Source organism: Balaenoptera borealis (assembly GCF_965194805.1).
Source record: "Balaenoptera borealis genome assembly, chromosome: 1".
Classification (NCBI taxonomy): domain Eukaryota; kingdom Metazoa; phylum Chordata; class Mammalia; order Artiodactyla; family Balaenopteridae; genus Balaenoptera; species Balaenoptera borealis.
In genome coordinates this window covers 176,721,039-176,773,541 of record NC_138860.1, presented here as the reverse complement: position 1 = coordinate 176,773,541, position 52,503 = coordinate 176,721,039, and the positions used below count along the sequence as shown (strand labels likewise).

The 52,503-nt window shown below is 55.2% G+C and overlaps 1 protein-coding gene across 2 annotated transcripts; it reads left to right on the top strand.

The window, feature by feature from the left end:
• Nucleotides 1–2,468: 2,468 nt before the first annotated feature.
• Nucleotides 2,469–47,794, top strand: EPHA8 (EPH receptor A8). 2 transcript variants are annotated; one of them, XM_082372639.1, is made up of 17 exons: nt 2,469–2,564; nt 7,879–7,943; nt 13,837–14,500; nt 21,785–21,940; nt 24,156–24,491; nt 28,686–28,810; nt 28,886–29,048; nt 30,325–30,418; nt 31,420–31,487; nt 32,203–32,367; nt 32,566–32,751; nt 33,035–33,096; nt 33,668–33,877; nt 34,644–34,793; nt 34,880–35,070; nt 35,348–35,521; nt 35,667–47,794. In XM_082372639.1, the coding sequence occupies exons 1-17, from the start codon at nt 2,471–2,473 to the stop codon at nt 35,779–35,781; spliced, it is 3,018 nt and encodes a 1,005-aa protein (XP_082228765.1). In that variant the 5' UTR covers nt 2,469–2,470; the 3' UTR covers nt 35,782–47,794. The 2 variants fall into 2 exon arrangements, with proteins under 2 accessions (XP_082228765.1, XP_082228764.1); XM_082372638.1 differs by having other exon boundaries at nt 28,686–29,048.
• Nucleotides 47,795–52,503: the final 4,709 nt, after the last annotated feature.

Below are 52,503 nucleotides of genomic sequence, written 5' to 3'. Positions count from 1 at the left end.
GTGAAGCTGGCGGGGTGGGGGGGGCGCTAATGGCTTCTTCCTTCCCGTTGGCAGGCTGGCAACTTGCTACTTGGAAACCCGGGACAGGCAGAGGGGAAGGTGTGGGAGGAGAGACCCCAGGAGAGGGTGCACCTGGGCTGGGGTGTCCTGGGAGTATCAGAGGTGCAGAGAGACAACTGAAAGCAAACCGCTCTTGGCCCGCAGAACGTTTGGTGAAATGAATTTCTTATTTTGTCAAAGAGGATTCAGAATATGGAGCAGGCCCCTGACAGAGAGCCACCCCTCACGCTCACCAAGTCCTTCAAGGATTCCCCAGCTTCCTCACCTGCAAAATGGACAAAACCCAGGTTTGGCTGGCTCCACCTCAACCTGGGGATGCAGAACCCCAGCCCCCAACAAAGCTTCCTCCACCAGCAAATATTTCTGGGAGCCCTGGCCGGGGTGTGGGATGCCCATGAGTGCCGTGACTGCATCCTGCACGGTCTGCATCTTTCTGCCCTACCTTGCCCACTGCCCCAGTGGCCCAGGAGTGAGGTGCCAGCCAGGGACTCTTCTGTCTAAAAGAAGCCAAGAAGGAAGGTCTAGAGTCCTGCGGGCTGTGGCCACCTCTCCACAGGTTTGCACACACTTGTTATTAAAATGTTTCCATTAGCTGCCAACTTTAAATATTAGGAGACACCGCATAAAAATTCCAGATATACAGCTTCTCTTGAAAACGCAGAAAATTGGGCTCATACCCCCAGGGCAACGTTGACTGGAGCTGGGAACACTTCCCTTGGCAGGTTTCATTAGCCTGCCTGCCTGTCTCACATGGGCATTTGAGTTTGCCTCTCCGGGTCTAATCCAATCTGCTCCCCTGAACCCCAGCCCCCTTCACAGCATCCCTGAACAGTCTCTAGCTAGTGTCGCTTTGAACGCTTCAGCTAACAGGGGGCTTACTACATCTTTGAGGCAGTTGGTCTGAGCTGTTAGAAAAGGGCTCCTAATACGAGCCATCTTCCCCTTTCTGTAACAAAGAAAGACGCACAGGAAATAAGTGGGTTTTGGAGTCCAGCGGATCTGGATCTGAGCACCTCTCTAGCATTTAACCAGCTGTGTGATCTAAGGCAAATGATGGCCGTTCTGCACTTCAGTTTCCTTAGCTGCACCTCCCCTGCGGGGCTGTGTGAGGCTTAAAGTAGCGCAAGTTTATAAAGCGCCTAAAACAGGGTCTGTTTTACAGCACACACTCCCCAAATGGCCTTTATCATCCCATGTAACCTCCAGCCGTTGGTCCAACTCTTCCCCAGTGAGCACAGGAGTGGAAGTGTATTCAGAGGGGGCTGAGCAGTGGTGTGCACCAGCTGGAAGGCAGAGCAGAGGTGAGACTTGCCCCAGTGGGCACACACTTGCCAGCGAGTCCCCAGGAGCTGCAGATCTCTTATCTGCTTCCTGGACAGCTTGGCCCACCAGGTGCTCACCGGGCTGGAGGCTGGTAGGTCAGGCTTCAGGAGGGAGCCCCACGACACCGTCCTCCGCCTACAGCCTGCAGCCTTCCCAGGATGAGATCTCTAATCCTGGGAACAGAATTGGAGTGAATGAAGTCAGGGGAGGGGAAAGCAAGGAATAGTAACCACCATCATCCAAGCTGGCCACCTGGCTGTGTGCCTGGCAGTATGCCGGGCTCTTTACCTGGGTCCTTGAAAATAGTTCCCAAAACCCCCCTAGGACATAGACACTCTTGTCCCTGTTTTACAGACATGGAAGTTGAGACTCAGGGAGGTTAAGAAACTTGCCCAAGGCCAGCATTGAAACGTCTGCCTGGTCCCTGAGCCTGAGCTCATGATCACTGCACTCTAAGGCCTCCCGAGACTCGAGACTCGGGGTGCCCAGTCATTGGGATGGGGGAGGGGAGAGAATGTTTGACTAGAAGTGCTTCTGAGTTTGCCTCTGAGCCTCTGTCCGTGAACTAGTGTGTGTGCATCACCCCACGAGGCACTTTGAGGGGGCGCGTGTGCCTGAGGGTCACGTGTGTAAGAAAGAGTGTGCCCGCGTGTCCACGCGGGGCCTCCCCGGGTGGGTCCGTGGGTCCCGGTGTCGCGTGGCGTCCGAACCGTGGCTGGGTGCGCGGCGGCTGAGTCCACGTGCAGACGTGAGGCGGGCGAGGGCGAGCGTGCGCACGGGCGGCGGGCGGCGGTGTCCGCGGGTCGGTGTCCGCAGGTCAGTGTCCGCGGTGCGGGCTCCGTGTTCCCCCCACCCCCGCCTCGGTGCTGATTGGCTCGGCGCCGTGACGGGCCGGCCCCCGCCCGGGGCGGCGGCGGCGGCGGGCGCGGGTGCCCGCGTGTGCGCTGCGAGTCGGCTTGTGCGCCGGTGTGTGCGCCCGTGTGTGCGCCCGGCAGCCGGGTGTGCGGGTGAGCAGGGAGCGCGCCGACGCGCGGGCCGCCGCGGCCGAGCCCAGGGTGCGCGGCGTCCCCGCCAGCCCGGCCCGGCCATGGCCCCCGCTCGGGGCCGCCTGCCCCCGGCGCTCTGGGTCTTCACGGCCGCGGCGGCGGCAGCCACCTGCGTGTCCGCGGCGCGCGGCGAAGGTGAGCAGCCGCGGCGGCGGCGGCGGGGCGGGGCGGGGCGGGGGCGAGGGGCCTGGGGGCGCGGCGCGCGCAGCCAGAGCGAGGCTCAACTTCCTTTCCCTCGACCCCGAATGCCAAAGGAGCTGGGATCCCTGTGTCTGGGGGGCCAGGCGTGGCACCGCGGGAGAGACCTGGGGTCAGGGGATAGAGCGATGGCGATGGGGACAGGACTGAGGGAGAGGGACCAGAGGGCTTGAGGATGAGGGACAGAGACACGGGGTCAGGGACAGGAGGACAGGACTGAGGGATTCGGAGCCGGGGACAGGGAACTGAGGCTCGGACACTGGGGATGAGGAGACAGGGTGGGGGGACGGAAGACAGGAGAAGAGGTACAGGGCAGAGAGGAGACAGGGCAGAGGACAGGGGTGGGGACAGAGGACAGAGAGCAGAGTGACAGAGGGACACAAGGATGCAGGGTGAGGTTCAGAGAGCTGAAGGAAAAGGGGCTGCGGACGGCGTGGAGAGATGGGGACCAGGAACTGGGAAACGAGGACCAGAGAACAGGACTGGGTTTGGGGGAAGATGGGAATGAGGGGCAGCGAATGAGGGTCTTGGAAGTGGGCCGGGCTGGAGGGTTGAGGACTGGGGGAGAAGAAGGGACAGCAGCCAGGGAGTGACAGCCGGAGGGGAGGCAGCTTTGGTGGGCACTGGGGAGAAGGAGCCAGTGAGGGCTGCAGACGGACTGAGGCAGGAAAGGCCCTGGAGAGCTGGGTCTTGTCCGGAGTCAAGGCTGGGGCAGTCCGGTCACTCAGGGGACACAGGGTGGGGGTGAGGGCTGAGCAGTCGGAACCAAAAGGGTCTGGGTGTCCACACACCTACGTGCGAGCGTGCATGCGTGTGCATACACACACATACATCTTAGCCCCACTGGTCCCTCCAGGTCCAGCTCAGGATGCCACCCTGGGTTCTGCTCCTCACCCCAGCCCCTGCCCTGGACCTCCTCTGCTTTTGCAGCTCTGCCAGGAGAAGGCTAGACCTGGTGCTCTGTGCAGGATCCTGGGACTGACATCCTGGGTCCAGGGCTGAGTTCTCACCCTGGCATGATGAACTTCCAGGTTCCAGGAAGCTCCAGAGCCAGTGTTCCTCATCCACGCTCAGATATACCACAGATCCACCCCTCACACACGAACGGCTCACAGAGATGCAGTCGTACCCACAACCAAACATGCACAAACAAACACGTTAGGATTCACACACATAGACCCAGGCCTGTAGAGACTCATGTGCATGGACAGCCCCCTCCCCACGCCATAGTCAGATGCACGGAAATGCGACCAGTACACGTGTGCACACATATACATGTAAAGATTCATGCACATGAAAATATGCACATCCGTGGGCAGACACCACACATATAAAAAGACCCTCAAACTTGCATTCATGTCCACAGAAATGCATGTGCACAGAATAAACGCACACAGACATAGATAAACTCATAATCTCCAATGAAACGGGGGCCACACAGGGCGCAGGGACCCTAGCAAGGGAGCTGAGGGGAAGAGTGCACAAGGGGCCTGGGAGCTCTTGGAGCTGTGGCCTGAGGACACAGTTTTCCCAGGGCTGGGTGGGGAGAAGGGGACAGTTTCTTCACCCAGCAGGATTCTGAAGGGCCCACATCAAGGCTCTGGGCATTGGGTGGTGCATCCCCAGCTCCTTGCTTCAACTCTCTTCTCCGGCGAGGAGCCAGCACCCTCCAGAATCCCAGGCTGGCAAACCCCAGAGCCCCTGGGGAGGGGACTTTGACCAGGCTCCCAAGCAGAGGAGAGACCATTAGCCTGGGAGAGAGGATGTGTCCAGGGAGGGGCGACAGTTGGGGAAGAGGCAAGGTCTCAAAGAGAGGAAGGGGGGACATCTGTCAAGGGTGAGAAGGAGGGAGACATTGTCCAAGGGCCAGCCCATACCTATCTGATCAACACAGCAGGGTACCCATGGCTGGACATGGGTTACCCACGCAGGTCTGACAGTCCTGGTTGGAGACCTGGGGCATGGGTTCCACGTAGAACAGCCAGGAGTCGCTGGGCTGGTGCAGAGCCAGGATCGGCCAGGGAGACTGTTGGAACTCAGGGAGGGGGCTCTTTTCCCAGCTGGGGTCCTGCAAAGGTGACAGTGCCCCAGGCTGCCCAAGTGCCCATATGCCAGGTTCCTCACAGTGCTGGGGACGGTCCTACACCTGCAGAGATGCCCCTGGGCCCCACCAGGCTCGAAGCCTTATCACTCTGTGGTGTGGATTATCCACCACTTAGGGGGTGATCTCCGAGGCATTCACATCTTGGCTGACATCCCCTGGCCACCCCGAACTCTCCAGCCTCACCATCATGCGCTGCGTCCTCAGGGAATGTAAATCAATTTAGGTATTAGTCTCAGCGAAATGGAATGGGGGAAGGTGACAGTGCTGGAGGAAAAAAAGAAATCGCATAATGCCTTCCACAGTCGAACAGGAGAGGCTTAGGAATTATCTGTGCTTCTCAGAGCAGGAGAGGGACCCGTTTGATCCCCCAGAACAGCCTGGCAAGTAGGCCCAGGAAGGATGCCTACAGACATCTTGCTGATGAGGAAACCGAGGCACAGCGGGGTTAAGTGGTTGCTTCACTGAAGGCCCTAAGAGACCATGGGTCCAATCCTCCCACTTACAAGTGGGGAGACAGGCCCAGAGAGGGTCATTGACTTCACAGATGTCACACAGACCTGCAGTCCAGCCGTGCAAGAGGCAGGAGAGAGCCCAGCCCAGGTGAGCAGAGGGTTGGCATCTCCAAGGGGATTCAGGCCCAAGCTGGATGGGCTTAACGCTGGGATTCTATCCAGCCCTGCTGAGCCCTCCTGTGGGCCTGGAGCTTCCCATGAGAGACACTCTGTGTTCCCCCCACAGAAGGGGACATGAGGTAGGGAAGAAGGGGACAGAGGGGGAGGAGGGGAGGGGATAGACGGAGAAGGGTCTGGAGGGAATTGGAGCAAGCTGCCCTGGAATCCTATAACTCTTCCTGAATCCAATAGAATCGACTTTTGACTTATTTTTGGATTATCTGAGCCCCCTGGCTGACTGATCAAGAAGCAGCTGCAGGTGTGGTTGGGGATTTCCAGAGGGGAGGGAAGGGTCTAGAAAGTGGGGTCTGCAGGCAGTTGCCTCTAGAGTCAGGGTGTTAAGGGGGAGAAGTCCCAGCGAGGGACATTCATTGCCCCTGGGTAGGGGCAGGTCTGAGCTGTATCCGGGTGATGCTGGCGAAGGGCTGAGACCCCATCTGGGATGTGGGTTGGGGTGGGGGAACCCACACATCCCCTTTCCCCACCCTCTCCCCAAACTGGGCCCTGCTGGTCTGGGGGAAACTGCAGTGCGGCCCCCTCCCCCTCCCCCCAGCCAGCAGGAGGAGAGAGCTCGCCTGACCCAGTTTTCTCTCCATTGCCTGAGAGGGAGGGAGGGAGGGAGGGAGGCGGGAAGGCTTCTCTGCCTGTGCCCCTGGCATGGGGCCGGCTGGGCTCGGGGAAGGGAGATCCCTCTGCGGACATTCGCTCCATCCCCTGATCCCACCTGGCCCCTGGGGACCCCGGGGAGGACCTCAGAGGCCCCTTCCTGGTTCGGCAAGTCCTCTCTCCAGCCAGCCTCTGGGGCCCCTGACAATGGGTGGGGAGGGTGAGAGGAGGAAGAGGAAGAAAATCAGCGAATAAGAGCATCTTCACTCCAACATTTCCTGAGGACACTTGTCTCCATCTTTGAGGGGCGGGCGCAGAGCTATGCAAATCTCAGGCAGAAGGACACCCAGCTTCTCTTCGGGAAAGTTCCAGGAGGGCCCCGTTTGAACCCTCTGTGACCTGCCGGAGTCCGCAGATTGGGTTGTTTGGAAGCCCCTGGTTGCTGGCTGGGAGAGGGGGTACATAGAAGAGAAAGTGAAATGAAAGCTGTGAGCCTTGGAGCCCAAAGCCCTTTCATCGGCTAGATCAAAGGAAGCAGGGGCCCAGAGAGGTGAAGGGACTTACCCAAGGACACACAGCAGTTAGAGACAGTGCTGAGATTCAAGCCCTGCTCTTCACAGTTTAGTGCGTCTTTATCACCTTAAAGTGAGTGGGTGGCTCCTAGGTCCCAAGAGAGAGGCAGGAGGGCCAGGACTTAGGGAATAGGAACCAGCTTTAGTAAGGCATTGACTCCAGACTTTACAGTTTACCCTCGCCCACCCTTACATATTATTATCCCCATTTTACAGATGAGGAAATTGAGGTTCGGTTAAGTGCAGGTCACCTGCTACCAAGTAGCTGTATTGAGATATGAGCCGAGTGATGTCTGATTCCGAAGGCAGGCTCTTTTCTCCACCCTGTTGTTGGTACTTTGCAGGGTCCCCTTTGAGGATCTGGCTTAGAGTAAACTTGGCTTTCAGGCCAGCGCTCCTTCCCACCACAGTGACAGCCCAGAGGTTCTGCTCCTTGGGCTCAAGCTACCAGGGCTGGTGGCCTTGTCTGTCGTGCTCTGGATGCCAGCCCTGCAGCGACACCTGTGGGGCTCCAGGCACGTTCCTGATCTTCACTGAGGCTCAGTGTTTTCATCTGGAAAATGGAGATAAGAATGAACACCTTTCAGCCTTGTTGTGCGGGCCACAGATGAGGCATCTCAAGCTCCCCTAGCAGAGCCCAGCACATAGCAGGTGCTCCCTACGAGGCAGCTCTTCCTCCTCCAAAACCCTCCACGTCCCATGTGCACAGAGGACCTGTTGGTGCGAGGCACCCACTGGGAGACACTGGTGATGGGAAAGCTGGGGCCAGTCCTCTGGGGGGAGGTTTGACCTCACAGCACGAACGTCGGTGGGTGCTTTTGAATGCCATCATGTCCCATGAGTGGCCCAGGTCATCTTCACAAGCCCCTGTAAGGCAGGCATCACTGTCACCCCATCTTAGGGGAGGAAACGGGGGCTCGGGGAAGGGAGGAACCTTGCTCAGGGACACACAGCTTCTGACTGACAGAGCTGGGATTCTGACCCAGGACTCCCGGACTGCTGGGCCCAGCTCTCAGCCGCCCCACTGCACCACCAACCAGGGTAGCCTGGCACTCGGGGCAGCTTGTATTCTGGGAGGTGAGAAGGTTATGTTTTGGCTGTGATGGTGGAAGAAGGCTTCAAGGAAGAGAAAGAACTTGAACTGAGCCTTGAAGGATGGGGAAGTGAGAAAGGACCCAGAGACTGGAGCTGGCGTGTTTGGGCTGAGAGCAGACCAGTGTGGCCAGGCTGGGCTGGTCCTATGGGACTGGGGAAGGGGGGCCCAGGGGTCTGATGTGCTCTTGTTTCCTGTTCTGCAGTGAATTTGCTGGACACGTCGACCATCCATGGGGACTGGGGCTGGCTCACGTATCCCGCTCATGGGGTAAGTGATGGGCAGTGGGGCCAGTGTTGTCCCTCTGTGAGCAGGGAGAGGCTGTGACTTACAGTCTTATCATCAGACAGGTCAAAAGGAAGCAGAGGCCCAGCGAGGTGAAGGGACTTACCCAAGGACACACAGCAGTCAGAGACAGAGCTGCTGATTTCTTAAATTTAGTGCATGCAGACCTTTGGGATTCCAGAACCAACCCTAGTGCTGCCTCCCAATTCTCCAAGTCTGAGGCTTGGATGTGGGATGCTTATGTCCGTGTCCCAGGCCCATCTGGCCTCCATGGTCTTGGCACTGTGCCTGGCACACGGTGCGCCCTCATTAAACGTATTATCATTATCATTGTTATTAGTGTGTAGTATGGTTACATCTCAATAAATTTCCTCCTGCAAACGTGCTCAGAAACGCACACACACAAGCACGCACATCCCCACCATAGACACAAACGCATCATACACCCAAGACTTCTTTCATGTACACTTTGGCAGCCCCCATGCCTCTGGAGACAGAGGGATAATAATATATTGATGATGATGATGATGATGATGATGATGATGATGATGATGATGATGATGATGATGATGATGATGATGATGATGATACTGAGCTGGTATTTGAATATTTCTTTACTTTGGGGTAAGATTGTCCTCTGGGCTCTCTGTGGCTTGTGACTGGGGTCAGGACGAGCCCAACCCCTCTCTCTCTGGGGGTCTCGTCCCCAGGTATCAGTAAGCTGAGTCTGCTGTCATCAGCCCCGGTGCACCAGGCTTCAGGGAGCTGGAGGGGCAGGCCAGGGGCCCCGAGAGCCCGGAGGACCCCCTTCTCTGCCTGAGAAGGTCAGCCCTGCCTGAGGACAAAGGCTGGGTCCTGGGATGTCCCTTTACCCCCCAGGGCCTCAGTCTCTCCCTGTGAAGCACTCTTTTGTGTGTCCCACGTGGCTGTCTCCCGGGGTGAGCGTGGGTGTGAAAGGGCTTTGGCACGGTGAACCGGCTCTGCCAGTGGCAGGGGCTGACCCGTGAGCAGGTGGGCTGGGTCAGCATCTCCCCTGAGACCCAGCAGCTAGGAAGGAATGGGCCTGGCTCCCCGGGTTGGCTCTGGGTGTCTCTGTCCCTCTGTCCCCCTCAGAGCTTAGGACTTGTTTTTTAGGGTAACAAGAAGTTGGAAGGGTTTTAAGCGGGGGGTGAGGAATATGGCCAGACTTGGGCTTTGATCGATCACATTGGTGATCTAAGGTTCTTTTGTTTGCTGGGTGCTGTAAAGAGTGGCTCAGGGAATTCCCTGGCGGTCCAGTGGTTAGGACTCCGCACTTTCACTGCTGAGGGCACAGGTTCAGTACCTGGTCGGGGAACTAAGATCCCGCAAGCTGTGTGGCACAGCCAAAAAAAAAAAAGAGTGGCTCAGAGTTACCTCATTTCGTTTAGGAGTTAGAACAAATAACTTATCTTCACATAGCTCTTCACAGTTCATGGACATTATCTCATTTCATCCCCACTACCAATCCTGCAAGTGGGTGCAGCCACCCCATTTCACAGATGAGGAAGCTGAGGCTCAGAGCAATGAGAAAATACTTGCCACCGTCAGACAGGTTCCAAGTGATGGATGCAAACTCAGATCTCTCTGGGCCTGGAGCCCGTGTTGAGTCCCTTGTGCCGCCTTGTGAAGGGGTGGGAACCAATGCTGCATTATCTCCTGAGCCAGGGACCACCTCCCATCATTATGGGGCCTGGAGATTGGGCTTGCCCAGAGAGGAAAGAAGGTTTCCAAACTCTAGATCTTGAACCTGTGCCAGGCTGGCGGGTGAAACACACAGATGCCCACATCCAGTGGGTCTGGGGAGGGGCCTGGGAATCCTTTGTTTAATAAGTGTCAGCTGGGTGGAGAGAGATGGTCCTTGAGGTTCCATCCACCCTTCTGATTCTGGAGTCTGTTAAGCACCCTGGGTACCAGGGTCATCCAGGGCTGTCTCCAGCATCACAAAGTTATCAGATTGTCCGGCATGCCACAAGGCCTAAAGCCAGCGGTGCTGGGTCTGAACGAGCTGGTGCTCTGCCACCTCTAATCAGTGTGACTCAGGCCAGTCGCTTTACCTCGCCTCCACCTCCTCGTTTATGACACAGGGATGATCACAGAATCTGCTCCAAGCAGTTTTCATCCGTGAGATGATGCAGGAAATGGACAATCGTACTGGAGAGAAACCAGACGCCCTGAGAGCTTAAGCATCTCTGCTAAGGTCAGGGGAGTCTGGCCCCAGAACTCATGCTTTTTACCCGGCTGCGCCCCTCTCTTTGGACCCCTCCTTCCACATACTGGGTACTGCTCCACCTTACCTGGTGAATTAACAGCCATTCGTGAACTTTCCTCTTTATTGTCTCGCTTGATGAAGTAGATGAAAGGGGCAGGCATTAGCTACCCGCTTTGACCTATGAGAAGCCCAAAGCTCAGAGAGGGAATGTGATATACCCAGGGATGCACAGCTGGTTTGCTGCATTCTGTTCCGGGAAGGGGACAGAGTTCCAGAGCGGTGGCGGGGATTGGGGGAGGAGTGTGCCAGTGGGTAGAGAGGTGGCTGGGGTGGGAGTGCCCCAGGTGGAGAACAGGGCTGATTCCGCCCTTTCCCACCCTCCAGGAACTTATGCCCCTCTGGGTGTCTGCAGCAGCCCCTGGGCTAAGCCAGGCCATTGGCACTGGTAGAGCGGCTGGAGCAGACTCAGATTGAGCTGATTAATTTATCCGGGTCCCTGGCAGGAAACAGACAGCGAGCAGCTGGCTGGCTCTTGGGTGCTCCATTAATTGTGACAATGACTTTAACCCCAGATGTGACTCAGTGCTGCCCAGAGCCCCGGCTGCAGAGTGGGGTGCAGCGTGGGGGTCCTTCTTGGGGTGGGGGGTGCAGGAGGCACGCAGGCTTTCAGGTGAGGCTGGCACGCCCTGGACTGCTTCCCCAGGGGTCCCTAGAGGCAGGCACGGGTGGGCTGGGAAGAGGCTGCCAGTTCAGCATCATAGCAGTCCTATTCCTCGGGTGCCTTCTGTGCCAGGCCCAAGCTAAGCACTTTGTAGGCATCTCCTTTCATCCTCTCAAACCTCACTGAAGTGGGGCCTTTCTGAGCCCCTCTTACAGATAAGGGCACTGAGGACTGGCACATATAACTGGCCAAGACGAAGTCAGACCGAGGGGCTTTCGTCAGGCAGGAAAGACTTGAGATGCCCACAGTCCCGACTTTTGCGCTTGTGGGACAGCTCAGAACCGCACAGTTTCTCAGAGCCCCGTGAGGCATGGTCTTTACCTCCTTCCTCCCCTCCCCCACCCCCTGCTTAAGCAGTAGCATCTCTAGTTCAAGGACAATACGCATAGAGGCCCAAGAGAGAAGATCAAGGCACTACATCTCTGGTGGAGCCAGGACAGGGACCCAGAGCCTGTCGCCCACCTCTGCCCTTGGCCACCAGCCCCTCCTCAGAACCCTCCAGAGTCCACTGAACTCAGCCCAACAGTGACTGCTCCTGGCTGATCAGCATTCTGCAGCTGAGGAAGCTGGGGCCCAGAGAGGAGCAGCAATTTGCCCAAGGTCACACAGCCATTTAGAGACTGACCCAGGCCCAGAACCCAGGCCTCTCGACTTTCGGATCATTTCACAACACTGTGTCTTCAGTATGACTCTTCTGTGTCCAAACTGGGCTTGCTGAACATTGCTTACACTTCCCAGCTTCTGCTGGGGCTCGTCCCTCCCATCCCTGAAAGAGGGTCCTGCTTCAGCCTACAGGAAGTTTCGCCATACCCTACATGCCCACTCCCTTTGGTGTGTCACCCTCCACACCTTGTCTGTGAGGATGTGAGGTGCTTGGGGGCAGGGAGTATTTCTGGTGTATTTCTTTCTTTTTTAAAAAAAAAAAAAATTGTGATAAAATACGCTTAACATAAAATTTACCATCTTAACCATTTTTAAGCCTACAGTTCAGTGGCATTAAGTACATTCACGTTGTTATATGACCATCACCACCATCCATCTCTAGAACTCTTTCATCTTCCCAGACTGAAACTCTGTATCCATTAAACTGTAACTCCCATGCCCCCCTTCCCCTGGCCCCTGGCAAGTACCACTCTACTTTCTGTCTCTAGGAATCTGACTTAAGTACCTCAAATAAGTGAAAGCATACAGGATTTGTCCTTTTGTGTCTGGTTTATTTCACTTTGCATAACGTCCTCAGCGTTCCTCCACATTGTTGCAAGTGTCAGAATTTCATTCATTTTTAAGACTGAGTAATATCCCATTGTATAGATATACACATTTTGTTTATCAGTTCATCCACTGATGGACATTCGTGTTTCCACCTTTGGGCTGCTATGAACGTGGGTGTGCAAATCTCTGTGTCCCTATAAATAAATAAATATTTATTTATTTATTTTTATTTTTATTTATGTATTTTTTGGATCTTAGTTGCGGCACGAGGGCTCTTCGTTGCAGCGCGCAGGCTTCTCTCTAGTTGTGGCATGCAGGTTTTCTCTCTCTAGTTGTGGCACATGGGTTCCAGAGCACGTGGGCTCTGTAGTTGCTGTGTGCAGGCTCTCATTGAGGCACGCGAGCTCAGTAGTTGTGGCGCACGGGCTTAGTTGCCCCGCGGCATGTGAGATCTTAGTTCCCTGACCAGGGATTGAACCCACGTCCACTGCATTGGAAGGTGGATTCTTTTACCACTGGACCACCAAGGAAGTCCCCCCTGCTTTTGTTTCTTTTGGGAGTACACCCAGAAGACGAATTTATGGTAATTCTATGTTTAATTTTTTGAGGAACTGCCATAGTGTTTTCCACAGTGACTGCACCAGTTTACATTCCCACCAGCAATGCACAGCGTTCCTCACCAACACTTGTTATTTTCTGTTGTTTTGATAATAGCTAATGGGTGTGAAGTGGTATCTCATCGTGGTTTTGATTTGAATTTCCCTAACGCTTAGTGATGTCGAGCATCTTTCCATGTGCTATTTAGCCATCTGTGTATCTTCTTTAGATAAATGTCTATTCAAGTCCTTTGCCCATTTTTTAACAGGTCTGTTTGGTTCTTTGTTGTTCAATTGTAGGAGTTCCTTACATATTCTGGATATTAATCCCATATAAGATATGTGATTTGCAGATATTTTCTTCCATCCTGTGGGTTGCTTTTTCACTCTGTTGACAGTGTCAGTGATGGTCACTGGTTTATTTCCAAATCAGTGATTCCTGGCCAGCACCTGGCACAGGAGCAATCATACTCAACTTTCCCACATCCTGGTACCCCCCTTGTGTGGGATCCAGGCCAGCCCGTGAGCCCCCAGCCTTAGGTTGGGGGCAGAGGGAACATCACACACAGCAAAGCAGAGGGAGTCCATCCATCAGACAGTCACTTAACAAGCACCAATGCAGGGGTTGCTGCTGAAGGATTTGAGGCGGGGGGTGCAACATAGTCAGGTTCATGCATTAGAAAGGTCCTTCTGGCAGCTGATATGGAAACTGGACCAGTGGGCTCACTGATTTCCCCAAGCAAGTCACCCCACTCTGGGAGTGACGGAGTAGCCGTGTAGAAATGAGGTCAGAGCTTTGTAATCAGTTCCAGTCCCAGCTCCATCACTCACTAGCTATGTGACCCCAGACGCATGGCTCTATGTCTGAGCCCCTCTGTTCCTCATCTGTGAAAAGGCAGCAAATAACACTTCCCCAGAAGGATGTGACACTCTATGAGATCACTTCTGTAGGGTGCATGGCATCTGGTTGACAGTCCACTGGAAGGTCAGCTCCTCGAGGCTGCAGAACATTCCGTCTTCTTCCCCAGGAAGCCACCAGCACAAGTGCATGTGGCTTGTGGTGAGAGAGGGCCAGGTGCTGCCTCTCGTTTCAGCTGGCTGTGCTCTCTCTGCCCACAGTGGGACTCCATCAACGAGGTGGACGAGTCCTTCCGGCCCATCCACACATACCAGGTGTGCAACGTCATGAGCCCCAACCAGAACAACTGGCTGCGCACCAGCTGGGTGCCCCGCGATGGCGCCCGGCGCGTCTACGCCGAGATCAAGTTCACCCTGCGGGACTGCAACAGCATGCCCGGCGTGCTGGGCACCTGCAAGGAGACCTTCAACCTCTACTACCTGGAGTCGGACCGTGACCTGGGCGCCAGCACACAGGAGAGCCAGTTCCTCAAAATCGATACCATCGCGGCCGATGAGAGCTTCACCGGGGCCGACCTGGGTGTGCGGCGCCTCAAGCTCAACACAGAGGTGCGAGGTGTGGGCCCCCTCAGCAAGCGTGGCTTCTACCTGGCCTTCCAGGACATCGGTGCCTGCCTTGCCATCCTGTCTCTCCGCATCTACTACAAGAAGTGCCCCACCATGGTGCGCAACCTGGCCGCCTTCTCGGAGGCGGTGACGGGGGCCGACTCATCCTCGCTGGTGGAGGTGCGGGGCCAGTGCGTGCGTCACTCCGAGGAGCGGGACACGCCCAAAATGTACTGCAGCGCCGAGGGCGAGTGGCTGGTGCCCATTGGCAAGTGCGTGTGCAGCGCGGGCTACGAGGAGCGGCGGGATGCCTGTGTGGGTGAGCGCGCCTCTGTGCGGGTGGGCCGGCAGCTGGGCTCAGTCTGGGCAGGGATGCTGGGGGCCGGGGAGCAGGGCTGGCACAGTCAGCAAGCTCCTGGGTGGTACACACAGCACCTGGGAAGATGCGTGAACCTCCAGTGTTCCTGTGTCACCAGGCCACCCACGTGTGTGTTGTGTGTGTGTTGTGGGGAGGGAGACACACCACAGCCAGGTGGACCCTCCGTGGGCATCGTGATGTACCCAGAGAGGTACATCTCTGGGCACCAGTGCGATTGGGAATACTATTGGGTACATACCTGTGCTAGGGAACAGTGATGTGACCTAACATGTCCAGCATTATTCTAAGCACTTTTCACGTATTAACTTATTTAATCCCCACAACCATCCAGCGAAACAGGAACTACTATTATCCTGGCTTTAAACACGAGGGCACTGAAGCACAGAGAGGCAAAGCAACTTGCCCAAGGTGACACAGCTAGGAAGTGGCAGAGCTATGATTTGAACGCAGAAGTCTGGCTCCAGAGTCTGGGCTCAGAACCACTAAACTTCTAACCTGTTGGGCAGGAGGAGGTGTGGATTGGAATCAGGGCTCAGGGCGAATGTGTGGCATACAGGGCCATTGTGAGGTTATGCGGGCAGGGGCACCCCGGGAGGACTGTCTGGGGTGGGTATGTCACAGCCTGCCTGTGTTCAGGGATGTGGGGGAAGGGACGGCCAGGAGCACTTGGGTCATGAAATAGCACCTGTTCCCACGGTGTACTGCTGGGGTTCCCATGTCACAGACCAGGAGCCGGATCCAGAGCCCAGGCTGTGTGCATGTGTGTGTGGTCAGCAGACCCCTATGTGGGGGCAGTGCAGCCAGGCATCCTGACAGCCCAGGAACACTGGGAGGGCTGGTGCGCGCAGACAGCTGGTGCCCCAGCGATTAGTGGTCTCCACCTGGTTGCCCTTCTTTGATCTCCCCAGGGACTAGACGCATGGCAGCTCAGCCACTCAGAGCTCAGTGAAGCCTGCTTCTGGGACCATTGGTTCTCCTGAGGGAGGAGATGTTCCTGGGCAGGGATCAGAGAGACTAGGGTCTGTCCCCAGACAGCCTCGGTGAAAACTGGGACGGGGCCCTGAAAGACACTAGAAATATCCTCTGAGCCCTTTGCTGGTACGACACAGGCCCTGAGACCACAGTTAGAGGGACCTTCAGGCCTCTCAGCACCATCCCTCTGCCCTAGGCGGCAGGAAGGCGCCTTTGTGCTCGCAGGACTGAGCAGGACACAGGCTGACAGTTTCAGGTGATGTGCAAAGTAGCTTCAGAGTCCAACCTGGTCCAGCTTGGGAGTTATCTTGCCCCGAGATCTCCAGGACTAGATGCTTCTGTCCAGCTACCAGGCCCTTTCTGGCCCCTCTCTGGGGCTCTCTGATTTCCTTAAGAAATCTTTTTTCATACTGCCAACTGCCACGAGTCTTCACTCTCCTGGACCCTAAACCCCAAAGCACCTTCTGTGACATTTGCCTGTTTCTGGATTTGTTCTACCCTCTGTGGCCTAGTTTTCCAGGCTCTCCAGGCCTCCAGCCTCTCCTGGTTCCTTCACAGACATCCCTGTACTTCTCAACTTCCCTCTGGGTAGTAACAGTAACAACAAACATCCCTGTTGCCCATACAGCTTGCAAGGGGATTCCTAGCACATCCATTCATTGGCTCGTTGTAGCAAGGCAGGTATTACAATTCCATTTTACAGATGGGGAAACTGAGGCTCAAGAGGTAGTGTCCTGCTTAGGTTCAGAGCTGGTGAGAGGTGGAGCTGGGCTCTGAGTCAGGTCTGTCTTACTCTGAGCCATGTGTGTAGGCTTTTCACCTATCCCTGGCCCATCCTGACTGCATTCCTCGCTAGAGCCAGCTCCTAACATCCCTTTATTCGGATGGGGATATAAAGTCCCTTCGTGACAATTTTTTGAGTGTTTGCCATGTGCCAGGCACTCTAATGAGCACTGAGTACACATTATATCAGTTACGCATTCTGTTGAGCATCTACTGTGTCCCAGGCATCAGGGATAGAGACACAGGGCATCCCTGCCTTCGGGGAGTTCACGGTTTCTCATCCTTACAATAGTCCTCTAAGCTAGGTATTACATCCCCATCTTACAGACATGAAAAACTGAGTCCCCTCAACTTAAGTGGCAGAGTAGGGATCTGATCCCATGTTGTCTCACTCCAGAGCCCTGAACTGCTTCCTCTGCCCACAAAGCTCTCTGTGAAGCCCCCTGGGGTAACATTAAAAAGGTTAGTAACCAGGACAGTATAAAATGTAACAGTCGGGCGGGCTAGCCAGTAGATACCTGCTCAAGGTCAGCTGCCCCCAACCCTGGATTGAGCCAGTGAGCACAGTAGGCCACTTGTTTGTATAGCGTGAATCCTTGCACTGAGGAGGGAGACTGGTCCTCCTGACTTCGGGGTTGGGGCCTCACTCAGAGGTACTGCTCCAGCCTCCTTTTTTGATAGAGATGGGAAGTGGAGCCCAGAGAGGGAATGCGTCTTGCCCAAGGACCCACAGCATATCAAGGGCAGGACTCTTGGTGGAAACCCCACGGCCTGAGCAGGGGGACCTCCTCAGAGCTGGGAGAAGCCAAGGCCACTCCCATTTCCTGACGCTGCTGGTACGTTAATAAAAAATAATGAAGAAATGCCAAAGCAGGGTTAGGGAATTGCAGCATATTTTGAATTTTACATTTAAATCACAATGCAGCGTAATTATGCCAGTTGCAAGATAATTACAGGTTTTATAAAAAATATTAATTCATAGTGCACTGCAGGCAGTGATGTTTTGGGGCGGAATGCCGGTTTTAAATCGCACGAGGAGAGACTTTTCTTAACCCTGTCGGCGGGCTTCTGTGATTGTCTGTTAACCTCCTTTGAAGAAACAGCACAGGTGCAAAACTGAGGCCCTCCCCGAACGGGAGACCTGGGCCAGCGACCCTGCAGTGTCGCCCATCCCCACCCCTCCCTAGTGGGTAGCCCGAGAGTAGGAGAGGATGGGGGATGAGCAGGAGCTGGACACAGACTGGGGGTGCCTCTGCTGGGCTACTTGAGATGGCCTCTCAAAGCTGGAGCCCCCTGCCCAGCCTGAGCGGGGCCTCCTGAGACCCGAGGGGCCCTGGCCTTCTCCATCGGGCAGTTCTGTCTGAGCAAACAGGGCTGGGAGAGGGATTCCCGGCTTCCCCAACCCGAGTGCCCCCCACCTCCGCCTTCCTTCTAGTGATAGGAGAAGGGACCCAGAGCTTGAGGCCTGCGGCAGCGGCCAGGCCCATAGCAAGAGCCACCCTCCCAGCTGCCAGGTTCCCATGTCGCTAGTCTCACCCTCAAGGCTCCCCTCAGAAGTGACTGGGCAGCAGTTGCTTTTACGGAGAAGACAGTAAAGCCCAGGAGAGGGGACCAGCCCAATCACATGGCTTTTTAGAATCCTTATGGAGACCGCACTTGGGCCTCAGGGACCCACGGAAGAATGTCAGAGCCACGTGGAGCTAGTCCAGTTTACCAGTGGGGAAATGGAGGCCCAGAGAGGTGAAGTGACTGACCCAAGGGCACACAGCTAGGAGGGATTGATTGAATCCCACATCTCCCAACCCCCTGACCAGAAAGCTCCCCACACTACCCAGTTTCTGACCCAGTGACCTCCCCCAACACGTGGCTGCATCCCCCCCCCAACCCCCTCCAGAGAGAGGAAGGACCTCTCAGAGCATCGCCCAACAGAGCAGCCCCCAGAGTCTCAAGTCCTGGCTGCCGTCCTTTCTGTCACCTGGACACAAAATATAAACCACCCTCTGTGGCCCTAATCATCTTTCTATAAATATCAGAGCATCTCATTTCGGAGGGGCAGCGTGAACAACGAGCTCTTTTGCCTTCCTGACTATGTTCAAAATCTGATTTAGAATTAATTTCCTTTGGTCGGCCACTGGCAGACACCTTATTTGTCAAATCTCAAGCTCTTCGTGGGGGAGAGGAGAGAGGTGGCCAGGGTCTCCGTCAGCTTGCCGGCCTGACAGGCGGCCTGGGCAAGGTGCCCTCGGCAGGGGCGGGAGCCCCTCCTGGCGCACGGCCGACACCGGGCACTGCAGACTCCGGAAGTGCCCTGGGTCGACGGGCAGGGCCGGGCCCCAGCCCAGAGACGCTCCATCTGTCTCGGCCATTAATTCCCGGCTCTGCCTCCAGGTCTCCGGGCTCCCTGAGGCCTGGTGATTAGTATTCTTATTCAAGATTATTTTATTTTCATTGAGCGGATTAATCTAGCCTTGACACTTTATAGCCATATGGGTATTAGCGGAGCGTGTGAGAACCGCCCACCGGTGAAGTGGCAGGATGGCGGGGCCGTCTCTAAGCAGAGGCCGGGTGTTGAGAGGCTGGTGGGGGAAAGGCTGGGGTTTGCATCCTGGCTCGGCGGGGACCCTGGGGCGAGGCACGCAAGCTCCCCAGCCTCTGTTTCCTCTCTGCCAAACAGATGTATTCATGCTGACTGCGTACAGTGGTAATGACGAGTGCCAGGCGCTGTGCTCGTGTGAATTCACGTGTATTCACTCTCGTCATCCTCACAACAGCCCTCGGAGGTGGGAACTATTATTGTCCCCATCTTCCAGATGAAGACACTGAGGCCCAGCGACTTGCCTAATGTCACTTAGCCTGGGGGAAGGGGCTGGAAAAGAAAAGGAACCCAGGCAGCCTGCTCCCAAGTTTCTGCCCTTTAACACCTGAGGACCAGCAGAACTCTGAACGGTCAGGGACTCAAAAAACAAAGGCTGTCATGTCGTGCCACGCATCACACCAAGATGGCACCGCATGTGTCCTGATCTGCCCCCCACTGCTCTGACAGCTCCTTGAAAGCAGCACTAGCTCTTATTTACGTCCGGTCCGTGGCTCAGTAAATTTGGGTGAAGGAATAAATAAGGGACAGAATAAGCAAACGGTTCCAGAGATGTTGATCAAGATGGACCTAATCAGTACAGTGAGGAAGAGTGTCATTCAGTTCAGCCACAGGTTCGATAAATGTTTGCTGGTGAAGCGCAAAGCCTGTTTCCCCTGTCTGCTTCTTGGGCTCAGAAGGAAGCTCTCAGGCTGTGCCCCGGGACTGGGCCTCCCCGGGGGGCTTCTGGGAAGAGGAGGGGAGATCACAGGGTGTCAACTAGGACCCTCCCCACAACCCCAAGCACCCAGCCCCCAGTCAGGCCTGAGCCCTCTTGGGGTCTCCCCAGGGGGCAGGAAAGAGGTCTCAAAACTGAGGCACATTCTCGCTGACTTCCCAACCTATAAGCCCCTTCCGGCTCCACGGCCTCTGAGTCTGGGAAGCAACTTAAGGGCATCATCATTTCTCCTGATTTCAGGTTTTCTCTCAAGTTTGTAGAATTTTACAAATTAACCTAATTTTAGCTATTATGATAAAGAGGTACAGTCAAATAAATGACATATCTTTGCAAATGAAGCTTCTCTCAAGCACTGAGTTTTCTAGAACGGGACTTAGCGGAGAGAGATCCCAGTGAGTTTCCTGGTGGTCCCCGTGGCAGAGTGGTTCAGTTCCACAGATGGAGCTGGGAGCTGCCCGGCTGGGCGGCATTTGGTCCTCCTGAACCCCTGGGTTGTCTTTCTGCCCAGAGCAGATAATGGCCGGATTAGCTCACTTTGAAAACTCCCACCAGTGTTGACAACTTCTACCCTGAGCCAGACCCTAGGAACTTTGAGATGAATAAGGCGGCCCTGCCCTATTCACAAGGATCTACCCACAAGGAGAGAGAGTCAGACACAGATGAAAAAGTACAGCCATAATGTTGCAGGTGGTGAGACCGAACAGGGATGCAAAGATGGGGAGGGGAGGGGCTGCTTCTGTGTGTGTGTGTGTGTGTGTGTGTGTGTGTGTGTACATGTGGAGATGTGGATCAGTCCAGAAAGGCTTCATCAAAGACACAGTTAAAATGAATCTTGAAAGAATTCGACAGGGTGACAAAAGAGAAAAGGCACAGCATGTGCAAAGTCCCCGAGACAGGAAACAACTCCTGAGTGTGGGGAATGGCCAGTCCTTTAGTTCAGCCTGAGGGAGAGGGAGTGGCACTGAAGGAGGCTGCAGGGAGGCTTTGAACACCAGGCTTTATTGTTTAGGCCATGGGGAGCCTGTGAGGGTTTGGCCCAGCAGCAGTGTCATTTTAGAGAGTCCCTCAACCCACAACATCTGCACTCCCTGCATGGCTGACTCGTTCTCAGTCTTTAGGCCACAACTCAAAGACCTTCTCAGGGAAGGTCGCTCCTCCCACCATTTACCCTTTGCCACATCCTCTGCTTTATTTCCTTCTGGAAATGATCACAGCCTCATTTACTGTGTCTCCCCCTGCCGCCTTGAAAAATGCCAGCTTCTTGAGGGCAGACACTATGTGGACCTTGTTCGCGGCTGTGTCTCTGGCACAGAATAGGTGTTCATAGATACTGGCTAAAGGAAGAGTGATCTCGCGGGCAGTGGGGCTGGGGAGGCGGGGCTGGGGGCCAGGTTTGGAAGCTGCTGTGGTCATCAGGGGCAAGATGTGTGTGTCAGAGGCCGGAGAGAAGGTCAGATACGAGAAACGTATCAGGTCAGCCACGGTGAGACTGGGAGGGTCAGGAGCCTGCAATTCCTGGACAATCAGCATTGTTCGGGGCGCTTGTAAAACACAGATTCCGAGGCCCCACGCCTGGCTCTTCTAACTCAGTGGCTGTGATGGGGCTGGGGTCTGTGTTTTTATAGGGATGGTTCCACGTCTGTCCGTGTTTGGGAACCTCTGGTCTCATCACACGTCTCTTCCAGTCACGTTCCTCCCTCACCCCCATTCCCTCTCTGGCTTTCATGTCCCCAGGTCACATCCCTGGGGTTTCAGCCCCCCTCGGATTCTTAGCCTTGACCCCTGCCCCTGAGGCTGGTGTCTCGCTCAAGGACAAGTGCCCTGTGAACGACAGAGCCTGGGTGGGAGGGGCCGTTGGAGGCCCGGCCAGGGGGATTCAGAGAGGCTCCTCCCTGTGCAGACTATGGGGCTGGGACTCAGGTGTCAGGGTCCCAGCCTCAGCTCTGCCTCCGACTTGCTGTGCAACCCTGTGTAAGTCAGAGGCCCTCTCTGAGCTTCAGTCCCTCCATCTGCAGATGAGAGTAGGAACGGATGATGCTGAAGGTCTGCACCTCTGTCCCTCAGGGGACCCCCCCAGGAGCCCCGGGGCCAGAGAGCTGTCCCTGAGGCCCGTCAGGGTGGCCGGCCAGCTCACCTGAAGCCTCCTTCTCTTCCACAGCCTGTGAGCTGGGCTTCTACAAGTCAGCCCCCGGGGACCAGCTCTGCGCCCGCTGCCCTCCCCACAGCCACTCTGCAGCCCCTGCCGCCCAGGCCTGCCGCTGCGACCTCAGCTACTTCCGTGCAGCCCTGGACCCACCGTCTGCAGCCTGCACCCGTGAGTACCACCCCGTGGCCCCAGAACCCTCGAGACTAGGCTAGGACCCCATGCTCGGCCCCTCAAGCTCCCAGGGAGCCAGGTCTCAGCGGGTGAGGCAGGGACAGGTGGCTCTCATGGGCCAGGGGCCAGTCTGGGGATGGGGGGTGACTCTGACCCCTCAACAATGGCCTTGACCTCTCTGGGCTCCCAGCTTCTTGTCATAGGTCACCTGCCATCTCTCCAGGGAAATCTTTCCATTCCTCCCTCGGTCTCTCCTCTCTGCTCCAAAGGGCAGGACAGAACTGGACTCATGCCCTTCCCAGCACCAGGTGGCTTTGGTCACCTTTTGACCCAACGGTCATGCCAGTGTCCTGGGGGCTGGGGGACTGCCTGTGAGGCAAGGCGGGCATCAGAGGAGCCGCCCCCACCCCTGCCCCGCATCACTGCCATCCCTGAGAGACTGGTGGGGGCTGCTGAATTCGGGGAGCTGCTTTAGTGTGTGGGGGGAGTGTGTGCATGATTGTGTATGTGGAGTGGGTGTGGCTGCTGTGTGTCGGATTCTGTGTGTGCCTTGGGAGGCCTACAGCACTTGTGACTGTGTGTGTCCTTGTCGGTAGCAGTTCATGCAGAAGATGCCTGCATAGAGTGTGAGTGTTCAAGTGCTTGTGCCCACGTGTGTAAAGTGTTCTTAGAGGGGTGTGTGCACACGTGTGTGTGCATCTGGGTACCTGGAACGGACTCATGAGTCCCCGTGGAGCTTGAACGAGCCTGCTTTGTGAGCTCAGCATGAGCACACCTGGCCCCGCAGGGGACGTGTGGCCTGGAGAGGGTGAGGCAGCAGCGCGCATGCCCCGTACCTGAGGGGACGCTGAGCGACTCTGGCGCCGTGCCTGCAGGGCTGCGTGACTGTCTTGGCATTTCTGCTGATGCAGCTCCTGCATGGCCTCCTCTCCGCTGGCCCAGAGGGGCCTCTCCCTCCCACCCCCGCTGGGGAGGAGCTGCAGCCAGCTGAGCCCACCCTGTTCACCAGCCTTGGGCTCTTGTGACGGGGTGAGGGGTACTTTACTCGGTGCTGATGGGTTTTGCCCCAGAATTTACCCCAACCTGATCTCCATCTCCCCCTCCCCCAACTTCCATCACCACCCAGCCCCAGACCCCCTGCACAGGGCAGGTAAGGGCCCAGGTGTATTCACATTGCTACACACACACACACTTCACACACACACACACACACACACACACACACACACACTACACAGATACACACACCACACCACAGCCGCGCGCACAAGTAAACCCTTCTTCCCTCCCTCCCTGCCTCCCCTGTTCTTCCCAGACGTGTGCCTTTGCCCCATGTAGGACCTGCTGGGGCAGAAAGGATTGCTGAGGGGCATGGTGACTGCTCTGGGCTCCTCAGGCCAGGTGAGCCCAGCTCTAGGTCACGAGCATTTGCACTCAGCTGGCTGGACTCCAGTTTCTCTCCAAATCCACAATCCAGTGCCCTCCAGTTCTAGGAATCTTAAGACTGTAAAAGACTAGGCTTTTAGTATTCCATACCCTGCAGAGTCTAAGGTTCTTTATGATTCTGAGATTCTACAATTCTGTTTTCTTAAGATCTAAGATTCCCAGCTTAGGATTCTGAGAGTTGGAATTCCATCGCCCCTCAGGCCCTCCTGATTCAAATCCCCACCCCCAGGATCCTACCCGAACTCCCAGCCCCCAGCCCCACCCCTCTCTCCAGTGTCCTTGTGCTGCCCAGACTGGGGCTCCCATCCTGGGGCAGTGGGGAGGGGTCACTTGGCACACGGAGCTCTGCTTTTCTCCACCACAGTGTTCGGTGTCATTTACATTAAGTCCAGCCAGGGGGTTAAGGAGTGGAGTGGGGGATGCAGATGACTGGGGCATCTCACACCCAGGGTAGCTGCTATGTGCAGTCTCTCCCCAGCTCTGGATGAAAATTTTGTGAAGCACAAACCCCAGGATCCGGGTGGTGCTACATGGGGTGGGGGAAGGGTGGCTTCTGTGCCCAGACCCTGACTGTGCTCGCAATCTGACGGCAGAGACACTGCCTCTGCCCTCGGGGAGCTTCCAGAGGATGGAGTAGGTGTGCCCTTATCCTTAGGGAGCCCCGTGTATCATGGGGAAACCACAGCCCTTCCCTGATCTGATGGGGGAGACTAGACCAGCCCAAATACGTGCCCTCCACGCCCACCTGTCATTCTCTGCTTTCCAGGCCCCCCCTCGGCACCAGTGAATCTGATCTCCAGCGTGAATGGGACTTCTGTGACCCTGGAGTGGGCCCCTCCACTGGACCGGGGCGGCCGCAGTGACATCACCTACAATGCCGTGTGCCGCCGCTGCCCCTGGGCCTTGGGCCACTGCGAGACATGCGGGAGCAGCACCCGCTTTGTGCCCCAGCAGACCAGCCTGGTGCAGGCCAGCCTGCTGGTGGCCAACCTGCTGGCCCACATGAACTACTCCTTCTGGATCGAGGCTGTCAACGGTGTGTCTGACCTGAGCCCAGAGCCCCGCCGGGCTGCCGTCGTCAATATCACCACGAACCAGGCAGGTAGGCGGAGACGCCCGTTCCCAGCTCCCGGGCCCTTCGTCCTCCCCGGCATCCGAGCACTGCGCCAACTTGCTGTGGCGTTTGGCCAAGTGCCTGCCTCTCTGGGCTCCGCCTTCCTCACCAGGACTCTGAGCTCCAGGCTTTGCACCCTTAGAAAAGTGAAACATGTTCTATAAGTGGAAGGAAACCAAAAAGCACAGAGGCAGGCTAGCATGGCCATCCCAGGCCTGGGTTCTAGGATTTTCCCTCTCTGCCTCTGTCTCCTCCCTGTTGTAATAGGAGTAATAATACCTGCCCTGTTACTGAGGCTTAAATGAAGGAAATGAAAATGCTTAGCCCGGTACCTGGCCCACGGTATGTGCTCAATAAATGTCATTAAAATATCAAATCACTCTGATTATCATTTTCCAGAACAGCTGCCACTGCTGCCCCTGGGATGGATTTGGTCATACTGGTTTGGACGACAACCACTTATCTCTCTGTTTCTAGCCAGTTGTTGGACTGAAGTTAGCCCCTTTCTTTCCAAATTCTGGTGGGTCCTGCCTGTCGAGTGGCAGCCTGACCCGAGAGCCGCCTGCGGCACTTTCCCTGCTAACAGCCCCCCTGGCACGTGCCCTGTGGCTCCTCACCCCCGTCTCCTCCCAACACCACGCAGGCCTGGCTCAGTGACTCCGTTCCCACCGTGTCACAGAGGAGGAGCTGCGGCCCGGAGCCAGCCAGGGTCACCACATAGAAGTGGCAGAGTCAGGATTCGAACCCAGGTCTGTCTCACTCCCAGGTGAAATAGGCTTCCCAACCCTGAACCCAGGGTACCCGCTCCCTGATGCCAGGGCTCCATCATCCCAAGAGACCCTCATTCCTCTGGCACCTGTGCAGCACCTGTGAGATGCCACGCTCTCTGCTCGGTGCTAGTGACGCAATCGGGAGTAGGCCCTTGTGCGTGGTGCCAGGCCCCGCCCCTGCCCGCGTGTCTCTGGGGGGCCGAGACAGGTGTCCGGCTGGTCAGGGGCGGAGGGCGGAGCAGAGAACCTGCAGCCCTCACACTTCTCCGTGTGCTCTATCATTAAAAAGAATAGCCTCCCGTGAGCCCGCACGCCCTTCCAGCCATGAGACTACTTCTCTTCACGTGGAAGCTTCCTTAAAGAGCTGTCTTGCCCTCACATCTGCGTCCTCTCCTCTGTGGGCCTCTTCGGGCACCTCCAGTCGGGTGCCTTTGCCCACCTGTCCCCAGAAATTCAGTTTGCGGTGGGCATTCCACCCTCCCACCCCCCGCTCTTCTTCCCTCCTTCTTGGAGTACTTTTCTTTTGCCTCCATGCCCAGCCCACCCCCCACTTTCCATCCAGTTCTCCGGCCTGTCCTTCTCCATCTCCACCAGCCCCTTCTCTCTGCACAACTTCCCGAAAGCTGGAGGACCCCAGGCACGTCCGGACCCTCCTCTCTTTCCTACTTACCCAGCTCCATCTTGCCTCAGTGACCTTATCAGGGCCCACGGCTTTGAATTCCACCTTTGTGCTGACGTCCCCCAAGTGTGTCACCAGCACAGGCCTCTCCCCTGAGGCCCAGCTCCCCACTCCCATCTCCACTCGATGTGTTTCAAACACACAGAACCCCCAAACCAGCCCCTTCCCCAGGCCCCCATCTCAGGACGTGGCACCACTGTTCGTGGGGTTACTTGAGCCCCCAAACCCAGCCATCATCCTTGGCTCTCCCTCCCTCGTGCCTCGTCCACCCACCAGCCAGTCCCACTGGGTCTCCCTTCAGCGTGACCCCCTCCACACTCCGACCCCTCCACCCCACACGCACACATGCCCTCGGTCCTAGTCAGCTCAGGCTGCCATACACATACCATAGACTGGGGCTTAAAGCACAGACATTTACCACTCAGTTCTGGAGGCCACAAGTCCAAGATCAAGGTGCCGGCCAATTTGGCTCCTGGTGAGAACCCTCTTCCTGGCTTGCAGACGGCTGCCTTCTCGCTGTGTCGTCACATGGCAGAGAGAGAGAAGGAAAGAGAGAAAGAACTCTCTGGTGTCTCTTCTTAGAAAGGCATCAATGCCATCATGAGGGCCCCCATCTAAACCTCATTATCTCCTTAAGGCTCCATCTCCAGATACTATCGTGTTGGGGGTTAGGGCTTCAGTAGATGAATTTTGGGAGGGAGACACAATTCAGCCATCACATGTTGCCTGGACAACCCTGCACCATGATTCACGGGACCCATCGGACCCTCCCCTGCCCACCTCCCCAGCCTCACCCCATCCACTGTCGCCGGGCTCTCTCCCTTCCAGCCACACTGGCCTCTGGTCCTCATCCTTGGACACACCAAGCCCTTCCCTGCCCTGGGCCTTGGCCCTGCCTCTCGGTCGGAATGACGTGCTCCTCCCCGTGACGTTCCCCTCGCTGCCTCCTTCAGTCCTCGGTTAGCTGTCCCCCACCTCTGGGAGGCCCACCCTGACCACCTCAGCTGAAATGGCCCAGTTCCCTCCTGGCCCCCTGCAGACGTAAGGTCCTCTCCATCACGGCACCCTCTTCATGTCTTTCATGGCACCTAGCATACCTGTAATTATGCATTGATTTGTTCTCTTATTAACTCTGTCTCTCTTAACTAGACCATAAGCTCCTTGAGGGCTGTCTTGGGCACTGCAGTATCCCCAGGTCCTAGCCCACTGCCCAGCACGTGGGAGTCATTCAGGAAATTCTAGGGGGATGATCCAGTGGACACCCACAGCTCTGGGCTGGGGGTCTGGGGCAGACAGCAGCCCTGAGCAAATGGGAGAGGTCTGTCCTCAGAGACCACTTGCCCCTCCCCTTCCCCGTGCCTCCCCGTAGCCTCTTGCCTACAACCCCCTCCTCCCTGGAGCCCTCTCTGGTGCTCTGCCCTGTTTCCCTCCCACCTCTGAGCCCCAGTCTCCCTCTGTGTCTGCCCCACTCACACAGCACCTCCTGCCTTGCAAATTTGTTGGTTTTTAAGAGGCACCCACGTGTTCCTGGCACTGCTGTCTGTCCCACACATACAGTGGTCTTCTCTGATCCTCACCTCCGCCTGGCAGCTGGTGCCCACCAGCTTCACTTTCTGGGCGGAGAAACTGCCCAGAGGCAGTCATGGGCCCAGCCAGCAAGAGACGGGCCGGGGTATGAAGCTAGACCTGATTCCCAGGCTGGTGGGGTCTCCCCTGTACCACACCCTCCAACTTAACTCTCGAGTTGCTTCTTAATTTTTCATGTCAGCATCATCCAGCAACATTTATTGGGCACCTACTATGTGCAGTCCCTGCCTCAGGGAGCTCCCACGTGTGCAGAGAGATAGGATGCCCAGTTATGAGGCCAGAGCTGGCCACATGGGGCAGGTGGGGGGGCACGGGAGGAGTAGGGCAGGGTCAGAACTCGGGTGAGCAGAGGGGGAAGAGGAGGCCTGCGGCTGGAGGGGTCAGGGAGGACTGGATTGCAGCTCTGAGGGCAGTCCCTTCGGTTTGGCTGTGGCTGGGTCGACATCCGACCCTTCCCAACAGACTCACCTCAGGGGTAATTGCTCTGAGCACAGGAGTGGGGGAGAGAATGGGTGGATGAGGGAGTGAACAAGGGGGCCAAAGGGTGACCTAGTGTGACTTTGAGAATACTTGGGTTCACATGGGCCTCAGGCTCAGCTCATGTCCCTCCAAACCCAGGCAGTGAGGGCATTGGTTCCTTTGATTCTTCCCCTCCCTTCTCCTCTTCTTCCTCCTTCCTCGAGTGCTCCTGAGAGCCTGCTGCACACCAGGCCCTGGGCGGGGGTGGGTGACACGGAGACAGAGACATCAGGTGATGGGGCCTCAGGGTCGACAAGTGCGGCTGCTTGATGGGGCTGGTGGGGGTCCAGCATGCTTCCAGTGGATGGGCTTGGCCAGAGAGGAGGAGGAGACAGTGGAAGTTGGGGGGTCAGGCCTCATCTGGGTCAAGCCCACCCCAGCGTCCCAGTTGGGAGCCAGGCTGTGTCAACCCCAGATAACTGACCAGGGTGGCAGCCAATGATTTGCCAGGAGGAGCAGAGGGTACTGGCTCTCCTGTGGCGGCGGCAGGACAGTTAGCAAGGTCAGTGTGGCCCAAGCCGGCATCCCTGGGCGGGGCCTGAGGAAGGGGCAGACAGAGGCCAGTCCCCATCATCACCCATCCACCCATCTGACCTGACCGAGCTCCCTTCCCTCCCCCTGCCCCAGCCCCGTCCCAGGTGGTGGTGATCCGCCAGGAGCGGGCGGGGCAGACCAGCGTCTCGCTGCTGTGGCAGGAGCCAGAGCAGCCCAATGGCATCATCCTGGAGTACGAGATCAAGTACTACGAGAAGGTACCCACAGGGAGGGGAGAAAGAGGGAGGCCACCAGGCCGGGGACCCTTGGCTGACCACCCCTCCCACGGGCAGGACAAGGAGATGCAGAGCTACTCCACCCTCAAGGCTGTCACCACCAGGGCCACCGTCTCGGGCCTCAAGCCGGGCACCCGCTACGTGTTCCAGGTCCGAGCCCGCACCTCGGCTGGCTGCGGCCGCTTCAGCCAGGCCATGGAGGTGGAGACCGGGAAACCCCGTGAGTGCAGGGAGGGGGAGGGCGAGGGAGCTGGGCCAGGTGCCAGGGCCAGGGCCAGGGTCGTGGTGGTCAGAGGAGGGGAACTAGTGCATGCTGAGCTGGTGCATGGGCCAGATCAGCATTTTTACAGGTGAAAAAACTGAGGCTCAGAGAAGGAAAGTTACATGCCCGAGGTGACAGAGCTCATAACAGCCCATTAATGCAGGCTTTCCCCGAGCATCAGTGTGACTTGCAGGCATCATGGTGCCCTTTGCTAGCAGGATAACCTTATAATCGTCCCAGAGACCCTCTAGTGAGTTGGCAATATCCACATCCCCATTTTACAGGTGAGGAAAATGAGGGTCAGAGCAGTAAAGCGAATTGCCCAAGGTTACCCAGCAGAGCAAGACTTGAACCTGGTCAGCTTGGGGACAAACTCTGTGCCTTTCCCCAGTATCATCCTGCCCTGCACCGCCCCCCCCCCCCGCCTCCAAAACAGCGGTTCCCACAGTGTAGTCCAGGACCAGCAGCAGCTGCAGCCCCTGAGAGCTATCAGAAATGCTGATTCTCAGGCCCCACCCCAGCCCTTCGGAAGCAGAAACCCTGGTGCTGGGGGCCCAGAAATTTTGGTTTGATCATACCCTCAGGGTGATTCTGAGGCACATTCAAGCTTGGGAACCCCCTGCCCCCATCTCCAGCCCATTGGGGTCTTCTCCTATACTCAGCACCCTCCAGGGGGGCAGTGCTAAGACAGAGGGTTCAAGGCTGAGTTGATGACCTTCCTCAACCTGGCACCCCCTTGACATTTGTGTGTCTCAGGTGCTCTTAGGTCTGATACCATGTTGAGACCGCCCAGGTAGGAATCCTGCCCGGCTCCATCCCATTTACTGTGTGTCCTTGAGTAAGTTCCTTGAGTTCTCTGGGCCTCAGTTTTCTCATGTGACAACTAACGATAATACTGGGCTATCCCTGGAAGGGATGTGGGTTACTGACTGGAATGTGCAGCTCTCAGTATATTCAGCTTTGTCACTGTTACAGTAACGGGCAGGACAGGCATTTTTGGACTCATACTACAGGTGAGAAAGCTAAGGCTGAGAGAAGTCTAGTGACTCTGCCCAGGTTACACAGTCCCAGGAAGTGGTGGCACCAGGTTGGAAAGCAGGATATTGAAGGGGAAACTTGTAGAGGGGAGGGTGGGGCAGAGGAGGGTGCGGCCTGGCCCCGGGAAGCCTGCCAGACCTCTGGGCCTGAGGCCGGGGCTGAGTGGCTGGCCCCCCAGCCTGGCTTCCCCCCACAGGTCCCCGCCACGACACCCGGACCATCGTCTGGATCTGCCTGACCCTCATCGCTGGCCTGGTCGTGCTTCTGCTCCTGCTCATCTGCAAGAAGAGGTGGGTGGTCCTGGCCCCCAGCCGCCCCAAACCCCTCCCCCGGAGCACTGTGTCTCCTGCCTGCCCCCAGCCCCTCTGAGCCAGTGATCCCCTGTGCCTGGGCTCACTTACAGATACACCTGTTCTTCCTTCCTCCTTCTTGGAACGCTTTTCTCTTGCCTTCCATGTCCGGCTCACCCCCCACCCCCAACTTTCCATCCACCTGTCTGGCCTGCCCTCCATCTCCGGCAGCCCCTTCTCTCTGCACAACTTCCTGAAAGCTGGAGGACCCCAGGCTGGTCTGGGACCCTTTTCTCTTTCCTACTTACCCAGCTCCATCTTGCCTGAGTGACCTTCTCAGGGCCCATGGCTTTGAATTCTACCTTCATGCTGACATCCCCCAAGTGTGTCACCAGCACAGGCCTCTCCGCTGAGGTCCAGCTGCCCACTCCCATCTCCACTCAGACGTGTTTCAGACACACAGCACCCCTAAACCAGCCCACCGACTAAGTAGGTGTCAGAACTGGGACAGGACCCAGGTCTGTTAAAACTGAAGACCATGCTCTTACTTACTCTCCCCCTCCCACTCTGTTCCAGAGGGAGGTGGTGTGGGCTTAGGGTCCCACTCAGCGAGAATTGGAAAGATCATCCATAGATGGAGAAACTGAGGTCCAGGGAAGGGAAGGAGCTTGCCAAGGTCACACGGCGGAGTTGGCATCAGAAGCCTCATCTCCCAGCCCCTCTACCAGGGGTGCTTTCGTGTAACATTGAGCCAATAATGCCATAGACTTTGCTGTGAGGGCCAAGTGGACTGACTCTGTAAATTATATGGTGTTTGTAAATGTCAAGAGTGTCACAGTTCAGCTGGGTTGAGAGCCTGAGGTTGGGACTCCCCCCTTGCAGGGGCAGGGACTGGGGTGGCAGAAGCTGACCTGAAAGGGGAAAGGGTGTAGAAGGGAGGAGTTTGGACGTGTCCCTGAACAGGGTCAGGGCTGAAGCCAGGGACGGTCCACCCTCCACAGGCACTGCGGCTACAGTAAGGCCTTCCAGCACTCGGACGAAGAGAAGATGCACTATCAGAATGGGCAGGGTGAGTGCAGGGCCCGGGGATCTGGATGCAAAAGACGAGGTCACAGTAGTAACCAGTGCCGGTCTGGGGGTGGCGCAGGTGGGAAGGAGAAAGGTGCCCACAGAAAAGACTAGAGCCCCAGAGAGAGACAGCGGGCTGTCACAGAGACCCGAGACCCACATACAACTTTGGGGGGTCATATGCTCTTGGACAAGAACCCCTGCTACAGAGAACTTTTTCAGGACCCTGCAGAAACCTCAGAAAACAGGGCAAATATGGGGACGCCTACCTCAATGCCCCACTTCTTTGCCCACGGCAGAGTCAATCATGGTACTGATTCCCATGGAGCCTGAATGCAGTCTCAGAATCCTTCTTAACACAGTCTTCTAGAGAAGCGCTTTCCATCAATCTGAGTTGGCACTGTGATGTGACCTTTTTTGGTCACATTCCTACCCTAGGACAATTGAGAAAGGTCTTAAGGACCCTAAAAGTGACCCCAGAAAAATGACAGACAGGCTCAGAACTCACGAGAAATCCCAAACTCCCCAGAGCTACTCCACAGAGACCCTGCTTTCACGTGGCAAGCACTTATTGGGCACCTACTGTTTGCCACCACGTCCTGGGATTCCTGGAGACACTTCTCACTCCACCCCGAGTCCCATCCCAGGCCCAGGGAATGCTGGGAGAGAAAGTCCTCATGGGGCCCACCGATGGCCCTTCTCTCCTGGCCCTTCAGCACCTCCACCCGTCTTCCTGCCCCTGCACCACCCTCCGGGGAAGATCCCAGAGCCCCAGTTCTATGCAGAACCCCACACCTACGAGGAGCCAGGCCGGGCGGGCCGCGGTTTCACCCGCGAGATCGAGGCCTCTAGAATCCACATCGAGAAGATCATCGGCTCCGGTGAGCTTCAGGGATTGTGAGCGTGGGGACATCACAGGGGGTGCCCAGCGGAGGGACACCAGTGCAGAGGGACACGGGAGCCAAGATGCCCCACATGGCCAGACACTCGGGTGTGCGGGGCTGGGAGAGTGCGGAGTCTGGGGTGAGGGGAGGAAGGTCCCACCGCCCACCCCCTGCCTGCCTCACTTGGGTTCACAGGAGAGTCCGGGGAAGTCTGCTACGGGCGTCTGCAGGTGCCGGGGCAGCGGGACATGCCCGTGGCCATCAAGGCCCTCAAAGCCGGCTACACGGAGAGACAGCGGCGGGACTTCCTGAGTGAGGCATCCATCATGGGTCAGTTTGACCACCCCAATATCATCCGCCTTGAAGGTGTCGTCACCCGTGGTAGGTGCCAGGCGACGGCAGCCTCACCCTGCAGGGCCCCTCCTGCTGGGGTCAGGGCTCTAGGTCCATCCCCAGGCCACCCTGCCCTGCCCCATCCGCCTGGCTCAGGTCCCCAGATGACTTGGCAGGGAAGGGGGCCCAGAGCCTGGAACCCCAGTGGAAACCCTACGTTCCCTGGGGCCCTGGGTGCTGGCCCAGCTCCTGGCAGCTCATAGCGGGGGCGCGGGGGACATGTTCCTGATCCCCCCACCAGTAGCCACCTCCTCCCCGTCGCCCTCCCCAGGCCAGCTGGCAATGATCGTGACCGAGTACATGGAGAACGGCTCTCTGGACACCTTCCTGAGGGTGCGTGCCCCGCCCCTCCTTTCACCTGGGCCGGGGGAGGGAAGTTCAGTCTGGGTGGTGGGAGATAATGTGAGACCTCCAGATACCCCCTCCTCCCCAGAGCTTGGACCCAAGAGACCTGGGGAAGGGCGAGCCAGGTGTGGGGAGGGGTCTTCAGGGTCAGCCCATCAAACTGCCTTTCAGCCCCCCATCACGTGGAAGTCCCTCTGCTGCACAGGTCCTGATGCGCTGTCCTGCACACAGGCTAAGAGGGGTGCCTCTGTGAGGACCCAGGGCCCCAGTCAGCTGGGAGGCATGGCGGGTGGTGGTGGAAATCCCTAGATTCCCAGCCCTCGCCGTGCCGTTTATCTGCTGGGTGCTCTTAGGCACAGGGCGAAACCTCTCTGGGCCTCCATTTCTCCTTCTGCAAAATGGATGACCAGTCACTGCCCCCCTGCCTACCTCTCAGGGTTGCTGTGAATGTAAATGAGACGTGAGAACAAACCTTAAACAGCAATATGCTTCCTAAGCAGTGAGGCACTTTGTAAACTGCAAAGAGCCTTCCTGAAGCCCAAGCCACGTCCCCCTGCAGACTCACGATGGGCAGTTCACCATCATGCAGCTGGTGGGCATGCTCAGGGGAGTGGGCGCCGGCATGCGCTACCTCTCGGACCTGGGCTACGTCCACCGCGACCTGGCTGCCCGCAACGTCCTGGTCGATGGCAACCTGGTCTGCAAGGTGTCTGACTTCGGGCTCTCGCGGGTGCTGGAGGACGACCCCAACGCCGCCTACACCACCACGGTGCGTAGCCCGCACCCCCTTTCCAGCAGGCCCTGGGATGGAGCCCCCCACGTGTCGTTAGGGAAGTTGGACGTTTCAGGGTTGCCTTCAACCTGGGGCGAGTCCTACCTCTTCTCTGCACCTCAGTTTGCACCAAAGCTTTCCCACCTCTGCTCCGTCACTAACTGGCTTGCGGAGATACCAGGGCCGGTCCCCCCATCCCTCACTCACTGGGAGATTTGGGGAGAGTTGGCGTCTCTCTGAATAGCCTCCACTCCACGTCTGTCTCTAACGTTTGACTAAAAACCAGCATTTTCAAAATGTGTTCTGGGGGGATTTGGGCTTCTCTAGCAGTGCTTTAGGGGCTGCCTTAAGGGCGGAGGGCCTCCACCCCTGCCTCAGTCAGGACCTTCCCTTAGGATCTCGCCCACTGAGCCTCCAAATAAGGTTTCACGTAGAGAAAGGATTTTGTGACCAAAAAAAAAAACCCTCCAGGGGAGCTGGAAAATTACTAGACCACGTTCTCTGAGCTTCGTCACTTGTTCAGGCATCAACCTGTTGACCGATACTTACTGAGCATCTACTGGGTGCCAGGCCCTCCACCCACTGTCTTTTGTTCAGTCTCCACACCAGCTCCATGTGCAGGTCTCCCCCATCAGAACAGGTGCTCTTGGAAGGTGGAGGCTGTGTCTCTCCAACCAGCCTTCAAGTTTCCCAGCCCAGACCCCTGCCTTCAGCTCCCTGACGAGCTGGGGAGAAGCTCTCAACGCTCGTGTGTCCGTCGCAGGGAGGGAAGATCCCTATCCGCTGGACGGCCCCCGAGGCCATCGCCTTCCGGACCTTCTCCTCGGCCAGCGACGTGTGGAGTTTTGGGGTGGTCATGTGGGAGGTGCTTGCCTACGGGGAGCGGCCCTACTGGAACATGACCAACCAGGACGTGAGTGCTGGAGCCTGGCTGGGCAGAGGCGGCCGGGGCCTCGGAGGGAGGGACCGCTCCAGCCCATCGCCGTGTTCCCCACACAGGTCATCAGCTCCGTGGAGGAGGGTTACCGCCTGCCCGCGCCCATGGGCTGCCCCCGCGCCCTGCACCAGCTCATGCTTGACTGCTGGCACAAGGACCGGGCCCAGCGGCCTCGCTTCTCCCAGATCGTCAGCGTCCTGGACACGCTGATCCGCAGCCCTGAGAGTCTCAGGGCCACGGCCACTGTCAACAGGTGCCTGGCGCCCACCCCAGCTCCGCCCAAACCCGGCTGCCCTCCCTGCTTGCCCTAGGCAAGGCCCAGACTTAGTCCAGGCCTTGGGATGGCTCTGCCCTGACCCCTGGACCAGACCCAGCCTGGGCCTCTGACCCCTGTTCAGACCTCTACTTCCAAGCCTGCGGTCTAACCCTTGCCACTGACCCTCCTTGCCACTGCCAAGCCTAGATGCAGGCTGAGTGGCTGGCGCCAGTGGCTCCTGGCAGACCACTTACCAAGGGCCCCTGTGCCTCAGGTGCCCGCCCCCCGCCTTTGCCCGGAGCTGCTTTGACCTGCGCGGGGGCGGGGGTGGCGGCGGGGGCCTCACCGTGGGGGACTGGCTGGACTCCATCCGCATGGGCCGCTACCGGGACCACTTCGCTGCTGGGGGTTACTCCTCTCTGGGCATGGTGCTACGTATGAATGCTCAGTAAGTGGTGGGCCCCTGGGGACGGGAGCAGGGGGAGAGGGCAGAGGCCAGAGGTGGAGCCGCTGAGGATGGCAGCTCCAGGGATGGGTATGTCCCCGTCTCCACAGCTCCCAGACTCCCAGGTCAGCACCGCCTTCCTTTACAGGGATGTGCGTGCCCTGGGCATCACCCTCATGGGCCACCAGAAGAAGATCCTGGGCAGCATCCAGACCATGAGGGCCCAGCTGACCAGCACCCAGGGGCCCCACCGGCACCTCTGACCAAACCGAGCCAGCCCCGGGTCATGCCAGCCGTCAGAGGACTCGCAGAGTTGGCCCCCCCCAGGCCTCTGTCCCTCCTCCTTGGCTGCCTTCCCCTCAGGTGCCAGGGAGGCTGAGGACTCCACCGCAAGACCTGGAGTTATCTGGGGTCAGGCCACCTGGGAAGGGACCTTTGGTGCCCAGCAGGGAGGGGACACCTGCCCCCAGGGCAGAGGGCCTTCTCTGTCCCAGAGGCTGGGGCCTCAATGCCACTGAGCCCAACAGCGATGTCGCTCACCTGCCTCTGTGTGTGTGCGCGTGTGCGTGAGGGTGCCTGTGTGCACGCACTCACATGCTGTAGGGGTGTGTTCTCACGAGGTCACAGGAGCCCTTGTGAACATGTGTGATCATGTGTGTGTGTGTCCACCCATCAGGTCCCCCATGGATGTGTGCCAGTTATGGTGAGTGTGCTTATTCGTTGAGGCTGGGGGCACATGTGTGTGACTGTGGATGGCATGTCATGAATGAGGACGCGAGTCACAGCGTGAGGATGCGAGAGCAGGGAACTCGGTGTGACACTGCCCATCAGATGTGGGCCCAGGTCCCAGCACCCACAGGGACTGGGGAGAAGCTCACCCCCCTCCCCCAAGCCTGGAGGCTGGAGCCAGGGGCTACTTCCAAACTGCACCAGCACCAGGCCCACCCTTGTCTCCACCCGGGTGAGCCCACCCCCGGCTCTATCTCAGGTCTGAGCCCTCCATCTAGCTGGTGGGGGGCCACCTGCCTCCTCCACCTGGCTCCCACCACTGCTTCAACAGGAAAACAGGGTTCCCAGCCAGCCCCTCTGGCCACCTTCTGTGTAGGCATCAACCCAGGGTACGTGAGGTGCCCTCAGCTGAACTTGGCTACCTGGCCAGGGGCCAGGGGCCACCAACTTCCTTCTAGTCTCTGATGCCCCTGCACAGCCTAGGGCTCCTCACTCGGAAGTCCCTCTGCCAATCTCACTGCTCAGCCCTGGCCTGCCCCCCAGACCCACACCTAGGAAAAAGGACCGTAACATCCTAGATTTTCAGCCCCGAGTCCACCCCTCCTGCACCTTCCGGGCAGACCAAGGGAGCGTGCCTTGTCCAAGGTCACATGGCAGCGAAGTTTCAGAGCTGAGCCTCCTCCCGGGGCTTTTTCCCCACGTCCTCCCGCACAGAGGAGGAAGTCACCCCCCACTCAGAGTTGACCCTCCCTCTAACGGCCCACCAGGGTATGTAAATATCTTTTTCTACCATGTCAGAATATTTTTTCCTCACTCCTGACAATGCAAAAATGATCTTCAAAGCACATAAAAAGCACCCAGGGTGAGAAAGCCCCATCCCAGGGGAGGCAGGGCCCAAGGAACCCCCCTGGGCAGGATGCCGGGTGACCACTGCCGGCCCCGAGGGAGGGGCAAGCCCAGCCCCACCCCCTGCCCAGCCCTCCCAGTAGCCAGCACGGCTGTTCCACGGAGACACCAGCACTGAGCCCCCTCTCCCTCCTGCAATAATTCGGGGAGTCTCAGCCCCGCCCAGGTGCCGCGGCCAGCTCTCTACACCTCTATATATTATATTACTATATAGCCGAGCTGTTCTTCCTTCCTATGGAAGTCGGAAACATGGTCAGGACACGATCCGGGGAGGACCCTGTCTTCCTCCCACCCCCACCCGACTCTCACCCAGTTCCTGGGCTCTGGATCCTCACAGTCAGGGGGAACAGAGTGGGCCTGGCACTTGGGAAAGTGTGGCCCCTGCCCCCAATGTGAGGTGCCCCTCAAAGTCCCAGGGATCTGCCTCTCTGTGGTCTCCATCCTGAATCTTGTACTTACCCACATTGAGAATAAATTCTGCCTCATCTTTGCCTGTGTCCCCTATTTTTTCCCATTCCTACAACCTTGACCTCTCCTGGTAAGGAAGGAGCAACCTTATGCTGTGCACCTACTGTATGCATCCCATACATTTCTTTTTCCCTCTCTGGTCTTCTCATCTATCCTAGGAGGTAGGATTCATGTGCCCATTTTGTGTAAGAGGAGGCTGAGTCTTATAACTTGCCTAAAGTCAGTTTTTGGGGGTCTGAATTGGAACCCAGGTTTTGTCCAACTCCAAAGCTCATGCTCTGCTAGGAAGCACCCCCAGTTCTTTCTTCTGTGAGGTACAGATGGTGCTTAACACTGGAGCTCAATCCCTTGTAGCTGGGCATCGCCCTTGCCTCGCGTTCTCTTGGGGAAGAAGGACAGCCCTGGAGGAGGAATGCATGAGAAAAGAGCGTCTCATGGGACAGCTTCCCTGGGAACAAGGGGCCCATTGAGAGACCTGGGTCCTATGGGGCAGGGAAGGGAAGACAGTATGCAAGCAGCTTCCATAGTTACATCAGGAGGCTGAGGACCCGACTCTGCTCCCAGAGAAAGGGGACAGCAGCAAGAGAGAGGGTGGTGGCAGCAGAGCCCAACTGTGCCCGTTTGAGTCAATGGCTCAGACATTTGGGGAAGATACCCCTGGGGTCTTGCTGATGAACAAGTAAATGGTCTCCAGTAGCCCCTCCAGCTGAGGGAAGTGTCTTCGTTCCTGCCTCTCCCTCAATTTGGGAAAGGGGGACCATGGAGAAAACACATTTATGTGTTTTCTACAATCTCACTAATAATCATGCTCAGAGAGGCCAATCCCATGTGGCAGAACCATCATGTAAGCTAGATCTGCCTGAGCTCAATCCAGATGTGTTTCCCTCTGAAACTCTTAAACTCCAATCTAGGCGCCACCCCACGGAACCAGCTGTTTCCTATGAGGAAGAACCTGTTATTACATAAGTTCTCTTCCCTAAGGACCAACAATCTCAGTAGGACCTACTGAGCACCTACTATGTAGTGGGTGCCACTGGGGATACAAAGCTGAACTCTAGGCGGAGGTACAGAGTGCACAAAAATGGTTCCCTCAGTTGGATCCAGGAGGCTAAGTGTCCAGAAAATGGTGCATGCAGAGGGGTTAAAGGAGGTTAGAGGAGGAGTGTAGGGGAGATTGAGCCTGGAGGGCCAGGGCTGTCACCAAGGACTTCCTGGAGGAGGGAGAATTCAGCTGGGCATTGGAGGATGAGAAGGGTTTGGAGATTCATTTCCTAGGCAGTGCCCTGTGCAAGGATGGAATGCGGAGGAGATAAAGAATAACAGCCACAGGAGAAACAAATCATGCTCGTGGATGGGAAGCCTCCCTGTTATAAAGTTGACTAGTAGCTTCCAATTTAATCTATACATTTTATTCCCAATAACATTTGCAATGAGGTTTTCTCTGCAACTTGACAAGGTCATCCCAAAATGCATATGGAATAAAAAAGAACTCAGAATAGCTAAGACAGTTTTGAAGAAGAAAGAAGAGGAAGAGGAAGGGAACTTCACCCTGCCAGATCTCAATAATTACTATAAAGCTTTAATAATTAAAATCATTTGATTTAGTCCCAGGAATAGAGAAACATAAAAAGAACAGAATAATGTCTAGGAACAGTCCCAAATATATATGTGTTTGAAACATGGCAAGGGGTAGTCAATGAGTGATGTTAAGACAATTAAATACTCCCATGGAAAAAGATAAAAGTAGATTTCTGCTCACATGACTCACAAAATAAGTTCCAGGTTGATCAAAGTCCTAAATGTAAAAAGCAGACTATAAAGCTTTTACAAGAAAACAGGAAAATAACTTTATGATCTTGGAGTAGAAAATAAGACACAACAAGGACAAATGATAAAAGGAAATGATGATAAATCTTATTTCATTAAAATCAAAAACTTCTACATGACAAAAAATAAATTTGTTAAAGCCATGGCTGGGAGAAGATATTGGTAAACTGTACAACCAACCAAGAGAGAATTAGTTTCCAAAATTTAAAAAAAAAAATTTTTTTTAAACTTCAAAGAATCAATTTACCAAAACATTCCAAAGCAATAAGAAAATGGACAAAAGCTATGAACAGACAAATAACAGAGGAAGAAATTTGAATGGCCAGTAAAGATACTAAAAAGATTCTCAACATCACTAGTAAACATGGAAATGAAAATTAAAACAAAAATTAGATAGCATATTACACCAATCTGATTGGCAAAATTCATCTATAACACTAGTATTGATGAACGTGGCGGGGGGGAATAGCAACGTTTATAAACTGCTGGTAGGAATGTAAATTGGTACAACTACTTTGGAGAGAAATTTGGAAACAGTAAATTTTAAGATGAGACCCAGCAGCTCTGCCTTAGTGTGTGCCTGTCCTAGGTTAGGTCCCCTAAGCAGTGCCTGAGATTCTTGTGCAGGTGATTTATTGAGGGAGGGCTCTCATGTGAAGAGAGAAAGGCAGGCAGATAGGGTAGGAGGAAATGTTAAGTAATGGTGGGTTCTCAGTTGGAGATTAGCTTCAATCTGATCCTGTGGGGAGGTCTGGAGCATTAATAACATTGCAGAGCGGATCTGCCTTGAGGCAAGGGGGCCAGACTTTTGCACCCCCCATATCCATCAGTCATTGGCTATGGGCTGCCCAATGCAGGGGGGCAACTTATAACTTCCTGGATGAGGACATTCCCAAGAAGCTGTGAGCAGCTGTGAGCCCTTAGCAGCCAACACTCACAGCAGCTGGAGGATGAGTGCACCTGCAGTTCAAAGAATGTGGGTGGAGAGCCCAGAGTGTTTTCTATGCATCCTAGAGAAACTCATATGAAAAAGGATACATGGACAAGGATATTCATTGCATCTTAGTATGTGATAGAAAAATGGGGAGCAGCCTAACTGCCTCTCAGCAGGAGAACAGGAAAATAAGCTGCTTTATAAATATAATGAAATCATCTATCACAGTTAAAATGAACAAACTAGATCAACATGTCCCAGTATAGGTAAATCTCCAGAACATAAATATGGAGTGAAAAAATAAATGACGAAGGAATGTGTACAGTACTATACCATTTATATAAACTTTTAAAATTTATGTAACAATACAATTACAGGTTTTGCATGCGTAACTAAATGAAGACAGTACACGTCTGGAACAGATAAACACCAGCTTCAGCTCAGTTACGTCTGGGGAATAAAGGCAAGGAGGAGAGGGGTATTGAACTGTATTGATAGGTTTCAGTTATTTTCTTTTTTAAAAAGAGAGGGCTCTGAAGCAAATATGGCAAAATGTTAACACCCATTTGATCTTGGTGGACACATACCCGTCTGTCACATTATTTTCTGATTTTTCTGAATGTTGAAATGTTTTATAATTAGAAAGTAATGAGGGCTGCTTTCAGGAATCTCAGCGTCTCGGGAGAAACCGGAACCAGCCCTTCGGAGAACTGGAGTGCGCTGTCCAGGGTGCTGGACTCCAACGTCTGGGGGCTGGTCGTGCAGCAACCGATCAGCAGGTCCTGTCAGCTCTCTCTGAACTGCATTCTAAATCTAACCATGTATCTCCACTTGCCCTCAAGTCTGAGCCACCACTACTCCCCTACCCTGGAGGTCTGCGGGAGCCTCCTCATGGGTCCACCTGCTTCCTCTCTCGCTCCCATAATCCATTCTCCGTGAATGGCCAGAGGGATCTTAAAAATTTAAAAGAGATCATGCCACTTCCCTGGTTATAAAACCCTCCAAAAGCTTTCTATCAAGTTGATAATGACATCTAAAATCCTCACCTGGCCTAAAACACCCAACATAACCTGCACCAGCTGGCCTCTCCAACCTCCCTCCGCTCATCCTCCCCCTCACTCACGCCCTTCTTTTTACTTCTTGAACGTGCCAGGCCTTGGCATTAGCTCTTCCTCCTTCATGGGATGTTCTTCCATGTCTTCAAAATATTCAGCCAGACAGTGACTGCTTCTTCCTGAGTCACTTTCTACCATGTTACCCAATGTTATTTTTTTTATAGCCCTTAAAACCTGTTGAAGTTATACATGGTCTATTTACTTATTTTCTGCCCCCATCATTCAATACATTCTAAAAAGCAAGTATGGCATCTAATTTACTCAATGCTTTAACTGTAGCACACAGCACACTTGTGGCCCTCATCTGTGTGTAACAGGTGTTTGTTGAATGAATGAATGAATGAATGAATGTATATTTACTGAGCACTTCTTCTGTGACAGGTCCTGCCTTGAATCTGTGAATTCTGGAATAAATAAGATAATTTTTGCCCTCAAGATGCTCACAAGCTAGAGAGAACATAGAAGCCAAATCATAGGATCATAGAATGTTGGAATAAGTTCCTTTGTTTTATTATAGAATTAGAGGGCTTTGAGGAACCAGATTGTTCATTCTCCGCACCCTCTATGTTTCTTAAATAAAGAAACCCAGCCCTGCCTAGAGAGAGAAAAGGATTCAACCAAGTTCCCACAGCATCAGAGGCACAGTCTGGGTCTGAACCCAGGCCACCTAACTTTTCATAACGTGCATTAAAGGAAGGCTTCCCAAAGCAGCTTTGGACTGTCTTCTACCTCCTGGATCTTGGTATCACCATTCTAGGACCACCTGCAGAAGGGAAAAAAATTCCCCAGAGGAGCAGTTTGATGATCAAAAGGAAATCCTCAGACATACGAACACCTTACACTTTAATCAGATACAATGCCTGAATTTTCACCATTAGTATCTCATCTCTTTGGAGCAAAACTTGCTCTACTTGGACTCCCCTGAGGAAACACAGAAGCCCCCTGGAAGAATAACCTTCTGGGCCCTGAGTGTGGGCAAAGCTGGCCAAACCCTCCCAGCCCTCTGAGGGAGCTTATGGGGAGAGGAAAACAGATGGTACAACTGGGGGTTAGAGGAGGTGTAGGAAGAGGTGATCCAAGGCACCAAGCAAACGTTCCTTATCTGGCCCCACCCATGTATCTTGTCTCATCCCTTGTGCCCACTCCCCAGAAAACCCACAGAGGACCCTACAGCCACAAGAAAACACCTGCAGGTCCATAAACATTCTCGGCCCTCTCCCATGGCTGTGGAACATGTATGTTTTCCACTAGAGAAATGTTCTTCCTCTCCCTTCCCCTCTGGTTAATTCCTCCCCTACTGAAGATCCCAACCTCTGGTACCCCTCTCCCTAATTTAGGGCTGGATGCCTCCCTTCTCTGAGCTCCCGCAGACCCCCAGACTTCCCATTAAAACACTTATATTGCACTGTGATAGATTCCCCCCCCCCTACCCTGTGGACTGATTAAGGCCAGAGCTGTTGCTATTTAGCCAGAGAACCCCAGTGCTCAGCCCAGGCCTGGATCATGGTCAGAATTCAGTGAATGAGAGAGACACAGGCAAATAACCTTACTGGGGCCCTGAGTATGTGCTCTATCTTGGGGTCAGTTTCTTCATCCTTCCCTTCCCTGTGATCCTGAGCCCATTACATGGGGTCAATACTATACACACCATACAGGCTTGTCATGAGGATTAGAAGATGATATGAGGGTAAGATACAAGGGATCGTGTCTGGTGTTGGTCACTATAGCTGAAGGAAGGTGGCTGGGTGCCTCTGGGATGGTGCAAGGGTGAGGCTGTCGGTGAGCGTGGGTGAGGTCTTGGAAGCAGGAAGGGGTAGGCTAGCATCCTAGCCCCAGGGAAGGCCCCTCACCATTGTTCCTCTATCTCTCATTTCACCTAGGGGATGACGGCCTAGGCCCGTGGATCACCACCTCTCAAACTCCATTCCCAATGCCTAGGCACCTCATTAGGACACCTCCATCTCTCCTACCCTAGGTGGCTGGGGAAGGGTCAGCTACTGGCGTGAAATTCGCAGTCCTTGGAGGGTTTGCATTTCCATGTCTCCTGTGTTGGGGCTGGTGGAAGGTGATGAATAAAAGATGGGAATGGGGGGAGCGCCTGTGGCTTTAAGAGAAATGTGATGAGCATTTAGAGTGGAGAGATTATCACAAGAGCTTCTCTCTGAATACCAAAGATGAGGGGTCCAGCATCAAATAAAATAAACCAAAATAAACCAGAAAGCCACCTTCCTGCTTTGAGATGGCAGGAGCCCAGGGGAAGAAGAAGGGAGCCCAGGGTCTTGGCTGGGCAGAGAGCAGGGGTAGAGGTGATGCAGACTCAGGTGAAGGAAGCCAGGAACCATCAAGGGAAGGTTCAAGTGGAGGCCTGGCCAAGGTGACACAAGGGTTGGGGCCAAGGCGGTGAGGGGAGGGGAGCCCAGGTGCAGTCCCCTCCCTCCCAATGCTGACATCATCTTTGGATGCTAGAAAGTAATTATTCCTCCCCCCTCCCCGGCCACGCACTAGTGTGAAAGAGGCCGTGAAGAGAAGGCTGTCTGTATGGCATCTAATGGGAACCTATGTGGGTGGCTTATTGTTATTAATACTAATGAGTCACTATTTACCACAATTTTATCATGTGCCAGACACAGTGACAAGTGCTTTCCATGCATGCTTTCAAGTCCTCACAGCAGCCTTATGAGAGTGTTACTATTACTACCTCATTTTTACCAATAAGGAAACCAAGACTCTGGGAAATTATGTAACTTGCTCAGAGCTGGTGAGTGATGAACCAGGATTCAGACCAGGTCAACCTGGCTCCTTGGGGAGGAGCACTGGTGAGGTGTGCTGGAGGGAGTGGTTAAGGGTGTGGACCCTGTCCTAAGCTCAGGAATCACCCAGTCAGTCAGCAGATCACACCTAGGAAACCCTCCCAGGCTCACTGGACCAAGAGGATGAGTGATGGGGCAGAGTCGGGGTGGGGGAGGCCCACTGTTATGGATTTGTGTTTCGATGACTCTGAGAGATCATGCAAATATTTTTGTGCATGTGGTAGCATGTAACTGTGCAAAAGGGTATGTATGGCATTATCTCCAAGGGTATATACGACTGTTGGTGTAGGATTGTATGTGCATGTGTCTCTGCGAGTATGGCTCTGATGAGTAAGTATATGCCATGAAGGTAAAGGCGGCTGTGGTTAATGGATGTGTCTTTGTATGTAGAACCCAGCAACTAAAATACATAAAACACACAAATGTGTGTGATTGGTGTTGGTGTACTATTGTATATGCAGTTGTATGTGTGTGTGTGATATATATGCATTTCCATGACTGTGACATGAATCAGTGCATGACTGAGTATATGAGTGGTGTGTCACTATGTAGAGGGTAGTAGGAGCATGCGTGTGTGTGTGTGTGTGTGTGTATCTGTGTATGCAGGGATGCCAAGCTCAGATGGTCACCTCTGATTCCCTCCTTCCCCTAGTCTCTCCTCCAGTGACAGAACTGCATGTTTGTCAAGATGCTCAGAATAGGAATCACTCTACCTCAGCGTAAGGATCCTCACAGGAACAGCCTGGACATGGAATGTCCAATTTCAGATGCACCGCAGAGCCTCAGAATCCAATTTAACACATGCATTTGACTCCTCCTCTGAGATCCTCCCAGTATCACTCACAGGCCAGGCAGACACTCCTGGCACTATCCTCAAGAAAGGCCAAGTCTCAGAGGGATTATGTACCAGGCCCTTTATATATATCTCCATCCTTCTTCCCATCCTTTCACAGCTGGGGAAACTGAGGCTCAGACAAGTTAAGACTCTTGCCTCCAACTTCAGGTCCAAATTGCTTTCCCCCAACGTCCCCAATTTCTTAACTTATGCTCCATAATTTCTCCTAACTCTTGGCCTGCCTGAAACCAACACTTACTCAATCATTTATTCAACATTTATTCAGCACTTCCACCCTGTGACCAGATAACCTGGCCTGCCAGTCTTTAGCCAGTTGTCTGAGGACTGGAGCCATCACCTTCCCTGGACTGCACTGAGCCTCAAACCCAGCAGGACACTCTTGCAGCCGAACACTATGGAGCTGTCCTTGGTGCTGATTCTGCATGTGCAGGCGCCTGACTCCAGGGCCTGGGCTGGGGCCACCTCTGGACTTTGAGAGGAGCTGAGGCTGGATTATTGGAAGTACTGAGTCATAGTCAGGGGAAGTGATTTTCCTGCCGTGCTCCATGTTGGCTTGGCACGTCTAGAGCCTTGCCTCTCTTCTTGCCTAAATACTTCTTTTGGAGTTTCTCAGGCACTGGGTGAGGCTGATGCAGCGTAGGTCCTGGTTCAGTAATATTTGCTAGCCTGTGCTGAAGGAGGTAAACAGAACCTTGGGTGTGTCAAGGGGAGGGTACCATGCTGAAAGGGGGGTCTGGGAACCATGGCAGCAGGAGATTGTGTCAAGACCCTAGTAAGGACAGGGGAGCATCGCCTATCATTGTCTTCAGATCCTGGAGGGGCTGTCCTGGGAAAGGGATTTGGGGTATTTCCTCCCACAATCAGAAGCTTGAGGCTTCAGAAAGGCAGATTTCAACTCTACTTAAGAAACCCTTCTTACGGTCAGAGTGCCCCCATTGAAGGATAATTTTGCCTCAGGAAGAAATGAGCTTGCAGACAGTGAGAAAGACAAAACATCCCATTTTTCTAGGGTCCTCGTGAGAGCAGACCAGCCCTTAGGCACAATGGCTGCAATTTATTGAACACCTATTATGTGCCTGCCACGACCTATGGGCATGTATTCATTAGCCTCATGTTACAGAAGAGGAAACTGAGGCTCAGAAAGGGGAAGTGACTTGTTCAAGGTCACATGACTAGTAGGTAATTGAGCTGAAATCATGCCCACGTATGTGATTCCAAACTGTGCTATTAACCTCTGTGCTACAAAGTCTCCCTGAACCAATCCAGGAATTACTACCTTCTCCCCGACATCCCTCCACAGCCTTCTCTCAGCTCCCTCCCCACCTCCTCCTCATGGGTTAAGTTTTAAGGAAGAAATAAATTAAAAATGGATGAGACGCCCAACACAGGGTGTGGGGTCTGATCCGATTAACACTGATGTTTCTTTCATGAGGGATGGGACAGTGATTCTCACCTGCAGCCGCCCAGGGTGTCTGTAAGTCACCAAGGCCACCTGCCTCCCAGCTCTGCGGGTTCTCGGACTCGCCCTGCCCCACCATCTGCCACCCCTTCCCCTCCTCCCGTGCTCCCTGTGGTCCAGCCATGGCTCCCAGAAGCCCCACCAAGCTCTGGCTGCATCTCCAATCCTGCCTGGAGCAGCAGAATGAGCCCAGGCTTTGGATTAGACCAGAAGCTAGATCCTGACTCTGCCTCTTACTATGAGACTTTAGAGAAGCCACGTAAGTTTGGCTTTCTCTCCAGTAAAATGGGGAGGATGCCTGCCTCACAGACTCACTGTGAGGTGTGAGTTAACCTATCTAGAGCTTGGAACACAGTTTATCTTCTCTTAGTGAACACTCCATCGATGGCTGTTACTGCTACTACTGCTGCTGCTACTACTATCATTATATTGATGAATGGAAGCATTTCTTGTCCTGAGTGCTTGATGACCAAAAAGAGAAATGGATGAAAATCAGGGAAGTGGGACTTGAGGTTCCATTCATGGAGGAGCAGGGCACTCCTTAGGGAAGCCCCAAATTTCTCCCCACCAGCCATGTTTACAGAGCAGGGAACAAGCAACAGAGTCAGACTGACCAGGGCCCTGATTATTGGGAGTTTGCCCCACCTAACTTTGCAACCAACTGAGAGGCAGATGGGAGGCCCTCAGATGGAGCCCAAAAGCACCTTGATCACTGGAAAAGCTGATACTGGAGGAAGTGGCCTCTATCTGAGGGCTGGGAGGTTTCCTATGGCGACCCCAGGGGTTGACAGACACACTGCCCAGCCACAAGGACACTGGACCCAGCAGCAGCCTCAACTGCCAAGGAGCAGAACGCACGTGGGCTTCCTGTGGGCAGCCTGTCTCCCTCCACCTCAAGCTGAGTCCTTGGCCTGGGTGCTTCCCCTATCTGAGCCCCAGTTAGCTGCTCTGTTAAATGGGGTAACACCAGAACCTTCCACACAGAGCTATGGCCAGGGTTAGAGGGTATAAATGAGGCAGAGGGGCAGCGGACCAGAAGGCTCCCTCCAGGGCTTTAAAACGCCCCATGTCCCCAGGGCTAGGACCTTTCACTGGATCTGAGCCCCCTACAGACACCTGGGCCCAGGTGACACAGGGAGGGGTCCAGGCACTGTCCTCAGCCCCCAACCATGGAGCAGACCTCAGCGGTAGCTCCGAGCCTCCTGCCTTGCGTGACAGACGCTGCATGTGGCTGTGAGGAGGAGAAGGAGGGGAAGAGGTCAGGAAGCCTGGGGCCCAGGGGAGCACCCGGCACGCCAGTCTCCCTCACGCAAGGGCTTGACACGCGAGAGGAAGGCATCCACCAGGCCTCCTCCTCCCCTCCCCTCCCCCCAAGCACATCTAGGGAGGGTTAGCAACCCCAGCCTCTGCCCCAACTCCAGCCTCCACTCCCTGCGACCCGTCAGTCCTTCTGTCCATCTGTCCTCTCAATGGGCAGACTGGCCACCTGCCTCTCCCTTGAACTGCTTCTTGGACTGTCACTGTGCCCGTCTGTCGGCCTGTGATTCTGTCAGTCTGCCTGTTGGTTGTCAGGCTTCTTGTAGGTCAGTCTGTCTATCCATTGGTCTTCCCCTGTGTTTTCCCACTAGGTCTATCTACCTGTCTTCCCAATGGTCAGACTGACCTCCCACGTCTCAGTCCACCTGTAGTCTGTCATCACAATCGTCTGTCAGTCTGTCTGTTCATTAACTCCCTTATCGGTCAGGCCGGCTGCCCATCTGTCTTTCAGCGTCTGTGTGCTTTCCTCTGTCTACCTGGGGGTCGATCAGTCCTGCCTTTCTATCTGTCTGCCCGTCCATCCACCTTGCTCTTCCCACTCCTCATTTTTCTCCATGTGTGGAGCTGGGTTCACTCATCACCAAAACCCACCCCTGTCTGCCACGGACCAGGGCTGGCTGCCCCCAGCGAAGCAGAGCAGACTGGCCAGCCCGCCCAGGAGCCCCTCCAGCCCTCCAGCCCTCCAGCTCCAGTTCCCCCCGCCCACCACCGCCTCCACTGCACAACCTCTCCCTTCTGTCGGCATCCACCCCCTCTCTCCAGCACTGGAGTGTTATAGAAAGACTTAGCAAAAGGTATTTAAGGGAGACTAGGTTCAAATTAATGGTGAAAATAAGGTTTTATGATTCCATTTCAGTTTTATTTCTCTATTAGCACTGAGCATCAGTTGTGGATGGCTGTTCTCTGCAGTATTTATGGTAATGCAGGTTAATGTCTGAGTTGGAGGAGCTCAATTAGCAAATTCATGGACAAGGGGGTCTGCTCGCGCTTCTCTTGCGAAGCCCGACGATTCATTAGCCACAGGGAGACTCTGAGTTTCATGTCCGCATACAAAATGCAGGCCGCCGTTCTCCCACGCGTATGGTGTCTGACTCAGAGCCGGTGCTCAGAGAGCCTGTGGGTCTGTGTTTCCGGCACCGGTCATAGTGCTTGGCACAGAGCAGGACCTCAATATTTGTTTGACACTCTGCACAGGGAACATGGCAGGTGTCTCCAAACATTGAATAAATCAACTAATCACTTTGTCCCCAGTGCCAGGCACAGAGGCTAAAGAAATTGGCACACCCTTGATCTCCTGTACCTCACATGGGGTTGCCACGTGGTAAATGCTGGATGAGTGTTTGTTGGGTGACTGCTAACAAACGAATAAATGAATGAGTGAATATCACTGGTCTTCTCCAGCAACAGGGCTGCCTACATCCCCAGCCTCCCACCCTGAGGGGGACTAGAAGAAACGAGATCTCAAGGTCCTAGTCTGGAGGCTCTAGGGCCAGAGGAGACATACAGAGCCCCTGCCCCCACCTTAGGGCCAGACTTTAACAGGAGGGGCAGCCATTTCCAGGTCTGTAGCTTTGGGGTATGCTGGGCGGGGCGTCCAGGTTGAGTAGAAGTGCGGCAGGCAGCACCAACCTGTCTTCTGCTAGTTTCTCAGCCCTCTTTTTCGGGGTAAGGAAGCTGATCAGGAAGAGGATTCTCCTAGTGCCTCACTGGAGACTCATCTCTTGGTGATGCAAAGCTGGGCAATTACTTCCGTTTTGCAAATATGGAAACTGAAACCCAGAGAGGGGAGGCTCTTTGTCCAAAGTCACACAGCAAGTTGGTGGCTGAGCCAGGATTTGAACACAGGTCTTCTGTGTCCTTTCTTCTACTTCTTGCTGCTGCCCAGCCCCATCCTTTGTCCCCTCTGGACCACTCCCACTAGAATGTCAACTCCATGAGGTCAGGGACCTTTTCTATGTTCACTGATGTCTCCCCAGTACCTGGAACTGGGCTGGCAAACTATATTAAGTGCACAGTAAGGCCTTATTGAATAGTAAATGAATGAATGGCTGGATGAATCCCATGCCCAGCCGTGAGGGCAAGAGCTTGACAATATTCATAGCATCTTCCACCTATTCTGTTCCTAGTGCGTGTGCCGGGTGCTGGCACTAGAAGATTGTTGCAGTCTTCCCAACAGCCCTGTGGGGCGCGCATTAACCCTGTCCCCACTTTCAGTTGAAGAACCTGAGTTTAGAGACCTGCCCAAGGTCGCATAGCTAGTGAGTGGCTGAGTCAGGGTCAGGATTCCAACCCAGTTTATTCTGTCTCCCAGCCCTGAGCCCACACCCACTGGGCATCTGCCCTGTGCACCCCTTGCTTGAGGCTGAGCCCACCCAGCTGCCCACCCACCAGCTACATTTAAGTCCAGACCCCGGACTGACGGCCCCCCGGCCCCAGGCAACATTCAGGGCAACCTCCCAGGGGCTGGAGCCAGTGCTGTGACAGGGAGACCAAGAAAGTCTAGGTCCAGGGGGAGCAAGGCCGGGCCCCGGGCCACTACCTGCCCACTCTGCCTGCCGGAGGGGTCTCATCAGTGTCAGCAGAGACCTCTTAGCGAGATGAGGTTGACATTTCCTGCACAGCCTGCCGTGGGCTGCCTGTCTCTCCCAGGAAGGGGCTCTGGTGGGAGGGGTGTGGCGTGAAAGGTAGATGTGACAGCCAGGCCCTGGAGACTGGCCCCGGGTGCCCTCCTTTTCCAAGTGCTTGACGAAGAAACAGATGCAGCTCCAGCCCCAAGCTAAGGACTTGCAAGAGGAGCTGCCGGCGTTTAGGGAGGGCTCCTGTGTGCCAGGAACCACATCTTATCCTTTATTCTTACAGCTGTGCACAAAGGAGGCACACAGAATAGCCCCGTTTTACAGTTAGGGAAACTGAGTCTCGGAGACATGAAATTGATTGCCTAAGGTCACACAAGCGGAGCAGTGGATGCAGGGCCAAATTCTGTTCAACCCCAGAGTCCTCACCCTTAAACTCCCCTCTCAGGGCCCTCAGCTGAAAAAAAGTAAGTCACATAAACGTGGCCCCTGTTCTCTGGGAACTTCCTCCTACTATTTAATGAGGTAGGAGAAAAAGCCCCTGGCTGGGGAGCTAGAAGACGCAGATTCAATCCTGCTACTACAGATTCCCTCTCTGTGTGACCTTGGGCAAGTTACTTAACCCCTCTGATCCCCAGCTGTGACATCCTCAAAATGGAGATTTTTATGCACCCACGTCTGAGAGGGATCATCCTGCCTGTCTGATCCCTAAAATCCCCTCCACCCTCTCACTCTGATTTCTTGGGCTGAAGAAGACTTTCATATTGAGAAGGAGGAGGTGGCCTGTGGCAGTCAGTCTCGGAGAAAACAAACAGCACAGCCTGTAAGAAGACTCCCAAAATGTGGAGTGGGGCAGAATCGGTCCAACCCTCATCAGGGATCTGATGAGCAGAGAGCAGTGACTTGCCCAAGGTCCCACGGCACATGAGCACCCATGAAAGGATCCCCAGTCCAGCACCTTCCCCTGTGCAGCTGCCACAGCAGTTAAAATGTTCAAAGAAATTTAAAGCTTTACCTTTGGCCCTTTTTTTTTTTTTTTTTTTAATCTTCATTCCTTTTTCTTTGAAGAGAACAGCACATTAGGGTTCTTGGAAACTTTTTTTTTTTTTTTTTTTTTTGTCCTTTTAAACAAAAAATAAGCAAACTCAGTCTAGAAGACCCTGAGGACAGAAATGGCATCTCGGCTTCCTCTCGCTACCCCGCTGGAGACCCAGTGGCTGTCTCCCCGAGTCCCTGGCGGCTGGCACCGTCATGGAAAGGCCCGCCGGAGTTGGGGGGGGATCTTGCTGGACCAGCTGCTGCATAAACAGCCAGCGACTTCAGACAGACTGGAAAATCAGGCATCACTTCAAAGGCTCAATGACAGTCGGCACCGGTGGTGGGAGCACGGAGGTGGCCTCCCCTGACGACCAGCCGTGAAGCGGAGGCTGGACTCACTGCTGTGCTCTCACCTAGAAACAGCCGACAGAAGGACGGGCACCACCTCATCCCACCAGCGAGCAAGTTCTTACAATATTTGTCAAACCCTGAGCTCCAGGGAGGGTGGATGATCCTGCTAGAGGAAGGGGAAAGGGGTGGGAGCAGAACGGAGCACTGGCCCTGGGGTCCGGGCCTAACCCCTCCCAGAGCCAAGCATCATCTGCAGAGCTGGGGCCTCGAGCCGCTGGGGAAGGAGCAGGGGAGGGTGGCCGTGGGGCTGGGAGCCGGGCTGAGATGGAGGAAGAGGAAGGGCCCAGCTCCCTCACCCAGGCGCCTCGGGGTGCCGGGCAGTGTGCGGCCACCGCAAACCTCAGGCCACGCAGTTCCGTCCCCCTTTACAGAGGAGGGAGGGCTGGACTCACTGGCCGCAGAGAAGCAGCAGGAAGCCCCACTAGAAAGGTTAGAGTGAAACAGAAGTAGTGGGGAGTGTGCATATGTGTGCATATGTGTGGGTGCACCCATATGTGTGTCCTCAGTACCACCTCTTTCACACTCACACCTGATGGGTGTAT

Excerpts from the sequence above, each read along its gene's own strand:
- EPHA8 (XM_082372638.1), top strand. The coding sequence starts at position 2,471 with ATGGCCCCCGCTCGGGGCCGCCTGCCCCCGGCGCTCTGGGTCTTCACG. Across the intron at positions 7,944-13,836 it reads TCACGTATCCCGCTCATGGG|TGGGACTCCATCAACGAGGT; the intron begins GTAAGTGATGGG and ends CTCTGCCCACAG. Across the intron at positions 32,368-32,565 it reads CGAGAAGATCATCGGCTCCG|GAGAGTCCGGGGAAGTCTGC; the intron begins GTGAGCTTCAGG and ends TTGGGTTCACAG.